This window comes from Cucumis sativus, chromosome 7, assembly GCF_000004075.3.
Source record: "Cucumis sativus cultivar 9930 chromosome 7, Cucumber_9930_V3, whole genome shotgun sequence".
Lineage (NCBI taxonomy): Eukaryota > Viridiplantae > Streptophyta > Magnoliopsida > Cucurbitales > Cucurbitaceae > Cucumis > Cucumis sativus.
The window spans coordinates 12,401,048-12,462,555 of NC_026661.2; the positions used below are offsets into that span (position 1 = coordinate 12,401,048).

The 61,508-nt window shown below is 34.3% G+C and overlaps 2 protein-coding genes and 1 long non-coding RNA gene across 4 annotated transcripts; 2 read left to right on the forward strand and 1 right to left on the reverse strand.

The window, feature by feature from the left end:
• Nucleotides 1-2,987: 2,987 nt before the first annotated feature.
• LOC116404984 lies at nucleotides 2,988-5,006 on the forward strand. Its single transcript, XR_004218015.1, has 2 exons — nucleotides 2,988-3,541; nucleotides 3,864-5,006. It is a non-coding gene; the product is annotated as an uncharacterized LOC116404984 (long non-coding RNA).
• Nucleotides 5,007-19,946: 14,940 nt separating this feature from the next.
• On the forward strand, nucleotides 19,947-22,468 carry LOC101215472 (polyol transporter 5). 2 transcript variants are annotated; one of them, XM_004148255.3, is made up of 3 exons: nucleotides 19,947-20,192; nucleotides 20,716-21,062; nucleotides 21,182-22,468. In XM_004148255.3, the coding sequence occupies exons 1-3, from the start codon at nucleotides 20,051-20,053 to the stop codon at nucleotides 22,247-22,249; spliced, it is 1,557 nt and encodes a 518-aa protein (XP_004148303.1). In that variant the 5' UTR covers nucleotides 19,947-20,050; the 3' UTR covers nucleotides 22,250-22,468. The 2 variants fall into 2 exon arrangements, with proteins under 2 accessions (XP_004148303.1, XP_031745053.1); XM_031889193.1 differs by lacking the exon at nucleotides 19,947-20,192 and adding an exon at nucleotides 20,199-20,414.
• A 6,841-nt stretch (nucleotides 22,469-29,309) lies between these two features.
• On the reverse strand, nucleotides 29,310-59,618 carry LOC101215702 (phosphatidylinositol 4-kinase alpha 1). The gene is made up of 26 exons (XM_011660770.2): nucleotides 58,274-59,618; nucleotides 57,786-58,127; nucleotides 57,524-57,685; nucleotides 56,947-57,114; nucleotides 56,655-56,813; nucleotides 56,442-56,569; nucleotides 56,030-56,333; nucleotides 55,650-55,818; nucleotides 49,365-49,582; nucleotides 48,481-48,639; nucleotides 48,219-48,401; nucleotides 46,783-47,310; nucleotides 46,331-46,690; nucleotides 44,240-44,454; nucleotides 41,881-42,064; nucleotides 41,568-41,701; nucleotides 41,310-41,463; nucleotides 40,204-40,470; nucleotides 39,528-39,605; nucleotides 39,299-39,346; nucleotides 36,870-37,042; nucleotides 36,591-36,786; nucleotides 31,268-31,408; nucleotides 30,618-30,826; nucleotides 29,874-30,035; nucleotides 29,310-29,790 (listed from the first exon to the last, which is right to left on the reverse strand). The coding sequence occupies exons 1-26, from the start codon at nucleotides 59,258-59,260 to the stop codon at nucleotides 29,532-29,534; spliced, it is 6,087 nt and encodes a 2,028-aa protein (XP_011659072.1). The 5' UTR covers nucleotides 59,261-59,618; the 3' UTR covers nucleotides 29,310-29,531.
• Between the last annotated feature and the right edge of the window lie 1,890 nt (nucleotides 59,619-61,508).

Genomic DNA, 61,508 nt, shown 5'->3' on the forward strand with positions numbered 1-61,508 from the left:
TATATACGCGTTTGTTTTAGACTACTATTTCATTTTTTTATTTCGTATAAAATAATTATAACAATAATAAAGAATAAGAATGAAGTAAATCCACTTAAGAAAACGAGAAAAATAAAATAAAAGATGAAATTCTCTCACAGCTCTCTCTAACCAATGAAATTGAAATTAATTGATTTATTATAACTATTTTCAAATTTTAAAAATTTTCCTTCCACAAATTATCACATTTAAATTTATTCAAATTCATCTTAATTTTCTATCTCCCAACTATTCACATTTCTTATCTCTTTCAACATTTCAAATTATTCATTATCAAATCTCGGTTATAAATATCTCATTATTTTTTTTATTCATGTTCACAAGTCACACCAAAATGACAAGGGTGTAGAAGAAATTAAATTCATGCCTTTTCTATTCTGTTCTTTTTTTATTTTATTGTCTATTTTTTTATATAGAAGCATGCTTATGTTTATTCCTTCATTTATAAGTTTTTTTTTAATACACAACATAGGTTGGAGAAACTTGAACCATCAACTTCGTGGTTGACATGTACATATGTCTATGCTCTTTATGTTTAAATCATGTAATATCGATAATCATTTTTTAATGTAACCATGGGAGCTTTTCTCATATTTTTTTCTTCATTTAATTTTTTTTATTAAAACTATTTTATTAATGAAATAGTTGAATGACTTATAATTTGATTTTGTTATAACAATGTAAATATTATTGTTGAAATTTATTAAGTATAAATAAAGTTAATAAAATGTGTAAAGCAAGAAATATTAAAGTCTTTTCTTTAACTTTTTACCTACAACATCGTTGAAATAGATTATGTATGTTTTACCATTTCATTATAATTTTTTTAGACTTACTTTAGTGGCAATTTTTATTATTCACATAGATTTAATATTTGTGGTCATTTTCACATTCAACAAGATAGAAGCTACATTTTTAGCTTTTCATCTCCTTATTAAAAAAAAGAGGTTTTGATCTCGTAACTAATATTAGTTAATGCTCTATGTTATTAGGGTCATAAGGTAACTTTTCCATCTTCCATAATTGATATTGTAATGTTATATGTTATTGCCAACTAACAACATTTCGTCCATTTTAATTGAATATATAGATTAAATAGATTAAATGGTTAAATTTGCAACGTATAAGCTCAAGATGTTAAGAAATAAAATTTAAATTGTGCAAACAAATCAAATTCAAATTCAAAGATACATTCGAAAGATACAATGCCATCTTTTTAATGAATAAATTCATTTTTCCACTCATTATTAAAATGCGTGTTCGAATTTCACAAAATTAGTTAAATTAAAACTATAATTTTTTCGTGTGTGATTTTCATGTGCACGGGTTGATTACTAGTACACAAAGTGGATCTTTTCATATATATATATATATATAGGAAAAATGACCCAACTATTTACAAATACATCATGATAAAAAAAAAAAATCATTTTACTATTTCATGATTTTGCTATATTTTAAAATATTTTCATGTTACAATAATTTCTATATATAAAATTTAATTATGTGTTTAACAGAGAACGGTTGTTAATTAAATGGATACAAAATTAACGTTTTCTTCTCTAAAGAAATAATTAAATTTAGAAAAAAGATAAAACATATACGAAACATATGGACTAAAAAATTGAAAGTTAATGAATATATTAGAGAGTGTTGGACAGGAAGTTTAAAATAAGATTTGGACAAAATTTAGGTGATGAAATTTGAGGTGAAGATCAAAGGGGCCGTAGCTACCATCTTCCTAGCTACATCAATGGACGACTGAGCCAAAAGTAGGTTTACCCTACTTTCTGTTAAATAAATATGGTCCCATGCTGGTGCTACATCCAAAAACTTTCCTACCTTTACTTCTTCCTCTACCCCAACCCCTACTAATTATTTTAGGGTTAGGGTTGAAGATAATTGAGGAGTACTTGGCAGGAGCAAAGTCGCATGGGCAGTGAGGTGGTTATGTATTGTATATTGGTGTTATCTGATGGGCCTGGCGTTTTACTCCATAGAGATGGGCCCCATGTGCTACTTCATCTCCCAGATATTTCCTGTCCATTGAAGCTACGTGTCCAAGGGGTGAGCCTGGGGATGATTACAAATACAATACAATTATGAGAGGTTTTTGTCTTCAGAAAATATCAGTTTATTCGAGTGGAGTGTGGTTTGATCTCTACCTCTTTATCCTATCCCTTGTAAGGAAGTTAGAGTTTTAGAAGAATAGCTTTAGAGTTGGGGAGTCTTCTGTTACCTCTAAGTTTACAGAATTACCACTAAATTTTTTAATCTATGGGAGAAGTCTTCTGTTTATAGAATTTTAGGTGAGCTTTGTGATTTTGGGTTTAATTAGTCCATTAACATGAACCTTAGATGGCCAAAGGGGTGATCATCAGAACTATTTTTCATTTGAAGAATGTCTAAATGCTTAGATTTTTTTTTATTTATCTAATCTTAAATGAACAGATCTACCCTTCTGAAATTAAATATCTAAAACCAAATTCTAACAAAAACAGAATTTAAAACAAATCGCTACAATATAAAGTACTTAAAACAAAAATCCAACTCATTAGAATAACCAAATGAATTAAAACAAATTAAATCTAAAATATGATGGCTTACAAAATCGAATTTGAAAGTGTTTCTGTAGATGATAAAAGAAATATATCCAACGGCACTAGAAAAAAAGTAAAGAAAAAGAGAAATTATAGAAAAATAATTGAAACTATACACAAATATATAGTCCAGCTGAGAAAAAAAAGCTAGTTGTAATAAATTTTGTTCCTTTGTATACCATCACCATTTAGAGAGCTACCATAAACATATATCTCAATCAGTCAGATTAATTTGAAGTTGAGCAAACGGAGAGTTGTATTTGTCTGGGGGCAATCAAAATAGTGGGAATGCCTTCTATGGCCTCAAATCTACCCCAGATATCAGTCACATTTGATGGTGTGTTTTGTTTAGACGTATAAATTTGTAAGCACCAAACAAGTACGGCATTTTTTGTTGGGATTTAATTGAATTATTTGGAGTGGTCGAAAGAGAATGAAAAGACGAGTAGTCTGTTGCAATGTGTGTACCTTGAGAAGCCACGTAGCTAGGGAACTGCAACACGTAAAGGTGATTTTCTTTTAACCTTTTCTCAATCGATCTTCAATTTGTTTTGTTTGTGTTCAATTGATCAATGGAGATATTTTCTTTAAAATTACAGCAACTAAACTCTGTAATGTAATGGCAGATTACAAACATGCAAAAAAGAAAGAAGAAGAAGAACGCAACTTATTAAAAGACTCTTCTGATTTCCTTTGTTGACATGAACTCGAATTTGAATTTTGGTTGCTACTTAATTCAAAATCAAATTTGGAGTTGAATTGAATTTCTATCCAAGAGACTTGTACTGAATTGAGAGACAGAAAGAGATGGCAAAGAAGAGGATTTGGAAATAAAGTGGGATCCATCTTTCCTTTTCTTTTTCTTCTTTTGGATTCCCTTTTCAGACTTCTTTCCCATCTAGGTTATTTGTCTCTTTCTTTCTTTTTCTTTTCCTCCTCCTCCTTTTATTTCTTCTCCCATATTTTCTTCGTTAATTTCTCTTCAGACTTTTTTACCTTTTACTTCCATTTATCTTTCTTTCTTTCTTTATTTTGTTTTTTCTTCTTCTTGTTCTCGCAAGTTATTTTCTTTAATCGAAATCTTACTTCTTTCTTCTACTGATTTTGGCTAACTTAATCTCCTTTTTTGCATTCGTACGGTTTTTTAATAGTAAATTCAACTGCCACTAATGGGTAAGTCTAAAGGTAAATAATTGTTTTCTAATTAGAGCCATACTTTTACAGGTATGTCAGGGCACATTGTTCTTTGTCAAGCGCTAGTACATGTGTATATGTTGCTGATATGAAGTGGTCATGTAGTAGGTATGTAATAGATACGAACTTCAAGATGGAAAAACAAAAGTGCAATCATCAAACTTGGAGATAGAAAGGAACCATCGAACTTGGATGAAAGAGCAACAATGCAACCCTCGTGAGATGGAGAAGCAATAAAGAAGCAACCAGAAAACTTGGAGATAGAACAGGCAACAGTGGACTTTGAATCTCCCAGATGTGACAAAGCCAGAAAGCCCAGACTTGGTCGCAAGGATGAGGCCAGAAAGCTAAGCCAGGCAAATCGAACTTGATTTCACATATGAGGTGAAGCCAAATGCACCAGACTTGATCTTCCAAGATGAGGCAGAGTAATGTGGATTAGGCTTGATTTTTAAGGATGGGGCAGAACCAAACGGACAAGACTTGATCTCACATATGAGACAGAGCCATGCAAATCCAAAATTGAACTTTGGAGATGAGGTGGAGCCAGGCGGATCGAACTTGATCTTAGAAGATGAGCGTAATCTTGAACACACATATGAGACGGAGATCGACGAATTAGATTTGATCTCACATATGAAACGAAGCTAAGTGGAACAGGCTTGAACTTCAGAGATTAGGCGAAAATAGGAAAGTAAACAGTGTCTTGCATAGGAAGGCGAGGTCACATCATAACTTAGGAGAACTTTAGAGATGAGGCAAAACTAGATGAACTAAAAACTTGATATTAAAGATGAGGAAAGTCAGCAAACCAGACTTGATCTCATGTATAAGGTAGAGTTAGGCAGACCAAGAGCTTGATCTAGCATATGAGGTAGATTTGTTTAAGTTGGTAGCATACTCTCGGATAAAGAGATCAGTTCAAATATATTTTTTTACTAAATTGAACTAAAGTTTCCTACCAGCTATGTAGTTACTTACCAATTGAAGAAAGAGATCAAGTCATTAGGTGTGCACATAAGTCAGATTGGAAAATTATGGACCAACTCAAAGTGTTCGGGTTGGCAAAAAATGAACTTATCGATGAATATATGCAAGTGTTAACCCAACCCCAACCGAACTAAAAAATTTCAAGTTGGGCTGGGTTAGGTTGATTGTTTTTTTTTTTTTTCATCTCTTTCATTTAGATAAATTATCATATTGTTTTTCACTATGTAAGGTGAACAAATTGTCATTCGATGTACAAAATGACATAAATAATGTTATACATTCAAACCTAAAACATAAAACCCTCTCCACTAGATAGAGTTATATATTATATACATAATTGGGTTGGGTCGCGTCAACCCCACCCCTTACTTGTTGTACAACTTGGCTGCACAGCTGCTTAAGCACAATTCGGCTACCGAGCTCAACTTTTTTTTCTCCAATTTTCTAACCCAACCCTACCCAACAAAAAATTTAACACAACCCAACCCTTATGGTTTAGGTTGGGTAATCCGAGGTATCGATTTTTTTCCTTACACTTCATAATGTAGTTTTTAAAAGTTTTTTTTTTATCTCTCCCCTTTTAAGCTCACGTGACTAGGGGCACCATGCAATTTAGGCTCTTGTAAGAGATAATGAGTTTAATTTATATTGAATGTAATTTGAAAGGTTTAAATTTCCTTGGAAAATTAATATTAAGGACCCTTACAAAAATAGCAAAAAAAATTATCATAATAGGACTCGTGTCACTACATTTTCTAAATTGTAAAAGTAGCAAATTTAAAAGTTGATACTTCTATGACTACTATCTGATATTAACAAAATTTTCATATTTGCAATATGCAAAAAATAAGTGCCATAAGCTGTTTTTTTTCTAAATGTTTTTGTCATTTGATGCAACTTTTCTTAATGTATCACCACATAATTTTTCTTAATAATGTAATGTGTGGTGATACATTATAAATAAAATTTATATAATCAAAATTTATTATATAAATTTAGTTTTGGATATGATTCAAAATTAATTTATGAGAAAATAAAATTAATATTTGAATGATTTCAAATATTAATTTGAATTAATGTGTATATGATGGAGTATGAGATAAATTTATATATGAATATAATTCATATTCAAAGTAAATACTAATTGAAGAATTAATTGTTAGTTTATTTTAGTTTAATTTGATTTAATTAAATTAAACATATAGATAGAGATATTAGTTCAAATATGATTTAAATGAATTATTAATTAAATATAATATAATTAATTAAATTAATGTTAATTTAATTTAAATAACTCCCAAAGAGTTATTAAGAGAACATGGAATGCTTCTCACGTACGTATCCTGATCTCTTCTCCTTTTCTTCATCCTAATGAAAAGAGAAGTAAGTATGCAAGAGGAAGAAAATAAAATGAAATCAAACTCTCTGCGTTATCTCTTGAAAGAAAAAAAAATCTCTTTGTATTCATTCCAATTCATTTAAAGTTTCCCCAAACCTTACCTTTCTTAGTTTCCCCAATTCATTTGGATTGGGCGTCTACCTATTTTAAATAATTTTTAGTCTATTTAATATAATGGACAAATGTATAACTAAATTTCTCTGTCGCTATATAGGAGGAGGAAACCTTTGTTTTTAACTTATATAATTAATATTTGATTTGTAAGAATGGGAGAAACAAGGATTATTTGTGAGAGGGAAAAATCACTTCTTTGTTGGAGTTTAAGCAAATGAGATAAAAGGAAAATTTAAAAAAATATATGAAGAGAAGTTGAGCAATTTGCTCTACGAACACTCTTAATTAATTTAGTCAAATAAAAAAGCCTTGTTTACAAAACTTAAATACATAAATAAGTTTTGATTATTCGCCATTAAAGTTGTGTTTGAAATAAACTAAAAATTTCAATTGATACAGAGTTGATTGTTTAATAAGATTTGTTGGAAATGTATTTATTAAAATCACTTCTTAATTAAATATTCATTCTTATAAATTCTTTTTTTTTTCTTCATAATGTGATGTTCTTTAAACTTTTAACCTAAATTTTAAAAATAAACTAAAATATTGAATTTAATATGAATTTAATATATATATCATAATACTACCTACATATTAGTCATTTTCCCAAACATATATTATTATAAAACTATCATAACACTATACACATAACTGTTTTCCAAACACATCTTATCATAATACTATCTTTATATGAACTCTTTTTCCAAACACCTCGTATCATAAAACTAACTTTTATCATAACACTAGTTTTATCATAACCTTAACCCTTCCATAACTCAACTCTCCAACCAAACATCTCCTCGAATTTAATCTAAAAAAAATTTAGAACAACAATATCATCCAAATCTTAACTAAAAGAACATCAAAAGTGTTTAAACCCTTTTAATATAAAATTTTGGAAGGTAATGATGTAATTGATGTAATTAGAAATTAATATATATGAAATTTATTCACATGAACTCTTACCTATTATCAAAACTCTACTTAAAGTAGCAAAATGATCATGGTCATCTTTGGCCACATAAATAAACTCAAAGAATCACAACTACAAGCAAGAAAATGCACCTCCAAACTAACTGCAAAATTTAACAATTACATTATAAATCTACCACATTTATTCCTTACTCAAAATAACTTATTTTCAGAAAAAGAATCGTTCACTTTACTAACATTTGATGAGTTGCTTGAGCTTTTGCAACATGTCATTTGCTCAATTCCTACCTACCAAGTTTGATCAAAATCTAATAAATCAAGATAAACACTAGTTCCACGAATGAACTTAGGAATTAAAGTATTGATAAAAAAAAATGGTTGTATAATATGATCAACACTAGTTCCACGAATGAACTTAGGAGTTAAAGTATTTATAAAAAAAATGGTTATATAACATTCAAATGTGCATTAAGAATAAAGAACCTAAAAATTGCACGATAGTTTCTTAAAGCAAAAGACCACAAGTCTACCTTACAATGATTAAGGCTTCAATCCTCAAGTTCTTTTGCTCAAAAGGATCGTATTTGAATTTAAGCTTTTAGTACAAATTTCAAATATGAACAAGAAAGCAAGTAGCATAGATAAAAAAAACCCATAAATGTACGAAATGGAAAAACAAAATGATCATGGAAAAGGAACTTGCAATTAGAATGAGCATGAAAATCAAGTTCTAAAAGTGCACACAAGAAAATAAATGTGCAAATGAAACATGTAAAGGAAAAAAAATGAAAAAGCAACAATACCACACAGAGGAGAGGCCATGACGGTGACGAAGAGGGAGAGAGTGGTGGTGGCGGGAAGTTGTGCAAGCCAATGACGACAACATTTTGAGGGAGATGGAGAGTGAAATTTTAGGGTTAAAGTCGTAGGAAGGAAATGGGATCCGAAGGTTTCAGGTCTATTTTGTAGGGGAATTCTTGACACCGTTAAAAAAGGTATTTGAAGTTCTTGCCTAACTTCTAACGTCGTAATAGTCATCGAGATCAGTTATGCGAGAACTCTAATGCCTTTCTCAATGGAATTGGAAGTTTTCCTACAAAAACATCTTTTCTCAACTAACTTCCGACACTATTATACAGCTATGAGGATTATGGCTTACTCACTACGCTTTCTATAGAGTCCATTGGGAGACATCATTCCTCCTAATGGTTGTTTTATGCGTCAGAAAGTTGCTTTTTTCTTGTAGTGTGTGATGGATGAACGTTGAGTGCGACGATTATTTTGTGTGACAGATGAACGTTGAAATTTGTTGTTTTTCACTAATATTCTAATGCACCCAGAATGTGCAAGCTTGTTTCCCTAATTATTTTCTTGACTTCAACTTAACCATCTTATTTTGGTCATTTAATCATTGTATTATGATGAAATATGTTATTAGATATAGTTAAGCTTTAGAAGTTAGGGAGTCTTAGTCTATGAAGTCTAGATTTCTAAATAGAGATGTCCACAGGGCGGCGGGGTCGGGGATGCCACTCCTCATCTCTGTCCCTGCCCATTATCCCATTCTCCATCTCCACTAATTTCCCCCACATAAACGAAGTGGGGATTTCGTGGGAAAATATTTTTTTACTTTTTTTAAAAGTTTAATCTCATTTTTCACTCCACATTTACTTGAAATGTATATACATTTCCAATGTTAGTTTTATTTTTTATAGAATATTATCAACTATCTTATTTAAAACAATTAAAATGTCAAATTCTCATTGTTTATAAAAATAAAAAATCAACTATTAAAAGATACATTTAGAAATCTATCCATAAAATTCAAAATCCATACAAAAAAAAATCAAAGATCAATTCATAAGTATTCTTACCTAACCTTCAATTACATCATAGATTTTAAGATACAACAAAATATTTAAAAAATTACACCATATTGTTTAAGATACAACAAATAGTCTTTTTAAAAGAAAGTTTACAAATCACAAATCAACACACAACATATACATATACATTTTAAGAAAAGTTGACACCATAGAAATGGAATTAGGAAAAAACAAATAAAGAAATGGAATAGAGAAAAGATAGAAAGTAAGAATATAAAAATAGGTTTTTAATTTTACTATTTTCCATGTTATTAAATAAGTAAATAAACATTTATATTTATATTTAATTATATTTTTGTTCGGGGTGGGGTTGAAATCGAAGAATGTATTGTCCGTTCCCAGCCTCGTGTTGCCAGCAAGGAAAAAAAATTTCCCACTCCCTTCCTGTGTATTCAAAGATTTTTCATCTCGATCGAAGCGAGTCCCTGTAGGTCCCGATCCAACGGATTAAGTAGACATCTCTATTTCTAAATCCTCAAATAGATGAGATCTCTTTTATTTATAAAATTCCTAGGTGGATTTATGAACTACGCTCTTTAGCTCAATTATATGAATTCATACCATTTTTAATATTTATGTTAAATTAAGTCTATTTTCACGCTAAATTAGTATTTAGCCCAAATAATAATATATAATTGACCAAATTAATTTTATTTAATTGAGTGTTCACGGTAAAAAGACATGACATATGATAAGGATTTAGCGAATCTATGTCATCCATTTTTACTTGTGAGAACCATATCAATCTTAAATTGATTCTAAATGTGATGATGGATTGTAATTTTGATATTAATTTGAAAAATGATGCTTCAATTTGTAATTGTTTTTGTTCAAAATTTCACATTGAAGGAGATGACATCGTTAGGATAACATCTTTGTCCTATTGGTAGCACGTTCTTGTATTATGTGAGTGTGTTTAATGTTTTTATAAAGTTGTGTTACCGAAGAAGCAGGAAATGGAGTTGGAGGATGTGTAGGTTCTCTTTAGTAATTTTAAATACAAGTTTTCTAAGTAGCACGATTGATATAAAAATCAATGAAACAAAACAGAAATACCCATACTTCTCTTTCTTTTAAGTAAATACAAACAAGAACATTATTGTATTATTGTTATTATTTAAAGATATTATTCCCTTTTCTCCTTTCGATGAAAATATCACTATCACTGTCGGTTGGTACGTCAAAAGTCTTATATGTATTATTGCAATCACAGATCATACTAACGCAACCAAAAATGAAATTACATAATTTATTCTATTTACAAAAATAAGTATACTATTATATATGATTCAATTAAAATGTGATGTTATTTGGGATTATTTTTTATAAATAATCACAGAAACTATCCTATAAAATAATGGGGTAGCGAGGTTGTAGATGGGGGCCACGACAATATGTTGAAGGCGTGGACCGGGTACACGACTCTCGTGAGTTGTTCGTCCTCACTGGCAATCAACACTGTACAAGAATTTTGGTTTTTGCTGAAAGTTTTTTCTAGCAACAAAAATAAAATATGGGCAAAGATATGATGTACCGATGTAATTTCATTGTGTGTGCACATCTTTGTTTTTGCCGACGAAAATATATATGTGGACAAAAAGTTGTGTGGTTGAAAAAAGAAAGTTTTTAGGTTGGATTTCTGTCAAGGTTTAATTTAATTTATTGCAACATTTTGTGTTTGAACAAGTATTTTAAATATTTGTCAACGTAATTTGCGTGGCCAAAAACCTCATATTTTTATACATATTTATGGAGACGCAAGATTTTTTTGGAGGTTTTGTTTTTAGTTTGTGAGGTGAATGATTCGCTCAAATGAGAGAATTGGATCGTTGGAAATGTTTAGTGATTTTTGCTTTGGTGTAGCCTTACTTGTTATCCTTTCATTGGACTTTTGTTTCTTCGATTTTCTGGTGAGATGATTTTCAATTGCATTGTATGTAATGTTTATCGATAAATATGAATGTTGTAAGAAGATTGAAGGAAGTTCTTTTTGTCTTTACTCTTGAAAATGTCATTCTTTGCATAAGCGAAGAGATGTTGAAGTAGTTAACTCAGTTGAACAGGTACTCTTATATATATCATGACTTTGTTTTATGGATTAACATATGTTGGCGAGTAGATCTTCCATACATTTCACATTTATTTTAAGATTTAGCACGTTCTTATTCATTTTAATATACATTTTTCAAGTTTATGTTGTTTGAAAGAGCGGAGAATGACTATATTTCTTTGAAGATTTTCTAACTGAGCTAACCATTTTTTGTGTATTTAATATTTTTTTATTCATTTTAGTATGCCAAAATGAAAATTAATATAGCTCATGTATCTCGACACACTAAAGAATTATGGTTTGTTATATTTTAACAAAGAGTATTAATAGTTAAAAATATTTTCATTTTTAAGTTTGGTTGCAATGTTTGATATATTTTGTTATAGTCAATAAATTCATTATATATCCAAAAATTAATCTATAACATATAGTATTAATAATAAATGTGAAAAAGTTATAATTGTTGTGGGACGTTTTCTGTGTGGGCAAAAAAGTATTTGACACATGCATATATACTTATGCCGACGAATTTAGGGTGGGGAGAAATTTTCTTTTTGCAGACAAAAATATTTTTGTTGCCAAAATCAGTTTCTATCCCACGAAACAATGTGGCTAGAAAATTTATTTTTGTTGACGCGATGATGATCGTGGGTAAATGACCTTTCTATCGACATTTTTTCGTTGGCAAAAATGTGTTTTCTGCCTCCGATTTTAATTGTCGTGGGCAGTTCTGCTGACGTAAGGTCAACAAGTGGCCTAAAAAGACCACGAGGTTTTGGCCATGAAGCATGCCCACGCGAAAAAAAACGTTGGCAGAAGCACTACCCATGTTTTTCTTAAGATTTGCCAATGTTTCTCTGCATCAACAAAGACAAAAGTTCTTGTAGTTCATGTACGAAGTTGTGAATCAGGTCTACGTCTTCAATGTCTTGTCGTGTACCCGGTCCACGACTTCACATGGTACACGACTTCCTCACTTAAAAAATCCTCATCTTCTTGGGTAGAATCATTCTACCTCTTCTCTTCTCTTATATATATTGTTTCCTTCTCTTATCTCCTCTTTGTGGTCGTGATCATTTTGCCCCATCATTTGATCATTACTTGGTTAGGAGTGCCAAAGTATATAATTATTTTTACTTTTTAACATATATTTTTGTTTTCTGATAAATAATTTACTTCAATAATGTTATTTTGTAGAACATTTTAAAAAATAATGTAGTGAAATCGTGTATTCGCTCCACGACTAGATCAAGTGTATGATTTTGTATATATTTTGAAAATGTAATTGTTTGATTTTACGTTGATGTATATTTTAGAGTTTAAATTTTAGTGTATTGATATGTAAATTTTAGGAATTAATTCATAGTATTATTGATATGTAAATTGTGTTAATTATTTGATTTTATGAGATTTTGAATTTTTGTTTCATAAATTAGACATTGCATTATTGTTTTAAAAGAGTATATGTATTGATTTGTAAATTTTTAAACTTAAAAGTGTGTATATTTTGTAATGAAAACTTTTGTTTTGTTTCGTTTTGTACGATCATTTACATTGAATTATATGGTTGTTTACTATAATCAACACAATCTCTTACTATAATCAACACGATCGTTTACCATGGTTAACATGATTACAATCGTTTAAAGTATATTATTTCACTGCATAATCGTTTAATGTTCTGACATAAACGATAATGCATATGAATATGAGAATCATTTAGATTATATTAAATGATCGTTTATGTATAAAGTTTTCTCGACATCGTTTAGAATTTATTATCCCCTCATTTAAATTTGAAACATTTTTTCTCATCGTTTAAAATAAACTACATGATCTTGTATCATGATCTAAATCATCATTTAGATTGTAATACACAATTGTTCATAAGAAGATTACTCGCGTGTCTGTTGATGGTAGTATTTTCGTATGTCACATCGTGGATTAAGTTTTTTTTCTTTTTCAAAATTGTTCTAGTAAAATTGTAGCAATATTTTTTTTAAAAAAAAACTCTTATATATATATATATATATATATAATTTAGCATAAAGAAGGAGATTCAATACAAATGAGAGCTCATAGCATGCTTCTCTTATTCATTACATGTGTTAAACAATCGGATAGTTTGGTCACTCGTGAAAAGGTGAAAGAGTAACTGTTTTGGAGTGAAGTTGAAAAGTATCTGATCATTACTTGATTTAGCACTTCTCAGTTGATCACATTCATATGTTCTCAAATTAGATCAATTTTTTTTTTACCTCTGTTCTTGTTTGGATCGGTTTTTGTATTGATGATCCAAATTAAAAAAAGAAAAAAAAGATTTGCTCCACCTTTTTAAAGATAGTGTTGCTTTTCACTTTGGTGATTGAATAATATATGCAAGTGAAATAATCAAAACAAAACTCTCACACGACCCAAAATGCATGGACTTTCTCACTCTTTACTCTCTCAGTCTCTTGTTCTCACAAATTGCCCGATCCTCTCTCTTTGTTCTCTACTAGTGTCTCTCTTCGTCGCTATCACGCATGCAAGTTGAATAAAGAAGAAGAGAAGATAGAAAAATGTCGTCACAACTCTGAAAGAAGTAAGAAGAAGATAAACTATGGGGAAAAAAAACAGAAAAAGATCCTTGCATGCAGAAGAGAAGGGGAAAAAACTGTCCGGGAAAAAGATGAAGAAATTAGAAGAGCAAGTCTATATAATTTTACTTGTTCATGACAAATATTTTTATAAAGTGGAACAGTTTTTAACCTCTGTAGTGTTCGTTTTAAAATAAGTGGCATAAATTGCTACGATGTTATTGAATTTTAAATAGGACACAATGTCATTTGATAATTAACTCCCCTGAAAACCTAACTTTTTTTATCCCCTCTTTAACTCCTAACTCTCCTCTATCATTTTCTCTCTCTCCCTCGCTTCACATTTCTTCTCTTCGTATCTCTTCAATCTTCTCTCTTCTTAATTTGTTTGGTTCCTCCTCTTCCTCTCCTCCCATTCTCTTTTCTTGCATGTTTCTTTTTCGAAGATATTTTTTGTTGTTTATACGAATATGTTTCTTTTTTCTTCTTTTTTTTTCTGGTGTTTTTGTTCGAATCTATTTTTTTTTTAGTGTTTTGTTCAGATCTACTTTCTTTTGGAGTTTTTTAGTTCATATCTACTATTTTGGAGTTATTGAGATCTACTTCTTTTAAAACTTCTTTTTAGATCTACTTTGATTTTGGAGTTTTTTTTTATTAGATATATTTGGTATAAGTGTATATTTGCACATGTTTAATATAAGAAATTACAATTTTCTTTTCTTACTGCATCATAAGAATAAGAATGAAACCAAGTTGAATGTTAGTGAAAAAAGAACAATGAATCTAGGGCAAAATGTAAAACTTTAACCTTAGAAAAAAAAAGGTTAAATGTTATTTCTATTCTACTTTACCTAGTTGATAAACAAATTTAACTCTTTCTACTATGGTTAATGGTTCAATTCAACTAAACTCTCGTCCGTCAAACGCATTCTAACAAATAAATGTATAAAATATTCTTTTTTAAGAAAAGAAATATCTGTCATACAAAGATTCCTTACAAAACTTTGTTATTTAATTCCATTTTTCCATGAAATTAGTACAATTCTATTAGAAAATATGCATAGGTGGCACATTCACACAAACAAACCGTTCATACATTTGGTTGTTTTATATGTGTAGACAAATTCAAATTTGAAATTGAGTGAGTGAAATTGGATTTGTTTAATTCACAGGGTCAGGTGGGTTTTCATCAAATGAATAAAGAAAACAAATAGTAATAGTAATATGTGTGAAGCCAAGTATGGTGGACACTGGACCCCTATTATTAAACACTCCCTCCCACTACCTCCCAAAGTTTGTCGTATTCTTCTTTTCAGAAATAAACAATTAAAGCTTCCTCATTTTCTTATTTATTTCTTTTTCATTTTATTTTAAATGACAAAAGAATCATTGGTGGTTGCAATTATATATTAAAATTTAAATGGGTAATGTATGTCACACTTCTTTCCTATTATATCCCTGTTTCTTTTCAATAAAATCTATGCCACATTAAGTCCGTGTTTGATAACGCTAATAAATGTAATTGATATTGAAAATATATAAATGTTTAAGATAAGTCTAATAAATGTAATTGATATCGAAAATATATAAATGTTTAAGATTGGACATGATCAACTCAACGTGTGTGTTTGTTGAGTTCAATTAACACAAGTGATTTCAATTGATTGCAACAATAATTATAATCATTATCGTACGTTTTTACTATTTGTCTTTTTTTCGAAAGTTGTTCTAATCTTATTGTTTTTTCTAAATATTATTTTAATCTCTTTTTTTTCTGTTAAAGATCATATCATCGTGATAAAAAATTTAAGGTAAGGAATTTTGAATTTATAAATAGATGCAAGTATACTATAGACTTTTGTTTTAGAATAAAAATCAATGATAAATTAATGGATCAACTTCTGTTAATGATTATTGAAAATATAATACTAAATTTGGACATTAAAAAGAACTAAAAGAAATAGTCTGACTTTACAAATTTGTTATAATTGTATTTAGAATAAGTTTCAAACAAAAAACAATTATTATTTAAAATAAATAAAATGTTTTGACTTTGTTATATGTAACAAAAAAAATGGATACTATTAAAGCTAATTTTTAATAATTGAATAGATGGTTGAGTATGTGGTTCGAAGGAATCTAAAATATGACGAATTGGGTTTTGACAAGATTTTCGACTTCTACACTATGACATAAAGTTCACATAAAAATTTGGGTTTTTTTAAAAAAATTTAACAAAGCGACGAACATTTATATGGTATAGAACGATTTTGAAAACATAAAAGTTCGTAGGTTAACAATGAAAAATGTTAAAAATATCTCAATCAACACGCGATTAATCAGTCACACATGCGCGTGTAATTCTTCTTCTAAACGATAATGATACGCAATTGTGTAGGAAATGATACATAATCTTGTAGGTCGTATCAACACAATCGTATAAGTCATATCAACACGATCGTATAGTTTTATTTAACGATGAAAAAAAATGTTTAAACTCTAAACGGTCGTATTAATTGTGGTAAACAATCGTTTATATATCATATCCACAAGATCGTGTAGTTATTTTTAAACGATAGAAAAATGATTTCAAATTTAAATGATCGTGTTAATCACTGGGTTAGCGATCGTTTAGATCATATTCACACGAACATGTAGTTCTTTTTAAACAATTGAAAGATGGCTTCAAATCTAAATGATTGTGTTGATCATGTTAACTAGTAACCAATTGTTTATATCATATCAAAGTGATATCTAAATGATCTTAATATTATAGAAGAGGAGCGGGAAGAAAGAAAAAGAAGAATAAAAATAGAAGAAAGAAAATCTGGCAAAGGAGTTGAAGAAAATCACAAAGAAAAAGAAAAAAGAGAAATTACGAATCGTCTGCAATATCAACAACAAATATGAAATTTATGAAAAATATTTTACTGGCATGATGAGTTTTTTCTTTTTGTTACACAGACCGTAAATATTTTGGTGTTCTGTTACATTTATGAAAATTAACCTAATTGTTTTATGAAAATTGCATAGCTAAATTACGAGTTTAATCAAACTCTCAGAGTTGACTTTTTATTTATTTTTTTAAAAGGAAAAACAACACTTTTTCTTGTAGTATTTTCATAAATATGATTTTTTTTAACTAATGACTAAAATAGGGTAATGTGTAAAGAAATCCAAAAAATGTGGTGATTGTCTAAACTATTATAAAAAATAAGGTATAGTGGTGGACGTTGTGTATCTCGTACAAGACTTCCATTAATATATCCACGTCAGCCCATTTGACCGATCATAGACTAACTAGATTAAAGGAAGTCATGCAGCAGGTACACAACTTCCATCAAATGCTAGTAGACGGTGGTTTAATTTCTCAAAAACTTAATTTCTCTAGCCCTTATATTTTTGTCTTTGTCCCGCCAAAATTATTATGATTATCGTGCTCATTCAAAAGGAAATTCAGTTTCTACGTTCACTTGCTTTAAAAATTACTCTACACATTATTCTTTTTAACACAAACATTTAATATCCCTTCTTCACCTAATTCACTTGCATTACTTACTTTTCATCACACTTTAAAGTAATTTATTTGAAGGATTCTTGTGTTCTAAATTTTGAAACCATACTGAAAACTTAATAATGTATGGTTGAATGATATGTCTTGGAACTTGGAAGCAGTGAACTAGAAGAGTGCTATGAAATTTGTTATAAAATTTTTAAGTTTAAAAATAAATAAATTTATAACATGACCATGGTTTTGGTTCAAATAAAATTCATTTTGGTATAATTATACATTTAAAATAAAAATTTATATGAATTAAGAATTTGATTTACAAAGTACTCATTATCCTAATCTCTCTACAACATCATTATTGCTCTGTCCATCTATGTTGAATGCGTCTTTTACTCGTGTTGGAAACAATGAGTCGTTTAATCTGCTGAATAATATGTTCTATATTTTCTAAGGTTTGATCACACATTGAGCTCAAATCTTGTAAATTGTGTTCTATCAATTAAACATGAACATCTTGAATAAAATTATTCTTAACAATTACAAATAATATAGTTAAATAATGTGTATGTTATAAAATTTTAAAACAAAACATATTAAAATTCTTAGTATGCAATAATGGTATGCATCATCAAATGTGATAAATCATCTTATAATTGATGTGTACAAGGAAAAATAGCCATATGATACAGTTGGCTTGTGTGTTGCTTCTCCTTGTAGAAGAAGCTCAAATCGTGAATGTCATATTGTGATATATTTTGCATGAATTCTACACCAATATTGATTGTGTTTGCCTCTTAAATCAATTTGATGCAGTGTCGAGTCTGTAAAGCACAATATTGGTTGCATTTACAGCATACCAAATTATCGCAACACACGATTTGGTAGATGCATCATAACGATATGGAAGCATATCATAAGGCCCATGTAAGTTCAGACCACTTCACCATTATGATATCAATTAAGAAGCAATGTCATAATATCGGAGTAAGTATGGTATTCAATTAATCTATTAACAAAAATATATATATATCTATAGTTAATAAGTAGACAACAAAAAATAAATAGACAACATTCATATAATATTTTACTACCTGAGTGTGCATCGATCAGTCGGTCAAATATCTGTCCATACGTTAATAACATGTATTTGTTTATTGTTCCGATGCAGGTAGGACATCACTCCATTTAATGTGTGAAAATAATTTATAACAAGTTATAGAGTGTAAAGTTTATTAAAAACAAAACAATATATAAATAAAACTATGCATGAAACTCAGTGGTTGAGCAACTAGAGCCTGTAATGCAACTTCTGGTGCTACAATAGGAATTTTGTCATATGCCTATACTTGCAGTAGCATTAGTGGCTTAACTATTTGTAAGGATTGTATATTATTGGCTCGACACAATTTTCTATAAAGTCATACAAGGCATGCAGCACCCTAAGAGTACTTACCAATTACCTAGTTGAAATTGTTTAAAAGCATAAGAAACATATAGTGTACTAGGGTATTTGACTTGTTGACAAACAAAAAGCCTTCAACGAGTTGAATAATGTATGCACAAGCGTATCTCTTTAGGCGCTCACAATAACGCCAGCATCTGGTGGCAATTTTATGAATTGTTCGGCCAACCATGGAAGACTCAACTTTTAATCTTTCATGTCATGCAGTAGAAGTCTCTTTAAATCTTCACATACTTGCTTTCAATTATACTTTAACGATCTTATTACAGGCTTCATGTCCACCTGTAACCCTAACAGGATCACAACGTCATGCAACATGATTGTGCATTTCCCATAAAGACATGAAATATGTGGGGTTCTTTGGTCTCTATCACTCCACCAAAGCAGTAATTAAATGTCAATCCAACTGCATGAATCCTATCTAATAAATTCAATCAAGACAAATGTGGCAGTCAACTACAACGTTGACTGTCACAAAGGATGACATATGAGTGTAGTCGTGTACCCTGTTCATGACTCTAGTCACCCATTGTGGACTGGGTCTACAATTTCGACCCTTAAACGTGTACCCGATCCACAACTTAGAGGAGTCGTGGACTGGGTACGCAATTTCCCAACTCTATTTTTGTCATTTCTTTTCCTCCTACTCCATTTTTGACAATATTTTCAAATACTACACTATTTAAAAAAAATCATTTTTCCGTTTTATTTCTTCAAAATTTTTAATTTTCAATCTAATATAAATATTGATTTTTCTATAAAGTTTTTGTAGGAATGACTTGTTTGGAAGTGCATTCATAATGGATGATCTACTTCTTTAAAAAAAAAAGATTTTGAACCTTTTGATTACATCATATCCACCACCACACTTATACTAATTCATTGCTGGTAATTGAGTTTTTCACCCATAGTCATAAGATAATTGTAAGAACAAAAGTGAGATGGTGATGGAGTTGGTAATAGCGTTAGAGCTAAACATGACCAATCCTAATCATGATCAATAATAGAAGTGAAATTTGATGAGATAAAAATATTGAAATTCATATTTTTAGGAATGATATATAATGAATGTTGATGTGATTGACCATCCATATAAACTAAGATTCCAATTTTTAGGAATTAAAAAAAAAAAGAAAAAGTAATGGCATATTGGTAATTTAAGGAAACAATGCCAATTAAATTTGAACCAATCACCCATTAGGTCATTGTGAAGAACAATTTATAGGTCCTCATTCCTCTCCAGTCTACTCTTCAATTATCTTGAAATTCGAAACCTTATCGGTACAAAAAATTATGGCCGGCGGGAAAGGTGAAGTTTCTGCAACTTCCGGCCTCCTTTTTCCCTTGATTGAATCAGTGGAGAAGCCGAAAAGAAACAGGTTTTCTTACGTATGTGCAACCATCGCTTCCATGTCTTCCGTCTTGCTCGGCTACGGTTAGAAATTTTACTTCCCTTCCTTTCACTTCTTCTGAAACTTTTTAGTGTGTTGGAGAGGGTTATTAGAACTACTAGAAGAACCAAAAGGAAGGGGAAGATCGAGGAGAAGTAGATTAGAAAGGGAAAAGTAAAATGAAAATTAAAAAGTTATCATCGGAAGAACCATATGATTCATTCAAAAGATGTTCTTATTTTTTCTTTTCCAGGTGTCCATGATAGGTGACTTTTCTTTCTCTTTTTAAATATTAGCCAATGTTTGTGGTTTTATCCTTATCATTATTATCTTTAGCCTTTGAGCCTAATTATTTATCAAATTATGCTTTTAAAACATTTTCTTAGTGGAATCTATATGACGTTTAGTTATTTTACTTCTCTATTTTCTCTTTCTTATTTATATTTACGTATTCATATTCTTTATAAAATTGAAACTTTCAACCCTACACGACACGTTACTATCCACAATACGATAAAATTGAAATTTTGTTTTCGTTTTACGAGTTAACAATCTTTATTCAAACAGACATCGGTGTAATGAGTGGCGCTACAATCTACATTCAAGAAGACTTCAAACTTTCTGATGTGCAAGTGGAAATCTTGGTTGGTATCGTCAGTTTCTATGCTACCTTTGGATCCGCCGCCGCCGGCAGAACCTCCGATATGTTCGGACGCCGCTACACCATGGCTCTCTCCGCCGCATTCTTCTTCCTTGGAGCCATTCTCATGGGCTTTGCCCCTAACTACGGCCTCCTAATGGCTGGCAGATTCGTCGCCGGGATCGGTATTGGATACTCTTCCTTGATTGCCTCTGTTTATACCACCGAGGTTTCTCCCGCATCTGCTCGCGGTTTTCTTTCCTCATTTCCGGAGGTCTGCTGCTCCATTCATCTTTCAATCAAAATTAGGCCTCAATACTCTTCTTTTTAGATCTGCCTATCATTAATTCCTCCTCGCAGAATTGAACTAATATTTGGGAGTTTTTATTACAGCTGTTTCTTAATGTTGGTATCTTACTCGGATACGTTTCGAATTACGCATTCTCCAGCCTTCCCCTTCAATTAGGATGGCGATTTATGCTTGGAATCGGATTTGTCCCATCGGTGTTCTTAGCCGTCCTTGTGATTCTTGTAATGCCGGAATCCCCTCGGTGGCTTGTAATGCAAGGCCGTCTCGGCGAAGCCAAGCAAGTACTCATCAGAACCTCAGATTCCATCGAAGAATCTTTTCAACGCCTCGACGACATCAAAGCCGCCGTCGGAATTTCAGCGAGTTGCATAGACGACGTCGTTGATATCCCAAAACAGATCAGCCATGGGAGCGGCGTGTGGAAAGAGTTCCTTTACCCAACGCCAGCCATCCGCCACATCTTGATAACCGCCATCGGCGTGCATGTGTTTCAGGAAGCCACCGGCGCAAACGCCGCCGTTTTATACAGCCCTAGAATCTTCGAGAAGGCCGGAATCTCATCCTCTGACCAGAAGCTTCTAGCTACGGTGGCGGTAGGGGTGGTAAAGACGGCGTTCATCTTGGTGGCCACAGTCCTGTTCGATCGTGTGGGACGGAGGCCGTTGATTTTGATGAGCCTGGGTGGAATGGCTGCATCTTTGATTACATTAGGGGTTGGGTTGACGATTATAGAGCGGTCGCAGGAGGAAAGCACGTGGTTGGTTGGGTTATGTGTAGCCATGGTGTTAACCGACGTGGCATTCTTCTCGATGGGTATTGGGCCAATGTGCTACGTGAGCTCGGAGTTATTTCCATTGAGACTACGCGCTCAAGGGATGAGCTTGGGGATGGTGGTGAATAACGTGATGAGTGGAACTGTGTCGATCACGTTCTTGTCCTTGTACAATGCCATTACAATAGGTGGCGCGTTTTTCCTCTACGCCGGGATTGCGATTGTGGGTTGGGTGTTCTTTTATGTCCTCTTCCCGGAGACACGTGGACATAATTTGGAGCATGTGGAGAAGCTTTTTGGTAATTTGCTCTGGAAATTCTCTCCTAAGAAATATGATGATAGTTTCGTCGATGACGTGGAAACTACCCAAAATGCTTAGCCTTTTTTTAATATACCAAAACTGCCCCTTCCAAAGTTAGTAAAATGTAAACCATCTCACCTTACTTTTACGGGTCCACTTGGATTACATTTTTCTTTTTTTTAATTTGCTTTTCGGATTAGTTTTGAGTTCATATTACATTTTAAAAAGATGTGTTGCCTCAATTCAATCTAAATTTTTAATCTTATTAAATTACAACATATTATTACTTGTAAATCTCATACATTCTTATATATGTTCTTTATTATGTTTCTTCAATCTTTGTAATAAATATGTTCAATTTTAATGTTTTACATTTAAGTTTTTTTAAAATCTTACTTATTAATTTGTTACCAACTTTATGTTTTTATTTAGGAAAAAAAAAAGGAATAAAATTGAGTTGGTTGGGAAGGAGTGATTTATGATACTCCTCTACTATAATAGTCATAATGCTAATTATGATAGTAGATCCAATACCATATATATTTAAAATAACTACTTTAATAGTTTTTGTTAATGAGTTTTTAGGTAATTGAAAACATATTTTTTTAGCACTTTTAATCCTTTCCATGCACTTCAAACGATAATTACTTTGAGAAAGAAAATTAATGTACCAAAAGAATATTGTGATTGATAGAGTGAAATTCAATTTAAAAATCTTTACTCAAGATATGATAGTATAATGCAACACGTAATTAACCATAAAAGAAGTAAGAAATATAGGTGTCCCCATCACAAATTTTCTAATCTCAATATTAGTATTATGACATCCACTATTTCTTCAAAGTCCCACAATTAAATCTATTGTATATCTACCTAATACTATATACAACGGTTCATATTAATAACAAAAACCAAACTATTTTTTAAATGCTATTTGACATAGTACTATTTCTTTAAAAATCAAATATTTAAATGGAACACACTCTATAAAAAGAGGTAAAACAATTTATAATAATTAAGTCTATAGTATATATATTTATTATTTGTAAAAATGACAAAAACAAAATTCAACCCACATATATTCTAAATGTCGCAAATGTTCTTTTTACTGATAATTTTTTGATGAAGGAATGAAATTTCCATAGTGAAAGTCTGTAAATATTGTGCAAATGGAATTCAATTTGAAACACACACTGAAAAAAATCAAAGAAAACGCCTAAACATGTTTCTAAGGAGGAAAAGATAAAAACAAACTAACATTTGTAGAATCTCTCAATAATTCTTGAACCTCCCGAGAATACCACAAAATCTTCCTTGTTATCTTCAAGGTGGAAATCAACAAAGTTTGTAGGGCTTCTAGGATTTTGGTTCGATGAAAAGGGAAAATTTAGAGAAATTTCTTTTTGTTTTTGGAACAAATAGAACGTTATGCAGAGGAGAGAAAAGTTGAGATCTTTTTTCGGTATCTTAACCCTCTCTCTTAGGAGAGATGGAGGGGAAGTTATTTCAAAGGGAGCCTTTCCATCACGTAGGGAGTTATTCTATCATTTAAAATTATATTAATATAAATTTAAATTATATTATATCTCATATAATATAAATTTTATATTATATCATATATAATATAACTAATGGTTTAGATCTCTCATATGATATATAGTTCTAATATGAATCGAATTCATATTAATTTAATGTATAGTTTATTTATGAATCTTGTTCACATTTTTATTATTATTTGAATCATATTCAAATATTAACTTTTCTCCTAAAAACTTTATATTATAATATATCAAATACATTATATTAATTGTATCATATACAATTTATTCTTTTTAATCAATTTAAATAATTCAAATTAAACCAAAATAAATTTGATTTTCATTTATCCATATTGAACTAACAATGGGACCTTATGAACCTACAGATTGAAGCTCCAACAATATGAGATTAATTTATTAAATTCTTTAATTAAATTAATATATATTCATTAACTATCAGTCATTCCTCTAAAGACTAATAGTTGCACTCTTCTTACTGATATATTTTTGTGTCCATTTGATATAACCAATCAACAATGCAATAACCCTTAACAAATTGCTCGTATGTACAGCTAGGCCAAAAATTATCATTTTGCCTCTGTAGTTACATCTAACTCCTTAAGTATCACTAATTCCTCTAATGAACAATAATTATAGTTCCACTATAAATGAACTCCTCCTGAGCCAAGAGAGGGTGTGGCGCCACATTCTTTGAGCCTTAGAATCAATCCTTAAGAGAGCAATTTCTCTACTTACTCTATCTATAGAGGAGTGAATTTCTTCTTGTATACGTAGTTGTATTCCCAGCTCCCCAATCAGACGAATCTCCAAAATGATAGGCATATTGAGTTGATGATATAAGCCACTCTCACCTATGCAAATCAAAAGATTGTCTTCGTAGGCAGAAGTTCACAACTCACTCAAGATTCAGGTCAAATCACCTATGGTGATCCTGGTGAAATGTAGTCTCAACTAGTAATGATGTTAATAAGAGAGACTATTCATTTCATGATCCGATCTTATACAAACTCTTTGTATAGAATATCCTTGCTCTAATGTCTCAACATGAATGATTAGGATCAAATGATTTGTAGCACTTTAGAATAATTGTAACAACTACAAAGCATGTCATATTCGTAGTGTCATCAAGATAAGGTATCCAACTATATATCCATCTACTACAAACCATTTAAGTTATCACTTAAACATGATCCACTTACATGTTTAGGTTACAAAAGATAACCTTAGATGTTAGTTTATTGGTTTTGTGGGTTAATGAAACTAAATGTCAAATAAAATAAAATATTTTATTTTATTAGATAAATAAAATGTTTGTATAATCTATATACAATTACAAACTACAAGACCGCAAGATTTAAGGCATCAACCCCAACAACCTCCCACTTGTCCTAAAGCTAGTGGGGTGTACAACATAAAAGTTAAAACACTATAATCGTACACAAAACAAGAAACTAACGCATACAATATGCGCCTAGTAAATCTTCCACTTGCCCTAGATTAAATGTGGCATGTCACATAGACCCAGACTCTCTAGGTGACCCTTAAACACCTTAGCCATGAGGGACTTTGCAAACGGATCAACAACGTTGTGTACCAAAGCTATCTGTGTGATGGTCACGTCCCCTCGATGCACTATCTCTCGTATCAAGTGATACTTGCGTTCAATATGCTCTCTACGCTTGTGGCTTTTGGACTCCCTAGAATTAGTCACAGCCCCACTATTATCACACTAAAGAGTAGTTGGCTTTGACATGTTTGGAACAAGTTTCAAATCAGTCAATAATTTCCTAAGCCAGACAACCTCTTTGGAGTTAGAAATACATCCTTACTTGATATTTCTCCAAACTACAGCTTCTCTATTAAGAGTACTGAACACCGAACCTGAAGTAGATTTAATAGAATCTCTATCAGTTTGAAAGTCAGATGTGTATCTTGTAAGGATGAAATCCTTAGAACCATACACAAGCATGTAGTCTCTCATTCTCCTAAGATACTTGAGGATAGTTTTAACGGCAGTCTAGTGAGTTGCTGATCTTGAATTAGATTGATATCTATTGACTATCCTCACTGCATAAAAGATGTCAGGTCTAGTACATAACATTTCATATCCTTTCTTTCCATCGTCTTTGTTTCTCCTTCAACAATTTTTTTTAATTTTTTCAAACTATTATTTGGTTGTGTTTTCTTTTCTTTGCATTGTCTTTTTCTCTCCTTTAGCAACTTTTGTTATGTTTTTTTCAAAATTTTATTTGGTTGTTTAAGATTGTGTGCCAAATATAAAAGACCGTGAAAAAAATCGTTGGGATATTGAATTGCCAAATGTAAACAATTATGTATAAAAAATAGTCAAACCTAAACGATCGTTTAGATTTGAGAAACGATAATGTACCAAAGAATCTTGAAAAAAAAAATCGTTGCAATTTGGCTACCCAAATTTGAACGATCAAATCCAAATGATCGTGTGTCAAATTTAAACGAATATGTACCAAATAATCTTTAAAAAAATTGTTGAGATTTGACTCCAAATTTAAACGATCAAATCTAGAAAATCGTGTGTGTCAAATCTAAATGATCGTTTGTCAAATTTAAACGATCATGAACAAAGAATTTTGAAAAAAAATCGTTTAGGTGTGAGTACGATCAAATCTAAACGATAGTGTAGAAAAAAATAGTCAAATCTAAACTATGGTTTTTCAAATATATTACACGTGCGCGCTAGATACCAATTAATCGTAGTATATTTTTGGTATTTTTCATTGTAGGCCTATGAACTTTTTTCATTTTTAAATTGTTTTATAGGATATAAATATTTTATGGTTTTGTTGTGTTTTTTAAAAGACTCTATTTGTAATTTCTTTTAATGTCTACCATTTAATTTCTGGATTTTAGTAGGTATAGTTTCAACTAACTTAATTCTTCATGGAGGTTGTTTAAATAATAATAATTTTCATGCAAACAGAATATAGTAAGTGACTATGATTTTAAAGTTATAGATAATAGAATGCTTTAAAAATAACTAATAATAAACTAGCAACACAAACTGAAATGAGCTTTCTTTATAACAAATAGACAAAAATATTTACATTGTATAGACCAATTATAAAAATAAAAAAAGTCCACAAGTCTACAATAAAAAATGTGTTAAAAAATGCCTCAGTTAACACGCGGTTAATCGACCACACACACGTGTAATTCTTTTTTAAAATGTTTATGATGCGCGATTGTGTACTAAATGATACACGATCGTATATGTAGCATCAACATGTTCGTGTAATTCTTTTTAATGATAAGAAAAATGCTTCAAATCTAAACGAATGGTAAGCGATCGTTTACATCATATTCACACGGTCGTGTAGTTCTTTTTAAACAATGAGAAATGAGTTTTATTTAAATCTAAACGACTGTGTTGACCATATTAAACAATCATGTTGACTAGGTAAACGATTGTTTAAATCATATCCATACGATTGTGTTATTTAAACGATGGAAAAAGAGCTTCAAATCTAAACGATCGTGTTGACTAGATAAGCGATCAACATTATACGTTCTTTTGGTGTAGGGGAGAGAAGTAGACTAGATCTATCATGTAATTGCAAAGATGAAAATGTGATCTAAATATATGGTTGATGTGTGTTGTTATCCACCATATTTGAAGGGATCATAACCTTTGGGTCCATATTGCCTTTGGGTCCAGAATGCTAGTTTGTCTATTCAGTTTCTTAGATTTTTTATTTTCCAAGTAGCTTATGACTTCCACTAACTTAGGATCTTCCCCTTGAGATCTATACATCAATGAAACTTCAAAGTAAAAAGCATTTTGTCAAACAAAAGTCACTGTCCAACCATAGATTTGGATTTGCATTTATGAATAACATACCTAACTAACAAATCACACACTCAAACAAATATCAAAATAAAAGAGATGGTTCACACAAAACCAATACTAACCTTGTAGTTTAACCTAATTTTTTTTTAGAGAAGTTGGTGGACGCTTAAAAATATTTACAAATATAGCAAAATTTCAGATTTTATCCCTAAATCATGTCTATAATCGACAAAAAAAAAAAAAATTTACTATATTTTGTAAATATTTTGGTTCATTATGTTATATTTAAAAATGTTATATTTTTTATTAAAAAAAAGTTATATTAAATTTTACTGATTAGCTCAAACACACACTTGATAGATGACTAAATCTATATTACAATTTCAAATAAAGTATTTTCTGAATATTGAAAATCAATTTTGAAACATCAAACCTAAGTTAACATAAATCTTGAATTATTATTAAGGACTAACAACATAATTTATCCTAAAATTTTATATTTGTACCTTTTAAAAATATTGATCGATGTCATATATTTAATTGTTGATAGTTCTAAGTTCTAAGGACATTTTCACGAATGGAAACATCAACATTGCAATCGGGACATTTTTATAAATGGAAACATCAACATTGACATTGATATTTAAAATAAACGAAGAGAAAGACGATCTTTTTTTTTTAAAGATAATGAAAGATTTAAAAAGAGGTTGAAAAGTGATATTTTCCCAAATTAGATAGATATCATTATTTATTTCATATTGTACACTTGGTTTCTATGGCTCTACAACAGTTTTATTTTTGTTTTTAATTTTAGAAAAGCAAACTAACAACAATAGGAACCAAATATCAAACAATGAAACAACAACCAACTCGGAACCTCAACAGAATCCTCCCACCAACAAAGCTAGGAGAAGGGTAAAGTAAAACAACCCTCTCAACCACCTAAAGAAATAGCATAGCAGCTCTTGCAAGGCCACTCCGTTAGCTGAATGAGGGCACCAAACAAACGAGGTCATGACCGTAACATCCATCAAGCTCCTAATCTCCGACACAAAATTACTATGACTTCTATATATCTATGACATTGTTGATAGAATATTAAAATTTTTACTATACTTTTTAAACTTTTTAATAGTGTATTTAGAGATGCAGTGAATTGCTTTGGATATGAGTGTTATTGGGAACGTGATCATAAAACGTTAAAACCTAATGGTTGGAATGTGCTTGTATGGATACTATTTGTCGTCGAAGGCCACCACTAATGTGATGCAACCGTAATGCGATTTGAGTTATATGAGAAACCCACTTCAAATTGTTACCTATTTTAAAAGTTTTAGTTCACATTAAGTTACTTTGCTCTTACTATTACTATATTTATTCTTATATATATGTATAAATAATGATATCTTCCCTGAGTGGCTTATTTTGATGTGACCCCATAATATGTCAGACTGATGCTGAAGGGCAGCAGACTTTCCAACAAATATATCTATTCATGAACAGTATAATTTTGTTTGCATATAGTTGTGATGAAGCCAATTGCAATTATTATTTTTCCAGTGGGACTTGAAACTCTAATCTCAAGGTTAATTAGCACATATTTTGTGATATAGAAAGAAAAATGTTGTAAAAAATTTCCCCATTGAGATAAAAAGGTAATGAGGGAAAACAAAGGCTATGTGGTGTCAACGTAAAATAATAGAACATAAAAATAAACAGTCATATTAGAGACTTATCAAATATCTTGAGAAAGTAGAGTCAAACAGAGAAGGCCTTCTATAGATATAATTCATTCAACGTTCAATTCAACGAACAATATGAAGAATATACAAAATCATTACTCAACACAATTGAAACCGCATCCATTTAATTTATAATTTAGCCGTTTATACAGTCAGGAAAAATCACTCAATAATTAATAAAATAGGAGGAAGTAGAAACTATACATTTTTTTTTTAAAAAGAAAAAAGAAACCTTACTTCTCAATGCCTTGCTGCAAGTATTGTATCAAATCATAGCCTGCAGTTGTCCATTTGTTATATGCATCAGTACAGACTCGGATCATGAAATTTGCTGCTTCACGGTCGTTCATTTCAGGATGAAATCTCTTTCGAAGATTTCCAATTGGATCACCACGACTGAAGCATGGTAATCCACTATCTAGCATTAGTAATACGGTGTTGATTATCCCATCCATATGGCGGCGAGCAGTGAGGTACCCCTTTACACACAGGCTGTGGACAAGCACACAAGGGTAACACAATCAATCTCCGAGATTAGAGTCTAAGTATACGGCAGAGGAAGAAAACTTTTCTACCTTACAAACAAGTTCCAGGTCTCACTCTTCATCACCCCAGAGGGGTCAAGAAGTTGTGTCATCTCATGGCTTAGCTTGAAGTGAGCACTCTCAAAGCGCATATTTCCTCCCGGTGATGTCTCCAGTATGAAACCAAAATCAATATGGACGAGCCTCCCGACGCTGCATCCACATATGCATGTCAGCACTCGAAAAATACTATCTACCAAAGTATTTCAACTCCCTTGGGGCATCGGACAAGCATATTTGAATAACAAGATAATAATTCGTCGAAGAGATAGAAACAATTCTATGTTGTGTAGAGATTACTATAAAATTAGCCCTCTTAAATATAAACAGATTATTCAATATGTTTTTTCTATTAGAGATTTTAAAGAACCCCATTTGGGTCTTGCGTCTCATTTCCCTCTCATAAAGGCTCCTTCAGAATTCTTTTGGTCTTTTGTGATGCAATAACCTTATCAGTTTTTTGGTTTGGTGTTTCTCTTTGCTTGGTATGGTTTGTTTTGAACCTTTTGGTTAGGTTTGTCTCTTGATTACTTAGGGAATCTCTCACTGTGTTTTTTGTGATTCCTAGTTAAAGGTTTCCATCTTTTTAGCTTGCGTTCAACGTCAGTTGAGATTCTCTTATTTTTGTCTTCTATTAAAAGATTATTTAGAGCAGTAGTCTCATTTCATTTATATAAATGAATAGTTTTGAGGTGAAAGTATCATTTGGGTGAGCAAGAGGAAAGGATAGCATACTTGTCGAATAGAAGATTGCCATTGTGTCTGTCCTTTGGTTGAAGTAACAGGCTGGCGACGGCATAACCTGCACTACTAACTATAAAGTTCTCACGGGCTGCTTCAAAACTTGGAGAGCCCACCGGCCCATAGTCCTGTTGAAAGATCTCATACAATCCCCCATCAGTGGTTTCACCCATCTGACTTCTGCTTCTTGTATTAGGAACAACCTGAGAATCGTCAATCATTAGGTAAGAAATAATTAACAAGATCTCAAGTGCAAACAAACAAACAAAGAATACGAGTAGTTAAAGAGCAGGATATGAAATTAATAACTTAGCTTAAGGAAGTTTTTCGTAAGCTTGCACCTTCAAGTCATTATTTTAATAGGAAATATTAAATAACGAAAAGAAGTAAAGAATAATATCGTGGAATTATCCCTAATTAGGCGCAACTGGTACTTTGAAGTCGATTTATATACTTAAAAATTGCTTTCAACTGAAAAGTTAAATATTTTTCTCACTGACGCAAGTCATTATCACTTCACTATTATCCATTGCAAACATAAAATTCTATGAAAAAGAAGTAATTAAATTGACTGACAGCACAGATACTTAGAGCGGATAGCCACCGAGAAAAGCATGACTAATCATATAGTTTTCAAAAGTTACCTCAATTATGCCTCTGCCGGGGCCAGTAGGAAGGACACCATATGGAAACAAATAGAGATTAAGCCCAACGGCTTGAAAGATGTCCCTAAGAAGTGATATCACTTGCAGAGCAAGAACATCTTGTCGGCAGTCATCTCCAACCTTAAATAAAGAACAAATAAAGCAAACCACCAGCATTAGCATATACTTTCTATGTATTATTTGGAAGGAAAGAAACAAGCGGCTTTTCACTGAAAAAGAAAGCTCCTCTAACTGTTTCTTTGAACTTATTATTTATCATGCTATGAGCTGGTGTAAAATCAGTTCTATTTTCCGATCTTATGATCTTTTCTCCCTTCAAACCAATTGAAGAAATCTTATGTAACTCCTTTGGTTTTGGGCCTCTGCCCCTCTCTCTATTTCATATATCTATGAAATCGTTTCTTATAAATAAAAAAAATAACAGATTCAGGATGTATATGTCATATAATTCAACTCAAGCTTGAGTACCACAATTTTTTCTCTGAAGCTCAACACAATAAAAAAGAAAATGTACCTTGCTAATATCCAAGCATATCGGAGTTTTTTCTTAACATCTACATGGCACATCGTATCAGTTATCTACTATCCAACATAGACATCCTCCAAAGTCGGCAAATGTAAAACCTCAGAAAAACTTAGGGTATGTTAGGCTCCCTATTATTGACACATACAAACGAAGGAGCAGAAAATGGAATAATCAAGTGACAGCTTAACCTAGGAGGATTGTGGAAGGAATATTCTGCTGTGGGACCCACGGGAAGGTATACAAGGAATGTTTTTGGGATTGCTGAAGGTAGGCCATATTTTGAGAAAAGTTGCAAAAACTTTGGAGGAGAAGGCCAGCATTCTTGAATTAGCTGGATAGTCTTTCCTTTTATATGTCAATATTTCTTGTGTTATTTTCTGATGTGTTTCTTTCCACTATTTAGAGGATATCTACATGAACTTTTTCTCCTACTCTATTTCTGTCAATATATAAATATTGAGTACTAAATTTGTTTCTCTATTGTGTGTTGGGACTTTTCTGAGTAGCAGGTTGTTGGGGTCCTAACAAATTGGTATCAGAGCCGCTAAAAATCCAGGGGAGAACATGAGCAATGGCACAAAAACAACTAGAGGAAAGGATGGAGCTCAGTGAGAAGGAAATCTTAGGATTGAAGGAGTTGATCCTCGGCCTAACTAAAAGTGTGGAGAAGTTGTCGGATGATGTTAAGGAAAGCAGTATGAATAAACATTGAGAGGAATCTTGTGTGTCTGATAGGTCTGGATTTAAAATGAAAGGCAAGATGGAGGGCGTTGATGCGACGTCCGATCTCATGGGTGGTATTCCGGTAGAAGCAAATATAAAAAATTAGAGATACACGTGTTTCAGAGGTGAACCCAGAATCTTGGGTGTACAGGGTTGAGCATTATTTCGAGATCAATGAACTAACCGTTATTTGGTTCATGAACCGTTATTTGCATCTATGCCCTAAACACAATTCCGTTTCACGAGCGAGGAGAACCGCCCATGAAACAGTTGTCGGATAGTGAATTTAGGGCAAGATTGGACAAGGGATTGTGTTTCTGTTGCAACAAAGAATATTCTCATGGGCATAGATGCAAGATGAAAGAAAACAGGGAGCTAATGCTATTTATTCTAAATGAAGAAGGTAGAATGGGAAGAAGCAGCAACTGGGGCGAATACTGAAACTGAGGTGGAGACCGAAACCGAGGCGATAGTGTTGAAAACATTAGAGGTGATGGGAGAAACGAAGATTGCGCTCCAAACCATCCTGGGTTTTAGTCTAAGGGAACCATTAAATTAAAGAAGACAACAAGAGACCGAGAAGTGATCATACTTATTGACGATGGGGCGACCCACAATTTCATCCATTAGGAGTTGTTGAGGAATTGAAACTGCCACCTCGAGAAGGAAACTAAGTTTGGGGTAACGATTGGGAATGGGTCAGTGCTAGAAGGAAGAGGAATTTGCAAACGTGTGGAAATCAAGCTGCCCCAGTTGACTATTGTTGCAAACTTCCTTGCCATTGTACCAGGTAAAAGTGATGTTGTGCTGTGTGTGCAGTGGTTAGTACTACCGGATTCATGGGCGTGCATTGACCTTCAATGACTGACAGTTATAGTCGGAAAATCTTAGATTATACTAGAAGGGGACCCAACGTTAGAAAAGACAGGATGCTCCTTGAAAACGATAACCAAGACTTGGGAGGTAGAAGGCCAAGGACTTTTGCTAGACTTTCAGAACATGGAAATTGAAGAGGAACACAAGATGACAGAAAGGTTGAAGAGAAAAAGGGAGATGAATCTAAACTACCCATGATTAGAGTGTTGATTTTATGGAATTAATCTATATTTCATTCATTATTTAATAGAGATACAAGCCTATATATAACTACTAAACCGGAATAAAGAGATTTTCTAATTGCCTACAGAATTACCTCCAAAGAGGGCAGTGGATCACAGAATTTTGACAACAGAAGGGCAGAAACCCATCAATGTCAGGCCATATAAATATGGGCACATCAAGAAGGAAGAGATTGAGAGGTGAAAGCGATGGTCAATTGGCCACAGCCGAGAGATGAATCCAAATTGAGGGGATTTTTAGGCCTGACTGGTTACTACAGAAGGTTTGTAAAAAGTTATGGGGACATTCTTGCACCCCTTACTAAACTACTGCAGAAAAATGGGTTTAAATGGGGTGAGGAAGCAACCGAAGCCTTTGGACAGTTGAAACATGCCATGATCTCTGTCTCCATGTTGGCTCTACCAAATTTCTCAATATTGTTCACCATTGAAATGGACGCTACAGGGGTTGGGTTAGGTGCTGTATTATCACAGAATACTCAACCTATTGCTTATTTTAGTCAGAAATTGTCTCCCCATGCGCAAGCCAAGTCTATATATGGAGAGAACTGATGGCACTGCAGAAATGGAGGCATTATTTGCTGGACAGAAAATTCACTCTACTTTCAAACTAAAAAGCTTTGAAATTCTTGATAGAACAACCGGAAGTCCAACCCCAATTTTAAAGGTGGTTGACCAAATTCCTTGGGTATGACTTTGAAATCTTATATCAGTTCGGGTTGCAAAACAAGGCCCCGGACGCCCTATCCCGAATGAACCATGATGTGGAGCTAAATACAGTGACAGCCCAAGGGCTAGTTGATGTTGAGATGGTTATGACGGAGGTGGAAAACGATGAGGAACTCCAAAACATAATCAACACTTTGAGAGGATCCGGAAGGAAAGGCTAATTATAAATTTGTGGTTGGCCGCTTGCATCATAAAGGAAGGTTAGTGCTTTCTAAAACCTCAACTTTAATTCTGGCACTACATACTTCTCATGACTCAGCTTTAGGAGGCCATCATGACTCCGCTTTAGGAGGTCATTCAGGATTCCTCAGAACATACAAGAGAATGAATGGAGAAATCCATTGGGTTGGTATGAAAAATGATGTGAAAAGGTATGCGGAAAAATGTGAAGGGTGCCAAAGGAACAAAACGGATGCCCTTTCACTGGCTGGACTTTTACAGCCCTTAACCCTACCAACTTAATCCTTGAAGATTGCACAATGGACTTTATAGAGGGGCTTACAAAGGCAGGGGGATTTGATACAATCATGGTGGTAGTAGATCGTTTAAGTAAAATGACCCATTTTATCACCCTTAAGCATCCGTTCACAACAAAGCAAGTTACTGAAAAAATTCATTGAAGAAGTGATTAGTAAGCATGGGATCCTCCCAGATCTTTCTAAGCCATTTTTGGAAGGAACTATTTTTTTCCATGGGTATCTCTTAAAAGAAGTTCTACATTCCATCCGCAAACGGATGGCCAAATCGAACGAGTAAATCGTTGCCTCAAGACTTACCTACGCTGTTTTTGCAATGAGCAGCCCAACAAATGGCACAAGTGTATACAATGGGCCGAGTTGTTGTATAATACCACTTTCCACTCATCTACTAGGATTACCCCATTCCAAGCGGATTATGGAAGGTCCCCACCCCGACTAATTTCATATGGAGACCAGAAAACAGCCAATAACAGTGCTGAACAATTACTCAAGGAGAGGATTTGGTGATTAGTGCCTTGAAAGAAAATTTAGTCGTGGCTCAAAATCAAATGATGAAGCAAAGTGATCTCGATCACCAAGAGTTGAAGTTTAAAATAGGGGACGAGGTATACCTAAAATTGAGGCCGTATAAACAAAGATCATTAGCTCGGAAAAGGAGTGAGAAATTAGCTCCAAAACTCTAGTCCTTACTGCATAACAAAAGAGATTGGGGAAGTTGCTTACCATTTGGATCTCCCCCTAAAGCCATGATTCATAATGTGTTTCACATCTCTCAACTGAAACTCAAGTTAGGTCAAACCCAACATGTTCAGCACTTACCACCACATTGACTGAAGAATTTGATTTACAAGTTGAACCCAAGGCTGTTTGGGAACTCGTTGGAACAATGACATTGCATGATAGCAAAGCAACATGGGAATCAGTTTACTCTATGAATCAGGAATATCCCTCTTTCCACCTTGAGGACAAGGTGAGTTTCGTGGCTGATGGGTATTGTTAGGGCCCCTATTATTCACGCATACAAATGAAGGGGCAGAAAAGGTAATAACCAGGTGACAGCTTAACCTATGAGGATTGTGGAAGGAATATTCTGATGTGGAACCCACACAAAGGTATACAAGGGAATGTTTTGGGGATTGCAGAAGGTAGGTCATATTTTGAGAAAAGTTGCCGAAACTATGGAGAAGGCCACATTCTCTAATTAACTGGAGAGTCTTTCCTTTTATATTTCGATATTTCTTGTGTTATTTTCTGTTGTGTTTCTTTCCAGTTTTTAGAGGATGTCTACATGAACCTTGTTTCCTACTCTATTTCTATCAATATATAAATATTGAGTACTGTCTCTAATTCTCTGTGTTGTTCTGTTGTGTGTTGGGATTTTTCTGAGTGGCAGGTTGTTGGGATCCTAACAGTATGCTCCTTTGTAAACGTAACGAAATTTTATTCCAAATCTAAACATTTGTAAACGTAACGAAACTTTATTCCAAATCTAGACATTCATCTGGGACCTCAGGGTATAATTATATGATGCCTATCAGCATGCTAACATAGAAAACAACAAAGAAGCTGGCTATTAAACGATTGATTAATTTCTGAACCTTGAATTAGGAAAACTTCAGCTTGTAATTAAAATAAAATAATGTAAAAATGAAGAAAAAAGAGAACAAATGCAGTTGAGAAAGCAAAGTTTTACATTGGAAGGATGCGGAACTTTGTTGTTAACTCACCTTGAAAATGCAAGCTTGTGGTTTTATGTTATTTGGGTCCCCATCCCGATCAACCACGTTGAATGTAACCATGATAGGAACTTTTGCAGCCGACTGCAAGGGTATTCCACTGTCTACTTGAATCCCACGGACAAGCTTGTTTGTGGCAGTTGGTAGATATAGGTCTTCACCCTCCATTTCGATTTTCTCCAACTCACTGGGAAAATGGTTTTAGCAACTTTTTCAGTTAATCAGCAATGTAGGAAAGGTTAGCCACAAAACTGACAGTCAAAAACGCACCTCCTGATGCCAGCTCGACGTTCATCCTTGGGAAGTGGAAAGAGAACACCAGATATAGATGTAACTTTGTCAAAGAAATCAAACTCTCTTTTAAATAAGTCAAGAGCCTTGGGAGTGAAACCATCAATAATATGCTGCCTTACAACTGGCAATAAGGCTAGAAATGAACCATTCTGAAAATACCACGTTACAGGATTGTTAAGCACTAAATCAGAAACAACTAAACTATCAATATAAATAAAGATAGAATGCAAAGAGCAGTTCGAGGATACATTATGTCCATCCAGGTGAAAAATAAATATAATCACTGTGAGTGTGTACACAATGAATTTGCTATGAAATTTTTGGATCAAATGAATTATGATAATCAATATGTTTCTACAAGTACAACTAAAAAAGCCCACCATTTTTTTGAGAAAAGTTATCGTAGCTAAAATTGGCTCCACCACCAAGCATGATCTTTGGTCGGTTAAGTCTTCATATCTCTTCTGGTAGATATTCTTACTCATAGAATTGTCATTACCAACCAAGTGTTTGACTTTTCTGAAGATCAAATCGAACAAGATAGGAAATTGTGGCTTTGATCATATTTGCTGGAAAATGTGACTTTGATTGGTAGAGAACACTAATTCCTTGAGACAATCAAAAGATGAAAAGCAATCTCTTAAAAGCGGACCATTGCACTTGCCCAAAGGTTCCAGAAAAATGATCGCACAAGAGGCAACTATATTATCTTCTTAGAACCAACAAAAGGATAGCCAACTATAATCAAGGCAGGAATGTTAAAACTATTAATGGGGGAAGGAAAAGACCACCCAAAAGCCTCCAGTATAATACCTTAATGGGTATTTTGAGGGACATTTTGATTAATGTGGTTTGAATGAGAGGGCCCCTAGTTAGGGATATATTAGAAGTATTACTAGAATATTAGTAGGGTTATTAGAAGGGACAAAATAATAATTAGTTAGTAAGTTCTATAGGGGAATTTATTCTCAGCCCACTTGAATGTGCGGAGGTATGTGTTAGATACCTAGATTAGTATAGGGTAGGGGTAAAAGGGTAATTAGATTTGTTGGTAGTTAGTTGGATATAAATAGGAAGTTGGAGAGGGAAGAATTTGGTGAAGAATTAGGACTGCAACATTCCTTGAAAGAGAGGAAGGGCAGAGGGTTAGGATTCTTTTATTTTTCTTTTACTGCTTTTATATTGTAATTTCTGTGAAGATATCAATAAAATAGAAACACTGTATCAATGTTCTATCAGTTGGATCCTAACATGAACCTGCCTAATGTGCCCAGGCAGCTTCAGGAATAAACCTTCAATCATGTGAATCTTTTATTACAGTGATAAATTGTTTCATGCAATATGGGAAGACTCCTATTTATAGAGTTTTATTACAAGTGTGGGTAAAGAAAGGAACTAACCTAGAATCTTACCCAATTAACCCTTGTTCTTCTTACATCATTCTATCCTCCCAAAAAGAAAACTCACCCTCGAGTTTTGGAAAGAGAAATGAAACAATCAAAGAATAAAATAAGCCCGTTCAACGGAGTATGAACAAACCAACCTCCTACAACTTGAACAAAAATATTATGATTAAATATTATGATTAAGGAACCCCTCAAGAAAATTTGTGGAAAAGAATTTGGGCCATGTGAAATTGTTAACAAACAAAGGTTTGGGATAGGTGGGTTGAGCAAAATAGGTTGAGACAAACATAGGTTCGACTTAATGAGTATCGCCTTCTTCTTCATCTTCCTTGAAACTGGGTCACACAATCTCCAAGTCGGAAGTAATAAAATTTTCTTCCCTTACAGCTTCCACACAATCAACTGAAATTAGGGCTTTAGTGTTTTTTGAATCCGTTCAAGGATTGTGCTCATGATGAGGGCAATTTCAAAGTTGTTCCTGTCTCTAGAAGAATGATGATAACCGGATTTTGTTCAAGGACTGTGCTCTTAATGAGGATAATTTCATCAAAGAATGTTAGGTTTACTTTTTGACTGAGGGCAATTGGGTCAGGTTGTGGATGGCTCAGAGCATCAGTTGAAACCAGTTTGTTGGGAAGGAATGAAGGGTTAGACTAGACCACCTTTAAGAAAGAATGGGATTGGTAAAGGAAGAACTGTGTTTGACGAAGGGATGTTTATTGATGGGCTAGGAGCCTAGGAAAGTCAATCGTCATCAAGACATTGCACAAAAATCAATAGAGTGCAGACATTTGGGCCCATCAATTGGAGGACAACCGGTGCCAGGTTCAGAACAAAAAACAGCAGGTGAAGGACAGTGGGGACTGGGGTTGTACGTTAGCACTTCCTCTAATGACTGTCTATTTTTAAGTAAGGAACAATATTTTGTTCAAGTTTCAAAGTGTACTTAAACAAGAAAACGCAAGATACTTGATTTCAGAAACACCAATAAAGACGTACCTTCCCAGAGTTAACATCTTTCCCAGAGTCTGGTAAAGAAGTCTCACCCTGCAAGACATTAATTCAACTTATTATATGTACTGCAAAACATATCATTGCAGTAATGCAGTCACACCCAATATATGTCGAGAAAATAAAAGATTAAAAGAAAATATAACTTTAAAACCATAGAACATATAAAGAGAATTCCAAAAAAATATACATCAACCACATGTGAAATTTCACAAACCTGCAGGTGCCAGATCAGAATATGAGCAAATATATCACTTCTCTTTGCTGCTCTGAGTAAATATCCTTCAACCAACCTCTGAAAGCAAGTAATCAGATAACATGTAAAGAAAGCAAAGATATTTAGATAGCAAAAGAGCTAATAAGTTAATCAGCGATGATAATGTAGTCATCAAATTTTGAACCTTGCTTAAATTAACTAAAAGCAAAATTTTGTGCTAGCTGTAACAGGTTAGTTTATTAATTTCAATTGATTTCTCAATAATTAAAAAGCGTCATCAAATGAGATATATTCTTGTGACGAAATAAGAAATAGTAATAATAGTAATAGTAATCATAATAATAATACTTTCACATCAAGAAACAATGAGGCAAAAGTAAACCAAAATCCAAAGGATATATATTTAGTCGTATCAATTAGTGTAAACAAATATAAAACTAACTTTCTAGAAAGGAGAAGTGCCAATAGCCTAGGCTAGGCAACAAGTCTATCACCCAAGATTTAGTAATGATTAATCAATTGATTTATTGACGGAAAATGAAATCAACAAAATGAATGGGAAGAGAGCTTCAATCTAGTCCCAAAAACTAAACTGAAAAAATCTAGAGAGGGTCTTAAACAGCTAAAAAGAGTTTGAGAAAGAATAATGGCTAGAGAGTTTATTAGGAACACATACCCCTTCATCATATCGCAAAGCTTGCACCAGCTGCGGCATGAAAAATGTAACCTTTTCAGGAGGATAAGATTCCAATACCCTAAGAACATATGCCATAACACGTGGATGCCCCTTGTAAGCAGGAGTGAGGAACTCAAGAGCTTGTGTAATTGAACAAGCAGCCCAATGTGGCAACTGTCGCAGAAGTTCAGAATTTTCATCAACAGCTTTTGGCGTGACAAAATAAGGCAAAGCTTCAGGAATGGAGCGAATATCCAATATGTGCAACTGCAATAAGAAACCGCATCAGAAAGATGAAAAAGCCAAGCATAGGCTTATTATGCAACAGTGGAAGACAAGACAAACTGCCCTCGTGTTGATAAAATTAAATTAACCATAACCCAGAAGCTTAAGCTTTTGGGTCAATCGATGATTTTAAAATATGAAAGATTTCTTTTAGAAGAGAAGAAGGTTTCATTGATGAATGAAATAAATAGAGTGATAAACTCCAAACAGTGGGTTACATGAAAACTTTAGGGTCTCGAAAGGTGAACTTTCCAATTTGAAATCAATTAAGGACTACATCATAGAAATGTGTTCATACCAATACAAAACATGAAAAAGAATCAAGTCCATAAACATATCAAGAGAAGTAAAAGAATCTCTTAAAAAAATCTTCCATTCCTCTCCCCCAAAGAAACCAAAGGAAGACTATTGAGAGCAGGCCACAACAATCTTCTCTCCATGGAAACGATTAACAGAGATTTTTGTCCATGGATCAATTTTAGAAACAAATGAAGAATTTCAAATGAAAGTTGGTTGATTACGTCTGATGTATCTAAAATCAAACCCAAATCAACTGTCTAGCTATAGTATTTAGACAATAACAATCAAACCCAAATTTAACAGTTTCTATACCCAAAATCATTTCACCTCTTCCCAAATCAACTTGTCTCCACAATTAAATTACAAGTACTGAAATGTGCTGTACACTTCTTGTTCTCACCTTACATAGTTAACCATGAGAGCAAGAGCTTCATAATATTCAACCAAAATAATAGTGTGTAATGCACAGAAAGCTCAAGTTTATAAATTTTAGCTTAGAGAAAAAATTAAGAAACAATAACCTGTACTAGTTGATTCATTTCAACTCTAAGGAATGCATTTGTTGGAAACCTTGAAACCATAGAAAAGGCGATTCGTGGATCCACAGAGAAGGCAGTCCGAGCATGTTCAATCCATTTTTCAGCAGTTAGCTTGGGTCGAGAAGGTGTACTCTCCCTATGTATAAAAGAGGAGAAACAATTATATACACCTGTAAGATTTTCAGTTTATGTAAATTCTGTCTATAACAAGAATGAATATATTCAAAGCATGTATGTTACTTAATATTTGGCTGTGCCCAGACTTCAAGTCTATCAGCCTCATGCTGGCATAACATCAAAAGTAGTTGCCTTCTTTTTTCTCTTCCCACAGCATAATTTTCCAAATGGCCCCAGACAGGGTGATAATGATCATTCTGTTAAAATTTCAATCACTCAATTAAGAAGTTGAAGAACTTACACAATACTAGAAACTTAGGCATTATGTAAAAAGGAGCTCGCAAGGCACTATTCTCTTCTGCAGAACATATTTTCTTAGAGCCTAGAGGCTCAATCATTAAGACATGATCAATGGCTGAAGATACAATCATCTTACCAAGTCAATCAAAGAAATGCCATTTTCACGCCCACGCATTTTTGCATCAGAATGCAGACTATTTCCACGCTCACTTGAAAGGTAATGAAGAAATATGGATACAGACTGAGCCTCGCTTTGGGCAAAGTTCACATGCTTTACGTCATACCACTCTGGCTCATGTGCAAACCATCCTAGGGATGCTCTGAAAGAAGTAGCAAACACATGTTTTAACTTCAAATAAAAATTGTGGTGGTTTTCACGAAACAACCACAAGTGGTGGGAAGAATAAATTTTAATGCAACAGGTGGCACAGTTATGAAGAGAAAACAGAAAAATGGAATATTTTAACTTTACCAGTAAACCTTATCAACATCATTATACCTTTTTCCTTTTAAACGAAGATAAACTTCTTTATCAATAATAGAAACTCAAAGTACAAGAGAGATATACAAGAGCGTAAAGAGCAAAAAGCAGGCGGGATCCAAAGGTGCACCAAAGCATCTCAACTAGTTTGACACCCCATAGCACCAATTCCAAAATATCATATCCCAAATAAACACGAAGCGAACAGACAAAGTGCTAGATAAAAATCAACAATGTCCAGCTTAAATACAGAGAGCCGAGACAGGAAAAATTAGAGAGAAATAGAAACAAAACTGAACCAAAACCAGTATCGAAAAAAAGGAGCCTAACAAAACAGCTACTGTGAAAACAAGTCCAAATGAAAAATCTAAGCTACAAAGAGGACCAGCCGAAGAGTCAGAACACTCCTGTCTGAATTAACTTCTAAACGTGGTATTTGACACAACAAATCCCAAAGTGACCTGCGAATGATCAAAGAAACCCCATTGACAACTTCAATTATGCTGACCCCTAATTCTGTCCCATGACAACATTTAAAATGATGTCATCAATCAGAACAGCTAAAGTTTCCAAATGCACAGCGCTCATGTCTGTTTTACTTCCAGAAATCCACTGAAATGTGTTCTTCTATTTCAGTAGTGAAAAACCACCACTCTGAGATTGTTACTTGATCTTTTAACTTTACAAACCCTCAACATTTTCAGGGACAAGACCCACAAAGTAACTAACAAACTCCTGGACAAATCAATTCAAATATACAACGGGAACTTCTAAAATCTTCCCCAGAAGGCTGTATTCATAACCATTGTAAACTTCATCATCAACATCGAATGAAGAAAATGATAGCTTGACAAAAAAAACTGCCACCAGGATTTCTCATATCACATGCCCAATAATACATGTGGCTGCTTGAAAGACTCAACACTAATTCTCAGATTTCCAAGAGCAACCTCTATACTAAAAGAGGCCGGAAACACCTTGATATTAACAAGCAATTTTCTCAGAGACAAACTTGCTAGATTACATTCAGTTTCCTTCACTAGAAAAATTTGTGCCCGGGACATCTTCAATTCTAAATTGGATACAACTCTAGAACTCCCTTTTTCCTAGCAAACCTTTCACGACGCCATCCTCGTTTTTTGGAACTGTCCAACGTCTTCCAATTGGATATCATGCTTTATGATGCCCGATGATGAGTTATCACTGAATGATTCACAACTTCTTCCTCCAGGTTAATGGCATTGTCAAACTCAATAAGGGCAAAAACTGTAGGTCTATGACAGAAAACTGCTGTCCCACATAGTTAGAATACCTGAAGAAGCCCCTACTGAAACCACAAATTCCCAACCAATGTCTCTAGAGCTCCAAAGTAAAGGCAAAAGAGATGAATTCCATTTTAGATTCTTTGATCAATGACTATGCCTGGATTATAATTCTTAATGAACTTTTCAGGGCTGCCCGTTTTGTAATGTCATTCTGGCACCTAGTGTTCCAAGAAATTATTTCTATGGAGCTGGAAGAGAGTAGATAGGACTAAGCTGTCTCTTTAAACCAAGATGATGCCACAATCATTGACTAAGGACAGTAGATCCTTAGGCAATTCCAAGGGTATCAATATCATTATATCAACCTCTAACAACTAGAATTATGTAAGTTCAGACATCATAAAGGATGTGAGTAAATATTCATTGCTATATCAATCTTCAGATACATTAGTAGACTAGGATAACAAAAACTAAGAACACCACAGCTGAAGGATGAGGCAACCGAGAGAAATAATAGTGCATAGTTAATTGATTACACATCGAATTCTTACTTCTTAAAGTGTGTATATATACATAATACAGAGCATCAGTAATACTAATTCCACAAAGATATCAAGATCCAACTCTTGTATAAATAAAAAAAAATCGTTGAATGAAAGTATCTTAGCATATTGTAATATACCATCACAAACACTAATGCAATACTTAAACTGGTCGTAAAGAAATATGACGGATATAATAATGAGAACCTATATATTCGGTCCTCCAGCAGCTCCAGTCCAGTTTTAAAATTCTGTAGGTTGCCCTGAGCTTGGCATGAACAAAACTTAAGCCCTAGAAGCATCAAAGTAAAAAAGGAACCAGTTGCTGCAGGATGACGAGAAAAGTTCCATGGCGGCTTAGTGGACCCTTGTAGCAAACGACCAAAGAGCAAGAGTTGTTCAACACTGTTGTGTCGAACTACCTAGTGAACCAACAAAAAATTGAACTGGTTAGTTATATATTAAAAACAAAATGAAGGATAATTTTCCAGACAAGCCAATAAGACGAAAGATTTTTAAATATATTTGTCTCAAGTAGTGACATAATCTTACAATCTAGAGCTTAAAACAAAGTTTAAACCACTCAAGTAAATTGAAGATGCTAAAGATGCTATATCATTTAGTGTTAACAACTTTTTCGCAGGAAGGTGACTCAGTGAAAACGGCATACAGAAGTCAAACATGTCATTGCTGATATGAAAGAATAAATTAACGACATGAGAAAGTGAGCTAAAAAAGGAAGGATGCTAAATCCTGAAGAGTTTTACTTCCCATCCAATGAGGAATCAAGGAGTGTAAGGTGTGTTAAAAGAATATTAGGGTTTATGGATTATTATTCTTTTTCTTTTCTTGATATTTTTCATTTATGTATTTTCCTTTAGTGATTTCTTTGAGGTCTATTTATTCTCATATGTAAAGTTCATTATGTAATCTGATTTACTCAATAACATAGACATATAACATGGTATCAGAGCTTTAGGTTTTGTCTCATTGAACTTTAGTTGCCGCCGCTTTGATCTCTGCCTCCGTCGATGGGTTGTCAATAGAGGCAAATCCACACATAGATTCACTGCTTGTGGTTCACAACTGCTAGGCATCTATTTTTTGTTCGTTACAAAGTCTTTCATGAGTATTCATCGCCACTATTTGTGACTCTTTGTGTTTGTGGATTTATGTTTTGTTTTCAAATCAGTTGTTCAAAGATTTTGTTTTAGATCTCTCAATGAGGATCTTTGTTTGTGCCCAAAAGTTGTTATTTTGTTCTTCGTAAGTTTTGTTATAGATCTCTACACTAAAATATATGTTTCTATCGTAGAAATTCTTGGTTCCATTCTTTGTGGGTTTGTGTTTCTAGCCTAGAAGTTCTTGTTTTCATTATTAATGGGCTTTTTATTCTAGATCAGATATGCTGATTTGATTCGAGAGTTTTTTTAGCAAACTCAAGTTATTCGTGATTCTACCATCTTGAGTTTGAGGGAAGGTGTTAAAAGAAAATTAGAGTTGTGTTAGACCCCAATCCTGCACACTTATAAAAGAAAGGGCAAAGGGGGAATGCACAGAATAGTGGAAATGGAGAGCTGATGGGAGAGGAGAAAAAAACCTAAGGGCCCATTTTTGTCATGGATATAAATAGGGAATGTTTTGGGGATTGGAGAATTAGGTTTTGTTTCTTGTGAAAGCTGCTGTACACTTTATTAGGAGATGTGTCCAGCCTTCTCCAAGGAGCTGGTTTATTATTCCTTCTTGCATTTACTTTCCTTATTTTTCTATTCTTGGTTGTTTGTTGAACATTTATCTTCCTTATCAATATATTGTAATAGAGTACTCTCTGTTTTGGCCTTGTTGAAATTTTTCTGAGTTTCAGGTTTAGAATCTTAATAGGTTTGTGGATTATTATTATTTTCTATTATTATTTTCCAAAACTTGAAAGGTGAGATACCCAAAACTATACCAACCAAAAGATAAAGGACATTGAGAATGAAAGACATTGTACCAACCAAAAGAAATAAAATACAACACCAAAGAAACACTCGAAAAAGTCCTAACGGTTGTCTCCCAAAGGAAATCATAGTAGCAGGTAGGATAACGTTGATTTCTATCATAACTTTCCCTCTAATTGTGTTTTGACTTTTGGTAACGGACAATATGTTAAAACTCTTGGGTAAACACTTACTTTTGGTACCAGACAATAAACTAACATTCATGTGGGTAAACACTGAGACAGCATGTACGTTCAACTTTTGCTCACATTCCATATCCAAAACTGCAAATATTTAGGATGCCTAAGAAAATTTTAACCTCAAAGCGGTCGATAAAGAATCCAAGCCATATTCTATGAGCAATTATTTGTTCAACAGGATCAATCTCAGGCTGCATTTCTGGTTCCCCCGGAGATAAGTGAGGCCTTAACATGGCAGCAGGTCCTGAATACTTGACGTCCGATGCAAAGAGACCCCGCTTGGTATCAATTGTCCATAACCATGCATCAACAAGCTCAGCAAGGACAAACGACCCAAGTTCAGGTGCTGCAGACACCAACCAAGTCCAAATAAACACACCAGTTTCAATTGCATCAGGAGTGGAAATGTATGCTGGACACCAACAAAGAAGGCGAATAAGTTGTGCAAATCCCTCAATGTTTGTTTTTGATTCAGAAGCCTGAAAAATGAGTACGTATTATGAGAAAAAAAGATGCACAAAGACAAAAGGATACTTCAACCACATCCACCCATGAAAAGCAAGAAGCATACCAAGTTTGATAGAAGCAAGGCAGTTGCCTGAGAACAAGTTTCTCGAAATTTCAACTTGTCGAGGCCACAGCCTTTTTCTGCTCCACTAACAAATTGTTGAAGTGACTGCACAAATTTCATAATCAAAATCCCATTAAATGAATCATCCTCATTCTGCGGTTGTTGGGGAAGTGCTCCAGTGATCAGCCTTTGAAGGCCCTGACCAAAACCAAGACCAGCAACGCCAGTCTGAAATCCACCAATGCTGTTATACAACCTTCTCATACCAGCAATTTCTCCAGCATGGTTGCATTTAACTGTTGCACTGACCATACCAGTACTGAGCACCTCCAAATTAAAGGCTTCTGTCAGTTTTAAGTCGGCCCCTGAAGCTGCAGCTGCAGCAGTAATGACAGCAGGAATGTTTGCTGTTTGTATGCCAGTCCAATGTTCATTTTTGCTAGTGCCAATCCGTATCTCAGATAAAAGAGAAATCACATCAGGTGTGTGCTGGGCTCTTTGCCATGTATTCGCTTTGCATAGTTTTTCCTGGAAAGTCAACATTAAAAATACATTTTTAAGAAAACAATTATTAAAACTTGAAAGTGAATGCCCCAAAGAAAATGTGATGGAACTTTATTAAGATTAAACAGTTGGTTATAGTTTCTCAAGAAGATTGAAGTTTTCCAAAATGAGAATATCTGATATTTTCACCACTATTCCTCTTTAACTTTTCTGATCTAGCAATCTCAACACGACAAGCCCATTTACCTTAGCCAAAAATCCTACCTATTGAATACGATTTTAAGTTCTGTAATAAGCTACATAAGGCTTCGATATGTTTTTACAGAACCAGGTATGCTAAACCAAAATATAACAAATGCTCAATATTTTTCTTAAAAGAAAAAAGGTTACAAGGGCACAAACTCCATGAGGAAGTCAATCAGACTTATGGCATTCAATCTCATATTGCAAGAAATCCAAGAATTTCTGGGGGCACTAGCACGAGCAAAAATGGTGGAAAAGTCTACTGTTTGAAAGAGAGTAAAACGACCCAAAATCCCAGAATGAAAATTGACCTACCTGACTCCTCTAGCTTGTTGAGTTTGAATATGTGTCATATCTTATGGTTTTTCCAATTATAATATGCGCCAGAAATGGCAGCACAAAGCACTTTCTAAAATTATTACTAGAAAAGACTGCAGAACTAGAACCCAAACAAAAAAAGATAACCCTACATTTTGTAGTTCACATGCCAAGTTAACATTAAAGAAATATTGAAATTCGCATAGTCAAGAAAATGGTGTTTAATTTAGGAAAAAAAAAATGGAATTCAAGCTTCTATAGAGAGAAATGAAAGAGCATATGGTTAATAAAATGATGTTAAATGACCAACTTAAACCAGACAAAACAGAAAAATGGACAAAATCGAAGATTATTCCCACTAACTAGTCAACCTGTAGGAGACCTTGGCAAGTGCAAGGAGCATATGACAGTGATTTAACGATCCACTCTCGAACTACCCTTTGGTACAAAGAACGAACTGTTACAACCCAAGCAGGATCAGTAACAACAGTTGAAGGCGCATCATTATGCATGGAAAAGAGCAAGGAATCCAAACAAGACGAATTCCACATAACCTGAAAACACATATGTTTAGATTTTTAGGAAAATGAAAAGGCATGAGAAAAGAACTTTGAATCAAAGACAAGATTTCACCTGGGGAAACTTATCTCTGAGCTGTGTCAGCAAGTTAACAGCAATATCTCGAACATGTTCATCTCTTTGAGACATACTCTTTATAAGATAACAGGTATGAGCAAATAGAGTTGAATCTCTGACCTCAGCTTCATTACCAGTGTCAGATATCCGATCTTCCTGATTACCAACCAAAAAGTAAAATCCTTAACATACACAGGTCGCGTTATTTAGGTTTCATCCTTTTTATCCTTTTGCTCATATTATTCCAAAAAAAAACTGTAAGAAGAGATATTAATGTTTAAATTTTATTGTCTTTTGGAATGTTATTATTATAATTAGGTAAAAGAGACCAAGTTTTCAAAATGAAAAATAACGTAGAAGGGCGGTATACATAAACTAAACCCACAAAATGTGTTCCAACACTAGCAACAAGAACCAACCCCAATTTAAAAGAATGTGACCAAGCCGGTAATTACAAATAGCTAAGATTAACAAATGCCCATAAGGAAGAATTAAACCTAGCCAATCCCTAAAGCTCCTCCCAAGATCTCTCGACCCCTCTAAAGATCCTATCATTCCTCCCGGCCAAGTTCTCCACAAAACAGTGAAAAAAAGAAGTCAACCACAAAACTCCCCCTTTATCCTTAAAAAGGAGGGTTATGAAGGTCAAGTAATTTGAAAACATTAGGAATCATATAAGTCCCTCAAAGTTAGGAACTTGGGAAGTATGAACTTGACGTTGTAACGAGAGTTGGCTTGTTACTTAAATATTCATTAGCTGGTGCACCAGAAGAAAAAATACGCATTAGCTGGTGTACTTATCAACAAAAGTAGAGTAAAAGAAAAGAGTCAGGATAAGAAGATACAAAACAAAGAAGTTGAGTAAATAATAAAGAACATACCAGCCACAAAACTGCAGTTTCAAATGCCCTGTGTACTATGGCTGTCAAACATTGGGAGACAGCAGGCAAAAGATTTGGAGTTTTAAGATACTCAAAAACACAACAGAAGGCACTTCTAGAAGCATTTACATTTGAACCACCATTAAGTATGCCACCATTGCTACTGAAACGTATAATCTCTAGAAAAGATACTGCAAGGAGATATGTAGCCTTAACACCTACAAAAGGAAACAAAGTAATATGAGATGAAAACAATGAAAATACTTCCTAAAATATATTCAAACAAGAAACTGCTTAATTGGCAACTAATAGGTGTTAGAATTAGTGGGCTTGGCCGAAGAAAGGATTGCCCTAATTTCCTTTCCTTTTTTCTCATAAGCTTGTTGTGTACTCATTTTCCCATTTGTATCTTTTCTTTGTGTGAGAAATTAATAAGAAAGTTGGGTCGTGATTTATCTCCTGGTACTCGGGTTTCCACATAACTTAGTGTTTATTTTTTCTACCGCTTTCAACATAGTATCAAAGCGAGGTAAAGACGAAACCCTAGACACGATTATAGATGAAACCCAAACAGAGATAGACAAGACAACCACTGCCGCAGTAGACAACCAGCTTCAGAAGACGTCGGCGATCACAATGGGCCCACCCTTGAAGCCAGCCACGCAACCTAGTGGAGGAAACCAGCCACACATGCCTCAGCTGTCCGCCCGTCGCAGTTGCCAAGCGCGTATCCCCACATGCAACTATCTAACCCCTCCGTCGTTCAGCCAGCCTACTCCCACCTGTTTTTCCAAGTCCAACCGCAATACCCTTTTAGTCAGCCATACATCCACACATCGATGTTGCCCTCAGTTTATGGACTGCCATCGTTTCACACACCGCTACCCTCTGATTCTTTACAGCAGCCACATATATGTGGTATTGGGATCAATCAACTCCATGTACAGGTGTTTTTCCAAGGGAGAAATTGAATGGCCAGAAATACTTTTCCTAGTCTCAATCGGTAAAAATGGTTCTTGAGGGATGTCACCGATTTTCTTTTCTAACTAGGGAGACTCTTGGCCCCCACTCGGTGATGTCCAGGAATGTCTTTGGAGAGGGAGGACTCTATTATTCGGTCCATGTTGATTAATAGTATGGAATCATAAATTGACAAACCTCTGCTTTATGCAGCAACTGCGAAGGATCTATGGGACACTACTGAGAAACTCTATTTGAAGTGTCAGAACGCTTCTCGTCTATATACACTGAAGAAACAAGTCCATGATTGCAAGCAAGGAACTCTGGATGTAACCTCTTACTTCAATAAACTCTCTCTAGCAAGGGAGGACCTGTGTAGAGAGACAATATGAGATACTCCGAATGCAATATGAGATACTCCGAATGATGGCATACAGTATGCTAGACTTGAAGAAGTTGATTGAATTTATGACTTCCTTGCTGGTCTCAATCCCAAGTTTGACATTGTTTGTGGTCGTATACTTGGCCAAAGAACAACGGTAACTGATCCCTATCTGTGAGCAAGCAAGAAACAATGGCACACTAAGGATCAATGTTGAAAACTTCATGGTCGTCCTCCAGGAGGTAAGAAAAGTTCCTAAAATAATAAACAAAATTTAGGGCGTGCTTGTATGAGTGAGTATGATGGAACCTCTCAACCATCTAGCCCTACCGTAAACCAAAACGGTCCCAGTCCACCTTCCACTCTAGGAGCCATTGCTCAGTCAATATGCCTCAGTCCCTTAGTTTTATCAGTGTCGATGAGAAGAATCCCTGGATCTTAGACTCGGGTGCTACAAATCACTTGACAAGTTCTTCTGAGAATTTTGTTTCTTATATTCTGTGGGCTGGTAATGATAGAATAGCTTCTGGTTCTTTAGCTCCAATTGTTGGGAAGGGGCAAGTTTTTCCCTTTGAAGGGCTATCCCTCCAAAATGTGTTGCATGTGCCTAAGATTACCTATAATTTGCTATCTACAACCATGATCACTCGTGAGCTGAACTGCAAAGCTACTTTCTTACCTGACTTTATTTCTTTTTTCGGACGTGAGCTCGAGGAGGATGATTGACATTGTCCAGCATAGCAAAGGACTCTATCTCCTTGATGATGATACTTCCGCTAGTAGTAGCTCTAGCCTCTAGGACTAGTTTATTGTATTCATATTTTACTATTTCTTAATAAGATTGTATGTTGTGGCATTTCTAGTAGGGCCACCCAAACTTTAAATATATGAAGTATTTATTTCCCCATCTCTTCTCTAAAATTGATGTTTCCTCGTTATCTTGTGATGTGTATATTTGGGCCAAACAAGATCGGGTTTCCTTTCCTCACAGCTATATAAACCAAACCAAACCAACAATTCCTTATCCATAATGACGTTTGGGGTCCCTAAAAGGACGGTAACTCCTCTGGGAAACGGTGGTTTGAGACCTTTATTGATGATCATACCCGTCTTACCTAGGTCTTCTTTATCATTGATAAATCCAAAGTTTCCTCTGTTTTCTAGAACTTCTATCACACCGTAGAAAAGTAGTTCAATGCAAAAATTGCAATTCTTCGAAGTGATAATGGTCGGGAGTTTCAAAACCATACCCTTATTGAGTTCTAATCCTCCAAAGGGAGCTCGTGTGCTTAAACCCCTCAACAAAATGGGGTTTCCAAGCGGAAAAACCATCACCTTTTGGAAGTAGCCCGTTCCCTTATGTTGTCTACTTCCCTTCCTTCTTATCTGTGGGGAGATGTTGTTCTTACTGCAGCTTATCTCATCAATAGGATGCCCTCCCGTGTCTCCACCTCCGGACTTCCTTAGATTCTCTGAAGGAGTCGTATCCCTCCACCCGCCTTACTTCTGAGGTTCCCCATCGTGTGTTTGGGTATACAGCCAATGTTCATAGCTTGGCCCTAACCAGACTTAATTCATACCTCGGACTTAGGTGTGTGTGTTTGTTGGGTATCCCTTTCTTCAACGAGACTATAAATGTTTCCATTCTCCCTGAAAATACTTAGTCACTATGGATGTCACCTTTCGTGGGGATCGGCCTTTCATTTCCGTTAGCCACCTTTAGGGGGAGAGTGTGAGTGAAGAGTTTAATTGTCCCTTGGAGTCTACTAATCCAACCCCTATTACCTTGACCCCGATCCTCATCCTGTGGTCCTACCTACAAACCAAGTTCCCTGGAAAACTTACCATAGAAGGAATCTCATAAGAAAAAAAATTGGGTCCCCTACTGATCTAACGACTCTGAACCTCCACGAGATCAAGGTATGACTAATCTTATTGACTCATGTGCTGAGTAAAATCAGTGAGAATGACAGGTCCGGTATCGTTGTTGCTGAAGATATGGGAGAAAAGGACAGTGTTGATGAGACTGAGGTCAGAGCATAAATTTGTGGTAATGAGGCTGAACAGGATCATTCAAGTAATCTTGATGGTTATAATCCATTTCTTGACATCCCCATTGCGCTAAGAAAAGGTATCAGGTCCTGCACAAAACACTCCATTTGTAGAGTCAAGACTGGCTGTGAAGGCTCTAAACTGTGGTGAAAGACTCCACAAAACACCCAATTTGTAACTATGTTTCCTATGAGAGTCTTTCACCACAATTTAGAGCCTTCACAGCCAGCCTTGACTCTACCATGATACCTAAAAATATCCACATTGCATTAAGTGCCCTGAGTGGAAAACTGTTGTTATGGAAGAGATAAGATCTCTTGGAAAGAATAAACTTGGGAGATCCGTACTCTCCCTAAAGGACATAAAATTATGGGATGTAAATGGGTGTTCACATTCAAATACAAGGCAGATGGAACTCTTGATAGGCACAAGGCTAGATTAGTTGCAAAGGGTTTACTCAGACCTATGGTGTTGATTATTCGAAAACTTTTTCCCTAGTTGCATAACTAAATACCATTAGAGTCCTCTTATCTGTTGCAGCGAATAAAGACGGGCCCTTGTATCAGCTTGATGTTAAGAACGCGTTCTTGAATGGAGACTTGGAAGAGGAAGTCTATATGAGCCCCCCAGGGTTTGAAGCCCAATTTGATCATCAGGTTTGTAAACTCCAAAAATCCTTGTATGGGCTCAAATAGTTATTGAGAGCATGGTTTGATAGTTTTACTACCTTTGTCATGTTCCAAGGGTACAGTCAATAGCACTCAAATCACACCTTGTTTACAAAAGTCTCCAAGACTAGGAAGATCGTCATGTTGATTGTTTACGTTGATGACATTGTTAAATCTGGGGATGACATTGCTAAAATCATCCAACTGAAAAAAAAAAAGAAGAAGATGGGTGATGGGTTTGAACTTAAAGACTTGGGGAATTTGAAGTATTTCCTTGGGATGGTGGTAGCAAGATCAAAAGAAGGTATCTCCATATCTCAGAGGAAGTATACCTTTGATTTGTTAACTGAGACAGGTATGTTGGGATGTTGTTCTGCTGATACTCCTATTGAATTCAACTGTAAATTGGGAAATTAGATGATGAGGTTCCAATTGAGAGAAAAATATCAATGCCTTGTGGGAAAGTTGATTTACTTGTCACATACTAGACCGGATATCTCCTATGTTGTGAGTACCATTAGCCAGTTCATGCAGGCTCCCTATGAGGAACGCATGGAGACAGTCAACATAATCCTGAGGTACTTAAAAACAACTCCTGTTAAAGAGTTGATGTTTAGGAAGACCAACAAAAGAGCTATTGAGGCCTATATTGATTCTAACTAGGCAATGTCCATTGTTGACAGAAAATCCACCTCCGGCTATTGTACCTTTGTATGGGGCGGATTAATTTGGAAGTAAGAAGCAAGGGGTTGTGGCCAGAAGCAGTGCTAAAGTTGAGTATAGAGGGTCATGAGTTTGGGGATCTATAAGGAAATTTGGCTTCAAAAATTTTTATCTGACCTTTATCAAGACTGTGAGGTGCCGATGAAATTATTCTGTGATAATAAGGCAACTACTAGCATCGCCAACAATCCAATTCAACGTGATAGAACTAAACACGTGGAGATTGATAGACACTTCATTAAAGACAAATTGGACAATGGTAGCATATGCATTCCTTACATCCTCTCGAGCCAACAGATTGTTGATGTTCTCACCAAAGAGCTTCTCAGACAAAGTTTTGACTCTTGTGCTAGCAAGTTGGGTCTCGTTGATATCAACATCCCAACTTGAGGGGGAGTGTTAGAATTAGTGGGCTTGGCCCAAGGAAGGATTTACCCTAATTTCCTTTCTGTTTTTATCATAAGCTTGTTGACTATTTATTTCCCCCTTTGTATCTTTTGTTTATATGAGAAATTAATAAGAAAGTCAGGTCATAGTTTTCCTCCCGGTACTCAGGTTTCCACGTAACTAGTGTCTATTGTCTTTACCGCTTTAATTGCTTTAAACAATAGAAAATAGAAGTGGAGGAAAATCCTTATATCTAAAGGTGGTCGACTAACTCTGGATCAGCTAGTTTTCAATTGCTCGTTGATTACTATTCGTTAGCGTTTAGAGGCCCACATCAATGAGACTAGACGTGTGGTCAAGTTTGTAAGTCTTTCCTCCTTTCTTTTTAGGAAGAAGCTAAAAGACTGGAAGCTCACAACTCAGATACTTCATCATTGGAAGACTTGCTAAGAAAAGCATAGCTCTCCTATCAAATGGCTTGTGAGATTTCACTCAAAGGAGCATAACTTGTGGCACCAAATGGAAGGACCTGAAAGCAGGATCTTTAACTCATGGTGAACAAGAGCTGAAGTCCAAAGGTGACTTGCTTCCTGAAAATGTGCATTTTCCTCTAGAGATGATAGGCAACTTGCTTCCTGGAAAAAGGGCATTCTTCTCTAGAGCATTCAATCTGTTTTATTTTGAGTGAGATCCTGACTTACTCTCTACCTTTTTTTAGATAAGAAACACTTCATTGATAGAATGAAATAAACACCTAAAGGTGATTGCAATAGAGGTTTCCAATTGGAAACTAAATAAAAAAGACTAACTGTTGAAACTGGTGCTTATTTTTGCACCAATACGAAGCTGTAGACAAAACAAAATCCATAAAACTATAAAAAACTGTAGAAAGAGTCCCCTTGACTTATTCTCTATCTTTATTTACAATATCTGTTTTTGTTAGTAAAAGTCAAGAGAAAATTATGAAATTTCAATGGAGGAATCCCATGATTATTCATCAACCGGGAGTATGCAGGCTTTAAACCACTGGATTGCTCTAGACATTCCCTTGCAAAATGACTGTCATACCATCAATGTTGAAGCAGTTTAAATCATGAGAAGTCAAGAATTTACCTGAAATTGTGCTCATTGCAGCAACATCAACTCGGCCTCCTAAAGCAGCAGAAAGAGCAGCTCTTTGGGCTAAAGCAGCTTTCTCATTGCCACTCCCTCGCCGACTACCTGGATTGTGGAGAGCATTGAGTTCTAACTCGTCCTCAAGCCACTTAACTGAACTTACAACCTAAAAAAACAGAGTGATCCGCTAAATATCTTTAAAATGATGATTAGAAGCAAGACTTTTTAAACATTAAGCAACACCAAGGTGAAGTTTCTTGAAATAAAAATTCAAAATCTCCAGATCAGAAAGTAGATGGTGGATTCATTTACCTCTTTCCCACACTAACAGCCTAATACTCATCCCAAAAGAAAAGAAAGGAAGAGTAAATACTTACAAGTGGAGGAGTCCCTCGAGCAATCAATTGAACAGCAGATGACCATTGCGTATTCCACAGGTATGGTCCACTCACAGCTTGCAGAGCAATTGCAGTGCTTCCCACACTGTTTAACATAGTGGAAACTGATTTTGTCTGAAGGTGGGATTTTTGAATGGGAGGAGCCAAGCCAAAAAGCGCAATATAGAACCATAAGTTTCTAAATAACTTCAAAAGGGATGGCTCGATATTCATTGTGGGGTCAAAATCAGAACATATTTCAGCAACTGCAGGCAGTAGAGGTCCCAGAAAATCTGCTCCACTTCTGTAAGACTTGGAGAGCATTAAATACGGAATTTTATATGCAAGAGAAATAAAAACCATAAATAATCAAAATATATACCATGTAACAAAAATTTAAAAGCATATCTACCTGCCACTTTTCGACTCAGCAGCCAGGCCAACATCTGAGCATAGAGAGAGTAACCGATGACGATACTCCAGTCGTAGTTTAGCACTCTTAAGACCATTAGCAATATGAAGAAATCCTGCAGGAAGTATCTAGAATGTAATGAACCATGAGCATCCATTTCATTGAGAATTTGGAATAAAGGACTCAAATAACATTATATACAGATATGCACACCTCAACACGTTCTGTAGTTGCTTCTGGAGCCACTGTTCTGCTTTCAGATGACCCTATGCTAGAAAGTTTGCTTAAGTAACTTCTTGTCATCAGAACTATTGTCTCCCTATAAGACTTCTCAAAACCCAGGGTTGCCATGCGGGATACAGCATCAAGAAGCTGTAGTAAAAATAATAGGACGATAGTAGAAAGCCATCAACTGAAGGTAGAAAAAAACAAACTAGGAATAGTAACAATGTAATGCCATACAACCACATAACCTATGATATTAGCAAGATAAAAATTTACATACTTGGAGTCGCAATAATCCTGGAGTTGACGCATCACCCTCTTCTAAACTCTCAATGAAAAGGGGTAAGATCATGTCCACGATTTCAGATTTGTTAACAGCAACAGTCATCTTAGCTAACAAACGAATAACATTGAGTTGCATAGGAACTCCCTGTTTCTCTTTATCATCCTGAAATTGGCGTACATCATATCAAAATGAGCTTGGTAATTGACTGTAAATTTAAACAAACAGAAATATTATACACTTCATAGAAGTTAGGGGACTTTTGAAAACTTTAACATCATAGAGACCCATTAACCCCATTGATAACCTCAATAAAAATTAAACAACTAAAACAAACAAGCCCATCCAATACAAGAGAGAGAGAGAACCAATCAGATTAAACTTAAAGATTGCATCTTGTATGCATAGGCATTAAAGATCTAATAAATATTAGCTTAATTTTACTAGCAACCTACCTTTTCAAAAAGAAAGTTTACAAGCAATATAATAATGAAAGAAATATATTTTTTTCTACAAAAGAAAAAAGGTGGTGTGTAATCACTTATTGTACACACAGCAATCTCAAATAACCAACCTGCTCCTCAGAATCATTTCGATCACGAATGCTTGTGGCCAATCCCATAATGAATGTATCAACAGGAGCTCGATCTTTAGTCCAGCAAGATTCAATTATCTCACAACATGTTGTCAGGACACTTTCAAACATTGCCCCCTGGTTGGTGCCCCAAGTATCAGCCTGCAACAAATTTATTCAATACATTGCAAAATTGTTAATCATTTCCCCTGTGTATTGCACTTCTCTGCATCAAGAAAATAAATTAATCAAGAACACTTACTTGCACACACACTGTTAAAACCAGAGGCTTAAGGCGGATGAGCAACACTCGTAAGGGCTGACCTCCACGAGCAACAGCAATCTGTGCTAGTCCAGTAAGCAAGGAACCAAAGAGTTCTTCACAGATTCTCAACTTTCTCCACACAGAGAGTAAACAGGCATCAGCAGCATCCATTAATAATGCAAAAGTTTCAAATATTAACTTCTTAGCCGGCTTCCCATCAAAATCAAGAGAAGCAACAGTCTTCATTTTTAACCTCGCAGCAGCTTGATAAACCAAGAGTTTAGTATTAATTCTTGCTTTTAAAACTGAGCCTTGTTCGCTCCAGTCCCGCTTTTTAATCTGCACATGTCAATCAGTAAGTTTATGTTTAACAATTAATATTGAACTTTCTTCAATTTAAAATGTTGTCCAGATAAAACCATTATGGAAAGTGTAGTTTTTCCTGTGCCAAAATTTCTTGCAAGTTTACTAATGAAAATGTCAACCTTTAGAAAAGTTGGCAATGTCTGGAGCTGCTTCTTTGCTAACGCTCTCATCTGTTCCCAGAGCCTTCCATCAAAAGAAGAGTTATCTAAAATGTGGGTCATCAATTTGAAGGCAATCTCCTGCTTCTCCAAATTCTCGATAGACTCGTCCTCGAACAAGGCAACTTGTTGCCTAACAAAAGCTACGCCCCCACCTTCACTGAATTGTTCTAAACCACTCCTCCAAAGAATGCTGTTTCCGTTCATCATCCCTGACCCTCTTGATGACGCACTAGTGGCGTCGTCTGTGATACGTGAAGCACCACTACTTAAGGAACCTGACACTTGCCCGTTCTCGTTTCCAGGGCTTAAACCTCCATTCGACGGCTGATGGCTGACACTCAGTGGCGAACTCTGAGACGATGATGGCTCAGAATTCGCCTGATTATGTTCTCTTGGCGTTCCAGGGGCAGCTTCTGAAATCAAAAAACGATCAAGAATGCAACTAACCAATTTATCTGCATCGGAAGGGATAATTGGAAGAAAACTTTTCGACAGAGCCACAAGAAAAGCTCTAGAAATTGCTGAACCTTCGCTGCAATCATTAATAGCAGACAATACAACCTCACTCGAGAATCCCGAAACCTCTGTGGCAAAATCTGTCGATAGTTCGCAGGCTTTCGACGTGTAATTCAAGAATTCATTAAAAAACGAAGCGATAGCATCATTTCCATACGACTGCGGCCAGAAAGATAAGCTGAATGACAGAGGAATTGAACGAAGAAACTCAAGAACAACAGATTTGGGGCGCAGACCGACCGAGTCAGGACATTTAGAGAGAAGTCGAGCAACAGCAAGCACAGCATTGAGCTGAGAACGCGAAATGGCAGGAGATCCAGCAAGAATGGCCTCAGATGGAGGACATCGACTACAAATCCACGAGAGCTTTTCAGAGAACAAAGCTGGACTCTGCGCAATCAAGTCGCAGAGCTCAATCAACGCGTCCATTGCAACTAAATCTGAAGAATAAACGATACGATCATGCAAGTTGGAAATATTCCGGTAATGTCAAACAACGAAAGTCCAAGCTTGAAAAGATGCTTCCATGAGCGTAAACTAAGCAAAACTGAGAGAGAAATTGGAGCGTAAAGCCTATGCTTGACTTCGATGTTGGGGTTTTAGAATGGATTATTCTGTCAGCTCTCCGATCCGCTTTCCTCCTACAATGGCTGTCTTCTCTTCTATTCTCTCAATTTTTCCACAACCGTACCTGAAAATTTCATACTGTTCGTTGCCAATCAACCAATCTGTTTGCCCAATCGGTTCGCCGGTTCGAGCTTTCATTTCACCCATGGCTGCTCATTCCTTGGAAAGTTTCTTTCAATTAATTATGAGTCAAAATCAATATTTTTTTTTAGGGGTTAATTCTACAAATAATGTAGATCTTTAAGGAATTGACAAAAACAAGTTTAAAATAAGGGATTTTCTAAAAAATAAAACAAACCGTTAAAATATTTTCATAAATAAAAAAAAAGTTCACCCGCTCACGACCAGAAATACAAAAAATAACCAAATCAACCTGTGATTGATCAGACACACCACATGAGTAATCTTCTTCTAAACGATCATCATACGCGGTTGTGTAGACAATGATAAAACTGATAGTAGATTAATATAAACGATGGTGAAAGGGCCCAAATTTAAACAATCAAATAATAAACCCTAAACGATGCCCAAAAACTTTAGAGTACCTTGAACAATTGTCTTGATCTGTATGCACACGATTGTTTAGAAACCCAATAAAAGCCAAGCCCAATCATCCATAGTTACAAAAATATCATCCAAATCAACATACTATAAAAAGGAGAAGTCTCTTGTTCAAACTTTTTTTCATCTTCACACTGCTTCGTCTTCTTCACATCATTTTTGTTGCTCATCTTCTTCTTCAATCGTTCATTTCCACCTACCTTCTTCAATGAAACTTATGAAATTCTCTTCGTCTTTTTCTTCATATTTTGTTCTCCATCAATCTTCCGAAATTTTTTTTGACATTTTGTTTGTTGCCCAATATTTTGGTTCCACAACTAAATCTATCTCTCCATCATCTTTATCTTGATCTATCTCCCATACAAAGAGGTATGAGTTTATCTTCGTTTTATTTCATTTAATAACCACTCTTATTATGTGTAACTTAATCCTTTTTTTTAAATAGATAGTGAGCAAAAAGCAAGCAGCATCAACTAGCAAAGCAATGAAATCTAAAGAAAAGGCAGAAGAAAAACAAATTAAAAAAGAAAAAGAAGTGAAGGTAACAAATTAGAATGTCAGTGTCTACGTGTATAGTCCTCTATCTTTTTCTAATTGTTCTATCTTTGTCAATATCAATCTGAATAGTGCTCTATAATTGTGTATCTATTAGCTCTAACTTTTAGTTTATAACATATTGTTTATTATATCTTTTCCACAAGTCAAACACCATCCAAAATTCTAAATGACATAATTATGGAAGATGAATACTAAAATCTTAGAATTACTGTATATGTAGTTTAGAGACATTGAATCTAATCAAATAAAAAATAAACCAAACAACTTTTTCTAGAGTTTTGATGAACAACCGTTTTGGCCACTTCCTCAACATTAAAATGGTCAAAATACCAACACAATTCCTGAATTTCTTAATAAGGATGCAATATCATACAAAAAAATTCAATAGTTCTTGTTTTCAACTTCAATTGACATATAGCAAAATTTGGGCTGAAAGAATTTTGTTCGGTCACTGGATTAAAAGGGCACAAATTCTCATAGTTAAATCTAGGAGAAAGAAAAGAGAATGGTTTGAAAAATGTTTGTTTCCCTCAAAGACTTTATAACGAGAAGAGATATAAAGAAAACTTTCAAAGCACTACGCAACAAGGAAGACACATTGAAAGAAAAATTTGTTAATCTCTATATCATCTTAGAAACCTTTTTAATTCCCAAGCAACAACACAACCACACCAATCTCCAACATCTAGACATATATTTGATCATGAAGAAACCTTCAAACACAATTCATGAGGGAGATTATCTTGCATCATAACATATCAATTCTTCAAGAAAGCATCATACAACGACAAGGATGTTGTATACCTTCAAGGATTTTCCCTATCTTTAGTCTAGTGAGCTTTTGAGACAATACCAAGACTTTCCAATTTAGATGTTGGGTTTGGAAGAAAACCTGGAGTTCAAGGGTCAACAATCGTGACATGAGAATGTT

What these genes read in the sequence shown, in the direction of transcription:
- LOC101215472 (XM_004148255.3), top strand. Translation starts at nt 20,051, where the DNA reads ATGGCCGGCGGGAAAGGTGAAGTTTCTGCAACTTCCGGCCTCCTTTTT. An exon ending in TTCCGTCTTGCTCGGCTACG is followed by an intron (nt 20,193 to 20,715) that starts GTTAGAAATTTT and finishes TTATTCAAACAG; the next exon opens with ACATCGGTGTAATGAGTGGC. An exon ending in TTCTTTCCTCATTTCCGGAG is followed by an intron (nt 21,063 to 21,181) that starts GTCTGCTGCTCC and finishes TTTTTATTACAG; the next exon opens with CTGTTTCTTAATGTTGGTAT.
- LOC101215702 (XM_011660770.2), bottom strand. Translation starts at nt 59,260, where the DNA reads ATGGACGCGTTGATTGAGCTCTGCGACTTGATTGCGCAGAGTCCAGCT. An exon ending in CTGGAGGACCGAATATATAG is followed by an intron (nt 42,065 to 44,239) that starts GTTCTCATTATT and finishes TACTTCTTTCAG; the next exon opens with AGCATCCCTAGGATGGTTTG. An exon ending in ACCTGGAACTTGTTTGTAAG is followed by an intron (nt 29,791 to 29,873) that starts GTAGAAAAGTTT and finishes GCTTGTCCACAG; the next exon opens with CCTGTGTGTAAAGGGGTACC.